This window comes from Sinohyriopsis cumingii, chromosome 6 (genome assembly GCF_028554795.1).
Source record: "Sinohyriopsis cumingii isolate HCF-2022 chromosome 6, ASM2855479v2, whole genome shotgun sequence".
Classification (NCBI taxonomy): domain Eukaryota; kingdom Metazoa; phylum Mollusca; class Bivalvia; order Unionida; family Unionidae; genus Sinohyriopsis; species Sinohyriopsis cumingii.
The window spans coordinates 10,116,792-10,188,880 of record NC_142966.1 but is presented as its reverse complement, the minus strand read 5'-3'; the positions used below and the strand labels follow the sequence as shown (position 1 = coordinate 10,188,880).

Genomic DNA, 72,089 nt, shown 5'->3' with positions numbered 1-72,089 from the left:
AATCGGACTCTTGCTGAACGGTTATTTGGATATCAATACGCGAAAGAATTCATCCAGGAAAAACGATCTCGTGAATGGATTAAAAGATTACCAGGCGTAATTGCAGCGTTAAATAACGAGATTACCCGAGCAATCAACATGGAGCCCAGCGACGCGATTAAAAAAAAGTATATAGCCGGAAGATCAAAATTAAATAGCGTTTCCAAGCCGATTCTCAGCGATGTCACTGTTAGATATCTGTATGAACCAGGAGAGCTTGAAGGCGGTAAAAAAAGAGCTACTGATCCTATTTGGAGTGTTACCACACATAACATATCAACAATAACACGATCAACTGGTAGACCACCGATCTATAGACTGGATTCAACTGCCCCACAGCGGGGGTTTACACGCGAGCAACTACAAGTGATACCTGACGATACTCAATTGCCCCCGCGTGGTCTTAACTAGCGCCGTTGCGTCTATTGCACTCAAGACAGGTCAACCTCACATTGTTTTTGACATGACCGAGACTGTTATCGATCCTGTCCACGGTAAATTGGCGAGCGTCTTTATCCGAATAACGCCAGCGCATTACACAATTGCAACTCGCGCAGTGATTATTTTGTTGTTGTCGTAACGCAATTATTAATTCGGCATCAATATCAAAACGCCGCTGTTTTTTTTATCCTGTTGGCGGTAACCCGAGAGTTTTCTATCAATGACGCTTGCATCGATGATGTCATCGTTGTCACTGGCTTCGTCAATAACAATTCTTCGAAGCTGATTTATCCTCCGTACTCGGGACACTGCAAGATAGACTAGATTTGACCATTCGATGCGATTATCAACCATCCAAACAATTGTGTCCGTGATGGTTAATCCCTGCGAGGAATGTATTGTCGTTGCGTATCCTAGCGTCCACGGGGATTTATCAGCACGTAGCGCGTCCTCGACGACGCTGATATCAACGAGCACAATATCATTCAGCACAAGAATTTGTTTTTTTGTCCCTGACGCTGTCGGGGCCGGGATTTCAACTTCAATGTTCTGCCGCCGTGTGTCCGCGGGTCTATAACATAACGGCACTGGGCGCGTTGGAAACTTTTCCTTATGCAACGTAAACAACTTTTGCTGAAGTGTGTCTCTGACTATCTTTCTACTCGCTACAATCAAATCATTTGGTGGCCATGTTTCCCAGAATTCATTTAACGGCGTTTCCGGAATCACCTTGCGGATTATTTCACATTGAACTCTATCCGGCTGTAATCTGATTAATTTTTTAACCTCGCGCAGTTGTTCATCAAGTGCTCGGTAATCAGTATCGGTTTCTTCATAATAGTCCACAAAACCCTTTAACCAATCATGTGGACCCTCGCCGACAAATGGTGGTGGTTGGCCATGATCTCCGCACATTATCACCGCTGTATTCGCGCGCAGCAACCACTCAAGAAACATTTGTAAAACTTCTAAGGAAACAGTACATATCTCATCCCAGATGATAACCTCAGGAATAAATTTTTCCCCCATTCGATCAGGAGTCCACTCACCGCCGCTGTATCGAAAAAAGCTGTGATAAGTAACGGTGTCAACATTTCGTTGTTTTATCTCTCGCGCTAGTCTATGGGTCGGTGTAAGCACGATTATACTTGCCCGCGTTCGAAATAATTCAATTGCCCGAGTCGTCTTTCCTGACCCGCCACAGCCGCTTAAATAAACTGTTTTATATCTACAGATTGGATCAGAACACGGTGGTGCATTAGACCATTCTGATAAATTATCACCGCGTAAGTAATTATTTTCAACGGTGACATCTGTTGACGGGGAATAATCGCGTCGTATTTCATTTTTAATTCTCCATGTACCCCAACTCTCGTCCGGACTAGTAAACTCGGCTATGTTTCCCTTATACTTTACGTCTATGTAAAATGAATCAACGGCTACTCTAACCGCGGTGTCGGGAAATCTATTTATCATCGAGAATAAATTGATAGCGGCGTAACCCAGCATAGACGCCCTCAAATGTGGATATGCCGGGCTGTCTCCATCGCTGTAGGTAACAACTGTACCCAACTTTGTTCCATTGGACAAGAAAGCTGTTTTGCAGTTCACGTATCTATTTTTTGCCACTGCGTCCTTGATTACGAAATCATATTCTGCGTCATCTATAATCAGCCGTGAGCAATATCGTTTGTAGTCGCAGTTTTTTCCACCTTGTGTGAACTTACCAATTATCCTTCTACCGAGATCTTTTGCCTCGCGGTTTCGTTGGTTGAATATCTTTTTGGACCATTCGATGATATATTCCTCGTCGGCATCAATGTGTTTTCTGGATTCGTCAATTATGCTATCTAGACGCTCTGGTTCTGGTAACCAGACTTCAGTCTACGCCCGATATGATATAATCGCGTCACTGACAATCAACGATACAAGCATGCTACAATCAATCATAAACCGTAGCAGCGCTATTGGAAGCCATCTCTTTTCAGCCATGTGTCTACCGATCCAAATATAACAACAGCGATGAAGTCCTGTTGCGAATTCAAATGATACTATGCGAGCGAATCCGGTTAAATCAAAATCAGGCAGTGGTCCATTAATAGCAACACGAGTCATTTCATGTCTGGGGTGTCCAAATCGTTTAAAGTACTCAGCGGCGGATCCATACCCGAGAAAACTCGCTGGATAACAGGCAACCATATCAACGGAAATCATAGCGTCGCGGTTGTATTCAGTGTTCCATAGTCCACCGTGATAGTATTCCAAACAACTGGATTGTACATCCGGTAGAAATTCCTTGCGCGTTGGTCTCCACGCATTTTTCCTTGCTGCAACATGAGCCGCAACCGATGGAATCGTAAAACAATTTGTTAACAGTTGTTCATCATGCTCTTCAAATTCCATGGCGGTTTTTTTTCATCTTGTTGTGAAACGCTTCAGTGCGATATAATTCACCGTTTGGTCTTACAAACTGATCAAAGGTATCCACATCGTTTTCAGCGCTGCGAAGTAACCACACTGATACAGGGTCGTTTTTACACAAGCAGGCAATAGCATCAAATAGTTTCCTCTCCGCGAGAAAACCATCCTCTCCCAGGAATTCCCCGGGATATACTTTACTGTTCTATCCCGTGGAAATATTGTGACCGCGGGCGTCCACGCGTGTTCGTTATGATCAATAATTTTGATTGGGGCTCCCTTTGATTTATACTTTGATTCGTATAATACTTCACCGGTTATCGTTGTAACGGTTATTGGAAATCTCAACGACGTTTCTAATTTCGCTATGTCGCTGATGGTTGCTCCTCGCTCGCGCACTGTCTCCTCCCACTGGTTGATTTTGCTACGTCGTAAATCAGTCAGTTTATTTCCTCGACACGCATTTGTAAAATGCTCTATTACTCGTTCTGCTACACAATTTATCCCCGTTGACTGTTTCATCGGCGCTAGTTTTCCGATATCAGGTTTCTTATTTAACGGGTATATTCCATAGACAACTGCTGTTTCAGGATACGCTCGTTCATAGTATGGTCTGTCAATTCCGGTTAACAGCCCTGGCTTGGAGTCGCGGCTAACAATGACTGGTTTCTTGTCGCTGAGAACCGGTTCAAATTTATCACGTATGATCCAATTACCTGATTCCACCCGGACAATGAATTTTACTCTGAAGAAATACTTTTTACCGTCAAGGTGTGATATTATCGTTGCCGCGCGTTTGTCGTTCATGGTAGCATCAACAACGCCATCAATTCGAAATGTTGACCAACTATGAGATGCACCATCACGCTTGAATTCATTGATACAATCACGGATTTTATTTAACAGGGTTCTATCGTTTATTAACGCTTTTGGTGCGTCCTTGAGGACTCTATCGAGATTGAACTTAATATTTTTCCAGGGCTTAATTGCTGATAATCTCTCGAACTCCTCCATATAATTAAAACAAGTATTTAAATAAAAGAATATAGTATAATGAATCACTGCAAATGGTTGATGATTGGGTCGACAACCCCGTGCAATAAATCATGTGAATAGAGGTGAATTCTGCGGGTATCATTTACAAAGCGTTCGTAATGGTTCTCTTGGCCCCCTACCGTGCTTGGTTTGCCACGTTGGGGTGCGTGGTAAATCACAATTATGTATCAATTGTGACGGAAAGCGATACAGAGAGTTAAAACGTTATTATGATAAACGAATAAAAAACGCCGTCATTGACTCCGTCCTTGACTCCGTCATTGACTCCGTCAAGGACAAAATCATCAAAACTCCTCAAGACTACATTGCAAGGTTTATAATTAAACCAAATAATGAATTAGACAAGTAGTATTATTATACAAATGAACCAAGAATTTCAGCCGCATCCTGTGCTCGTTAATTACGAGGCATCTCGCGACGGCGTTGTTAGAAACCGCAGACTGAAGAAGCCGGTTGGTACCGTAAATAATCAGGGGTATTTGATGTTTGGTGCCGGGAAAAAAAGCTATTACGTTCATAGAATAATCTATGAAGCGTTTAACGGATTGATCAACGACGGTCTTGTTATTGATCACATTGATGGATGTCCTCAAAATAACAGACTGTGTAATCTACAAGCCATCTCTCAGAGTGAAAATAATAAAAAAGGCCAAACTGGTAAGTTTTCAAAGCAAGCAAGGGGGGTCAAATCGTTTGATACATCAACGCACGAGGAAAAAATATTTCAGTCGATGAATGAGGCAGGAAAATATTTCGATATTTGTAGAGCCTCAGTACGAAAAGTAGCAGAACGAGTATATCAAACAGCGATCTCAAAAAAGACGGGTCACAGAATTCGATTTTCATATATAACATCAAAGGGAGATAACTCGTTTTGTGACAAGAGTTACGTCCCTTGAAGTCCAATTAATGTTACGATTAATTAATCATTTTACGATGAAAACTAATGAAATACACGCTGTTATCTAACAGCTGTATTCTTTTTTTAATGTTTTATTCAAATATTTGGTTTCATTTAAATGCTGTGAAACACCATTAATAAGTATTCAAGGATTATTAACACACACCTTGTGACTGACGCGGTTGTATTAGTCACCTTATATATAAGACGACTCGTTATAAGCCTGGGGCTTTCTAAAGCCGATTCTATCAATCAAAACTAACCCACGCACTTGACCCGGGCGTGTGGTTGTCTTTTATTCACAATCATGCAACCGGGTTAATTTTGATTGGTCGAATCGGCCGTAGAGTTCCGCCCCGCCGTTTTATGTTTGTGCTGTCCCATCACGTCCCCCCCCAAGCATATCTTCTGGGCGGTCTACGATGACGTTTGTCACCCTAGGCCTCCCTCCCGGAGATGTATGTTTCGGGGTTCCCTTGGGCTCAGATGGATGCGAAGGCACCCAAGGGGTTCCAAGATGTGAATGTAACCGATGGGCCCCTCTGACGTCATAGGGCGCCAGCGGGGTTGCCAAACGGGTGTGCCGTTCATTTTTTTTATATTAGAAATAAAGATGTTTATAAGAATATGAATATCGAAGACATCAATAACATTTTAACTGAAATTTCAAAATTAAAAAATCAAGGAATTGTATTATCTGATAAGCTTTATAACCAAAAAATATTGTCCGATTATGAAATTATTAACGAGCAATCAAAGAAAGGTCGATATACCTTGCCACGTGAGTATTCTTTTATAAAGCGATTACAATATACGATCAATGAAAACCTGTATGGCAATGACGTAAATGTATTTATTGGATTGTTTACTACCGTTGAAATAATACGAAAAAAACTCGGACGTGTTTATGAACGACGGCGGGAGATTTCTAGTAAGATCAAAAACATTAGAAGGATTATAGACGAAAACTCCGTGGAGCCCCCAATTTAATGGCATGTAGCGTACGGAAGTGAATTTTTACGTTGTATACATTTTTTTTCCCCCGATAGGTCGTGGTAACGTGCGTCTGACGCTGCCACAGGGAAATTAGAAATTACGGAGCAATTTGCAATAATGGTAGGCGAATCACTTACTACTCGTCTAGCCAGAGAGCGGCTAGCAGCGCTTAAAAAGTTCATACCGTTACGAGACAGGGTCCGAAAACAACTTCAAACGCGGCAACAACTACAAACTGATTTTGCTGTTGGAAGTGAACAACTCTTTGCTCCGATAACGAGTGCAACTGTGCCCGTCCTCGGTGCGCTTGAAGAGATAGCGGCTCAGACCGAGCAAACAAAAGAGTCTCTGGAAACACTTCCTGCGAAAATAGCGGTTGCTACAACACACCAACGGAGGGAGAGGCCGCCACCACTCGCTATAACGGACCCACAAGAACCTTATGTTACAATGGCCGATGAAGAAGAACTAGGCGCCACCGCAAGAGAACCAGAAGAAGAAATACCGGAAGAAATACCGGAAGAAATAGAGAAAGAGGGGAATATACCCCGTAATGTACTTACAAAGTCCGCAATAGATAAAATTAGAGCCTTCGACAGCTACGAAGGATTAGTTAATTTTACTGCCATAAATTTTGATAAGGATTAACGAGATGAGCATATCAATAGCGGCTACGAGAAAAATGTAAAGTCGTTAAAGGATTGGACAAGAATAGTGTATTTGGCAACTAAACATAAAAATGTATTACCACCGCGTGATAATAATTATATAATATTCCACGAGAAAGTAAAAAGTAAAAGACCAAAGCACGGAAAAGGATACTCCGTTGGTAAAGACGTTACTTGTCCTGGTAATGTTCTCAGTGATATATCACGGCTGGAAGTAGTAATCGGAGGAAAACGAGCCGGAAATAACTCTCCGGAAATAATCAATGAGGCCGCTGATATTTGCAGGCGGTTATTTGCCGGTGGTATCATGGACATTAATGTATATCGAACGCTCATAGACGAACTCGTGGACGGTTTTGATGACCACGGTCATTACAGCGATTGACCAATCACTAATTGGAAAACACTGGTGTTTTTATAATAAAGATGGTTATACATTACAACCATGATAAACCAGTCAGCGTCTACGTGGTAAACTCACGATTGCCTGTATACCGCGCGTGGTACGGAGACGGTCTCGGTAGCACCATTGCGGGGTTATTTACAAGAATGGCTTCAAAAGTGGCGCCGTTAGCCAAACAATTAGGAATGAAGGCTATTGATGTTATTCGTGATAGGGGTATTAGTGATATTGGAGATGTTGCCGGAAGGGCGTTTTCTGCCGCACGAGATAAACTAGTATCGTTGGTGAGAAAAAGAAAACAGAAACCACCGGTGATGCCATCAACGACAGTGATGCCTGCAAATGTCAGTAAAGTAATAAATAACGCCGTGGAAGAAAAACTAGAGTCGTTGGCGGCAAAGCCATCCACCGATGCAACAACCAACGCGCTCATGAACGCGATAGCGGGAAGTGGCCTTAAAAAAAATTTAAAGAATTTACGACGAAAACGACGTTGATGAATTGCAATTGAAAATATCAACATGATAAATAATAAAATGTTTGCGCGAACCGCTGATCCCGCGTTTGATATGGACGCCCCAGTGCGCAGGGATGATTCTGTCCGTGATTATCAATTTTATTCCTATCAACCACCACAAGCCGACCTACGATCGCGAATTGAACTTCAAGTCCAAGATACCAGTAAATACTTTTTGCCGTGTGAAGCGTTTATCGAAATTGAGGGAGAACTTGTAACAAATGCTGCCGATAATGCACCATACGCAAATGACGGTCGTGTTCGAGTTGGTTTTGTCAACAACGGTATCATGGCGTTATTTGAGAGTGCCAGATATCTTATTGACGGGCGAGAAATTGAATCAATAGAACGCGAGGTTGATGTTGCAACGACGATAATTGGGCTAGCAAGATACTCAGATGATTATACAAGATCGGCGGGCCCATCTATGATGTTCGCAAAGGATACCACTAATAACGCTGATCATATTCAGTACATTAACGTGCTGACACCACAAGATACTTCAGTTGCTAATCAAGCTGAAGCAGCCAATCCAGACCGCAGGGCAAGACCAGGCGCTGATTTCACTGTTATAAAAAGTACTAACGATAATTTTAATCTAGGGTTTGCAACACGAGTAGCAACATTACAAGGACAACGCCGACAGTTTTCATGCGCGATTCCACTCCATCACATATTCGGATTTTGTAGAAATGTCAGAAAAGTTATCTATGGGGCTAAGCATACAATCGCTCTAACGCGAAGGGGCGATGATAACAATGCAATATGGCGTGCTGCTGGCGTCACTAACGGTAAAGTCGTTTTAACTAAAATAGCATTGTGGATGCCGGTGTTGACTCCATCAGTTACCACGGAAGCACGATTGTTATCATTTATGGAACAGGGAGGGAAATCGTTGTTGAGTTGGCTAGCGGTGACAACTGATGCTAAAGAGGATAATGTCGCTGATACATTTACATGGCACCTGGCATCAAAACAAGGCGTTTCAGCCCCGCGTCATATATTTATAGCGCTACAGAATAGGGATCGATTGGGCAATCAAGAACGCAGCCACATGATATTTGATCGATTAGGAGTCAGGGAGGTTTCGCTGAGAATAAACGGACAACAGGAACCATCCGAGGATATACAGCTTAATTACGACAACAACCATGTCGCACGTGTGTACCATCGATTGCTGTCATATATGGGTCGTGATCAAAACGTCGACACCGGTTTGCAAATATCACAACTTGATTTTAAAAACCTGTATCCGATTTATTACTTTTCGCTGGAACATCTTGATTTAACGAGACAGTCCGTCGTTGATATACACTTCCGAGCTCGTATAGCCCCGGGTGGTGTTGATTATAGAGCGGTTGCTGTCATTCTCAGCGATAAATCAATGCTGTTGGAAGGTGTTGGTGGACGAATGAGAATCGTTGATGCACCAGTGGAAAACATGTAATTGAAAACATAAACGCGTTTACAATAAAAATGTCGTATAGTGTTGTCGGTGTAGAGTTGACCGATGGTCAAGTCAAGAAATTACGATCAAAGTCGGCTAAACAATGTGGAACCACAACAACGTTAAAGCCGTCACAGATGGCAGGTGGTAATCATAAGATATCGTTGACGGCGCGTCAAATAAAACATTTCAATGATGCAATGAAGAATAAAAAGGGTGTTCAAATAGATTTTTCGGCCGCAGCGATTAAAAACATGGAAAAGACCGGTGGGATATTTCCGCTGTTAGCTGCGATTCCAGCGTTGATTGCCGCGGCGGCCCCAGCAGTGGCGAAGGCGGCGGCGTTAGGAGCCGTTGGTACCGCGGCGGGAATGGCATTGAAGAAGGCAACCGGGAAAGGCTATAAAAAAAAGAAACGAGGACGACCCGTAGCCGGAAAGGGTCTAAGACTACCGGGAACCCCGTATTCATGGTACTCGGGGAAGGGTCTAAGACTACCGGGAACCGTTTAATGACTCCTATGTCTAATTTTGATTTAATAGATGCCGCAAACGCGTTAGCGATAAAAAACTTTAGAGGTGTTTTTATGAGGGATCAATTACCGACAAAACCAAGGAATATTGAAACCAGTATAATTAACCTCGATAAATCCTCCGGAGCGGGAACTCATTGGGTTGCATACGCAATTGATCCGCGTGCGATCGTCTATTTTGATTCATACGGGTTAGCCCCGCCAAACGAGTTCATGCGGTATATCCGGGCGTGTTCAGCCCCGGTTTTTTATTCCACGCTGCCAACAGAGCAATTAAGTGACCCACCGATATGCGGCCGTGAGGTATTGAACGTACTCGCGGCGATTTCATCATCGCGGAAACCACCTCATGTGGCTGTAAACGAATACACTAGTGGGGTCGTAGAGGCCCGGCGGGTTAATTAAAAACACTGTTTTTTTTACAATAATAATGATTGATATCTGGGGACGACCGGTTTCGGCGCTGAAAGAATCCACGGAAACGCTCGCCACCGATGACATAAAAAAACTAATCGAGGATGAAATCGCTGATACGTTAAATCTAACCAGTGTTGACCCGGGCGAAATAGTTGTATTTCAAGATCGTCAGGGTAAATTAAAATCCAGTAATGTGTCGCTGGATGACGTTTTAACACGACAGCGTAATGCCGCCGAGAACACTATCGCGCTATATACCGGCGACGGACGACTTAAATCAGGTGAAACCATCTTGACGATAAATGGAAAAATAAATACACTGGGCGACAATTATATATCCATGTCGAATTCGTTAAAAAATTTATATGATAAATTTAACGCGCAAGCAAATCAGTTCGAGGGGATACAAAAGTCTGTCACCGGTATACAACTCACTACTGCTAGTTTTTTTGGGACCCCGACGGTGACCGAACCGAATCTTGTAGGGATAAAAAATAGTATTTTGGAGTTTACAACGCTGTCGGGCCAATTTACCTCGTTACGAAAAAATGTTAACAGGGTTGATGACGCCGTTGATAAATGCTTTGGTAGAAAAAATGTCAAACCGGATGAAATTACAATAACTATAAATGATATCACTGCGTATGGACAGGAAATAGAAACAATCAAAACTGATGTTGCAACGAACAAAAGGAGTGTAGATGTGCATGAACGGGAAATAGAAATAATCGGCGCTAATGTTGCAACGATCATAAATAATGTAGACGCGCATGGACGAAGAATAGAAACAAACAAAACTGATGTTGCAACGATCATAAATAATGTAGACGCGCATACACAGGACATAGAAATAATCAAAACTGATATTGCAGCAAACAAAAGGAGTGTAGACGCGCATACACAGGAAATAGGAACAATCAAAACTGATATTGAAACGAACAAAAAAAATGTAGACGCGTATTGGCGGGGAATAGGAATAATCAAAACTGATGTTGCAGCGAACAAAAAAGGTATAGACGTGCATACATATGAAATAGGAACAATCAAACTTGATGTTGCAGCGAACAAAAAAAGTATGACCGAGAATACACAGGAAATAGAAACAATCAAAACTAATGTTGCAGCGATTAAAGGGAATATAGACGCGCATACACAGGAAATAGGAACAATCAGAGCTGATGTTACAGATATCAAAGACAGACTACCGGAAATGACAAAAATAAAAATCCCTCATGAGAACACCATCAACACAGTATACACGATTCGGCATGGATCATTTATCTGGACTCCTACACAGAATATAGTAAATATTACCGCAACTGTTAAGGGCATTTATCGATTGACACTGGTTTCAATGATGCAGTTTAATATATCATCGTCGAGTTCATTCGGGTTTAACAATACAATATCAACAATTATAGACAAGGACGCAACTGAACCGTTTACAATTAGAGCCGTTGATAGAATTTTAACCAGGGCAAACATTACATGGTATGTGGAATTTGTAGCTGATCTAAGTAATTAAAAACACTAGCTCTTTTAAAATAAAAATGACCACCAAGGTAATTGAATCAGAGGTATCACCGACGTCACATCAATATCGATTCAATACCGTAAAAGAATTCTCCGCGAATTTGAAAACGCTTTCCGAACAATACCGTGTAAAAATAAAAAAATACCGTCGAAAAATAACCGCCATCGACGCGGTCGTGTACTCGGTGTCAGGTATAGTAGCCGGTACCGGTGTTATTTTATCCACGGTGACCATGATGGCCCCGATCGCTGTTCCAATCGCTATCTCCGCGGCGACAACAATTGCTGGAGTCGCCAACGCAATCACTAGAAAGATATCATCGTGTTCTCAGAAAAAACTCAACGAGTATACAGTAAAACATCAAATAGTATCCGACGCGTACTCGAAATTATCCGGGTTGATCTAGTTGGCGATAGATAATTCGTTTATATCCGATGTTGAATTCTCCACGATGGTCCAGTTGTATGACTCCGCGACGTCAAAAATCGAGGATTTTCAACTGGAAGCTGGAAACCACGTCGCTGAAACCACTTCAATGGGCTCAAAACATTCTCCTGAAAACAAGCAGGTTGTTAATATTCGGTGTTGAAATTAAACACTAGAAACAGCGAATAATAATAATGTCGCTGAACCCCGAAGGGTTTCAATTACTTCAACGGATCGCGGAGAACACCACTCCGGTACAAACAAGTATGATATCGATAACATCAACGAAGTCAGAATTCAGTGTAAACTTCCCTTCTCCGATTCCAGTGAAGGAAATAGCGCTGGCAAAATTGCGAATATATCACAGTTGGCCTAATATCCGAGCGGAAGCATTTAACGGACAACAACCTAATAACTCGCTGGTTTTTGCATGGACAAATAAACCCGATGGGACCCCAGACTGGAAGGAGGTTACAATACCAACTGGGTCATACCAAGTAGAACAAATCAATAAAGAATTTCAACGCAGGATAAAATCGATCACAGGAAAAGAATCAAAAATCGCTATTACGGTTCATGAACCGACGTTATCGTCGACGATTGAAATAAGCACACAGGGGTATATGGTTGATATTTATAACAGTTCAATAAGAACCATACTAGGTTGGCCCGAGAATCCACCTCATGAAATCCCCGCGGACTTGCACACGAATGCGCAATCGTATCATGAAATTAATACCAGTTATCAAGATGATTTGTCTATTATGAAAAACACGTTATTACCCAGCAGGTTTATATTTCAAGACAGGAATACCATGCAATGGTATTTTCCGTATAAGGAAACTCCTGAATCGTCCGCAGTGGTCACAGTTAATTTAAATGATATCGCTAGTGCTTTTATCGAGATCAATCATGATTACCAATTTCAACTAAAACAACTACGGAAAACAAAAGCACGAAAACACGTTGAGGTGTTAAATCAACTCATATCAGACATGGAATATATTAATGAGCGAATCGTTAAAACAATATCCGCTAACAGCGATGATAATAAACAAAAATTCCTAACCGAGTATAATATCACAGAAGCCGATTTACCCGATTTCAAGTTTCCAGGATACAACGCGCCAGAACTAAGAAAGTCTCTTAATGATTTTCTCGGTCCATCAACTATCCTCAAACACGATAACGGAGATGGTGGTAGGCATATTGCTCCATACAACGTAAATATCGCATCGGTGATAGCAATCAATCTAGTGTGCGATGTTATCGAAGGGAGTTACCAGGTAGATACCAAGCAATCAAATCAAGCTCAACAGGGGTATATCCTTTATTCATTTTCACCAACAGCCCCTCTCGGATTCTTAATCGTTGAGAGCCCGATTAATCCGGTCTATATGCGATGCCATAATCGGTTTTTAACAAGAATTAATTTTAGACTTACTGATCAGTCAAATAACCTAATTGATCTACAAGAGGAGGAGTTAGTAATCACTCTGTCTGTAAGATCATTGTAAATAGCCCCTTAGCAGCGGGGGGGGGGGGGGGCAATGACATCGACGCGGTCGTCGCGCTTTTTTACCGGACGCTGACGACGCTGGGATCGGCGCGCAGAAAGTATTAATTAAACCAAATGACGATTGCACGACCACCCGACGACGACGTCGTTTTTTTACCGGGCGCTGACGACACCGGATCAACTGAGTGCAGAAAGTATTAATTAAGCCAAATGACGATTGGACAAAATGTCCGATGCGCCCCCCCCCCCCCCCCCTGCTGCTGTGGGACACACCTCCGTACCGTTACTGCGTGTCATTCCTTTCAAAGTGGATTCTGCCACGAACGCTGACGAGGAAGATGGAAACACTTACCACGTCCACCGCGAATTTGTCCATCCTCACTATTTGCCGGTCAGCAAGTGGTATTTGGATACGGTCAACATTACTATAAAAGGAGATTTGGGACAAAATATTCCATTCACCAAAGGAAAAGTCACGGTGAAACTCCATTTTCGAAAACGGTTCTCTCACGACTCGTAAGTCATGTATCCAGTGTACCAAGGGGTTGCTCGACAGCGAGGACACGGTTTAGGAGATATGCTGAAATCGGCCTTTCGTTCGGTGGCCCCAGTGTTGAAACCGATGGTGACACGCGGATTGCACGCCTTGAAAGATGCGGCACTGACGCAAGGCAAAGAATTTCTCCAAAATGTCATCATCGACAAACAAAACCCTAAAGAAGCCTTCATGAGGGCTGGCAAAAATGTCTTGCTGCAAACGGGCAAAGACATTTTAGGCCGACGAGACACACCTATAAATGCCCTGCACGCTACCGAGTCAGGCATTCAGCAAGGACAAGGCAGAAAGAGACGACGAAGAAAACACCCTTTCACCAGACTTCAAGCGAGAAAGGCCAAGAAAAGAAGAACCGTTCGAGACTTAGACGTTTTCGATTATTGAGAAAGAGAAAAAAATGATGCACCGGGAGTCTTGCGCCTGTTCCAAGACGGAACTGGATCTGTTTGCCATGCCCCCCACGATGATGACGATGCAAGAATTCCAGTGGGTGGAATTTCACCCCGTCTCCTCATTGACCGATTCCGCTCAAATCGAGTTTGAAATCAAAGGACAGCCCGAAGATTACATCGATCTGAATAGCAGTTACTTGTACTTGAAAGTCCAAGTTCTAGATAAGGATGACGGTGGAGTAGATGACAGTGAGAATATAGCTCCCGTCAACAATTTCATGCATTCCTTGTTCAGCTCAGTGGATTTGTACTTGAATAACAAACTAGTCAGCAGCAGCTTGGATACTTACCCTTACCGTGCCTACCTGGAAAATCTCTTGACGTACGGAAGAGATGCCAAGGATACTCATCTCAATGCCTGTGTGCTGTGGGAACCTGACGAAGCGAACAAGTTCGATGCATTGGATGGAAGCAATTCCGGCTTTGAGCAAAGAGAAATCAAAATCATAGAAAAGACGAGTTTAGAACTGATGGATCGTTTGCATTTGGACATGTGGTTGCAAGAGAAATATTTGCTGAACGAGGTCAATGTTCGCTTGAGACTGAATCGCAGCAGTACCGCTTTCCATTTGCTGGCTGATCCTGCTAAGGCTCCTAAAAGCAAAATCGAAGAGGCCAAACTCTACGTACGACGCGTGGAAGTGTTACCCAAAGTAGGTAACGACATCAGTCAAACGTTGAGCAGAACGACTGCCAAGTATCCCATACGACGTGTGGAAGTGAAAACGTTCACCATTCCCAAGGGACAGCATTCTATGATCGAAGATCATCTGTTTCAAGGACAGTTACCCAAGCGATTAATCCTTGGTATGGTCTCGAGTTCAGCCTTCAACGGAGCCTTCGGTTAAAATCCTTTCAACTTTCAACACTTCAACGTGAAGAAAATCGAAGTCAGTCGCCATGGCAAGACCTTGTGTACCAGACCTTTCGAACCTGACTTTAGTGACAAGAAGATGAATTACTTGAGATTGTACTTGTCCCTGTACGAAGCCACCGGCCAGTTAGGAACCAACACCAGTCACGACATTACGTACGACGATTATGCAGGAGGCTATGCTTTGTGGGCTTTCGATTTCACTCCAGACCAAGGTAGCGACGAGGGACATTTCCACCCTATAAAATCTGGCCAGATTCGTGTGGAACTTCAGTTTGCAAAAGAACTACCAGCAACAGTGAACGTCATCCTGTATGCAGAATTCGATAATACCATAGAAATCAACAGTTTGAGGGAAGTCATTCTAGATTATTAGAAGCCATGGAAGAATGTTATCCCTCTTTACCTAGTGGAGAAAGTTTGGACATGAAATGTGAGGAGACCGTGGAAAAAGAAGAAGAAGTGATCATGATGAAGTCGAGATGGCCAGAACAAGAAGCCCATTTAGTCTGCTGTTTTGCCAAACACTTGGTCGAAAAAATGACGGAATTGATCAAGAAAAATTGCTATGGATGTCAAAACGATCATCCCAGTCAAATTCAACACGATAAATAACTAATGTTAAGTCAAGAAGAAAAATTGGACGAGTATCTGGACGAAGCTTGGAGTCTCATCTCGAACAAAGACGTGTTGCACCAGTGGTATAAAGACTTGCGTGAACATTCTTGTCCACCATTAACCACTCAAGAGATCCATCGTATCGAAGCTCTCCTGAATCAGAGTGAGGAAACAGAACGAATAACCGTTTATTCGTCAGACATTTTCAAGCAAAAAGTCAGGATCGAATTGACGACTTATTATTACCTGTGAAGAAGAAAAAAAGCACACACAAATCAATGGATACCTGGGAACTTTATTACCTTTTGAACCACAGTTCGTATACGGCTTCTTGGAATCCTGTCGTCTGTGCTAAAGATGAACTCCCTCATCGCAAACCTAAAGACCATCAAGCTTACGTGATCAACTCGGACGACAGTCATCTCCCAGAACCCACTGGGTAGCCGTCTACTTTCCTCAAGAAGGATGTGTGGAATATTTCGATTCGTATGGATTGCCCCCTTTGGAAGACGATATCATTGACTTTATGAGAAGAAATGCTCAAACCACCCGATTCAATAATGTGAAATTACAAGGCACAGATTCCTTGGTGTGTGGACAGTACTGTGTGTATTTTCTGCATCATCGCAGCCTGGGCTATTCCTTAGAACATTTAGTGACTCATTTTGATCCTCGTTCTTCTGCTAGAAACGATGTGAAAGTAGATCGATGGTTTTGTGACCATTATGCTTATCTTTTGTCTCAAGCTAGGAAACGTAGTGTCCATCAATGGCCTAATGATTTCCAACAGTGGAAATCACAATTTCATTCACAACGTTGTCAGCCCTGTTTAAAGTAGATTGTCAATTGAGAAAAAATGTTTGTGATTTGAAAAAATTGTTTGATGTTATATTGTTGGATTATTGTTAAAAATGTTAGAGTTGTTGTTTAGTGTTAAGTGATTTTTTAATAAAAAATGTTGTGTTTTGAAAAAAAATGCCTTTGTCTTTTGTTTAGCTATAAGAATGTTGGATTGATGCTCTTTCATTTCTTACTATCCCTCTCATGACACTCACTGAACGTTGCGGCTCGAAAACCGTGTGGGGATGTTTTCCTTCACGTCCGCGCTTTGACTTTAAGAACCGGGGTTGTTTCCAGTCTAACCATCCATTGTCGACTCATCCTCCTAAGAAGATGTGTTCCAAACTAGCTAAGCTCAACGAAGCCTACGTGAATTTGCATAGGGTCAGACACAGTCTGATACCGAAGCCAGAAGAAATAGAGAATGTGAGAATGTTAAAAGTCACTGAAGACCTGATAGAAGAGCTCTTCAGAGAAGAAATGAACAGGGAGAAAGAAGAATGGACAGAGAAGTACAGACTTCAGAGACAGCAGCAACAGCAGCAACAACAACAACAGCAGCAGCAAGCTGAAGCTGACAGAGGCTTTGTCGATTGTCGTATCGACACCAAAGAGTTCTTCTTCTCTTTCCGAAGAAGCAGACCTATCGCCAGAAAGTCTATCCTCAGAGATCATCGCATTCTTAGAAACTAAAAAAAGATTGCCATAGCAAACAAAAAACAGCCCTTTTCAGGGCTACCCCAATACTCTAGAAAAGAAATAACGATCCATTTGCCAATGTGTGTAGGTAGAGTAGTGTAAATATAAACACTAACTCTTTTTTAAAAAATGTGAGGGTATGTGTTTGTAAGTGCTCACGTACGTTGATGTGGATAGTAGATTAAAATGATTTTTTTGGTGTTTGAGGTGTGGGAGAGTAGATTTGGGGGTTTGATTTTATTGCTTTGAGTAATGTGAATAGTCTATTGAAGTGATTGATGAAAAATTTTTTTTAGAATAGTGATGAGCAGTATAAAAAAGTGAGTGAGTGTTTCTTTTAGGTCCGTGCGTTGTTTCTTTGGTCATGATCTAGGTAAGATCAATTTTATGTTTTTAGGGGGATGTTTTCCATCACGTCCGCGCTTTCAGTATAAATTGAAACTCGTTCGGCAGTTTAGCTACCCTTGTTGATTGATCAACACCACCAGAAGAATGAACACCAGAATTGTGAAACTGTTAGAACTCCAGATGCACCTGGAATATGCCAGGCGCATACTAAATGAACTGGCCGCGGAGGCCATTGTCGAAGAAGCAAGAATGAAAGAGGAGGAGGAGGAGGAAAGAAGAAAAGAAGAGGAGGAGAGAAGAAACAAAGAAAAGGAGGAGGAGGAGGAAAAGGAGAGAAGAAGAAATTTCAGAATCCCAGAAACCGAAAATTGGGATTCTGAAGCCACATATCCTGCCTCTGCACTCCCAAGAAGAAAGGTGAAAGGAGACTGGGGAAGAAGATGCGTGTGTGGCGCCAGGCCAGGAAGGTGCAAACATTAGATAGGTGCATCTGGAATTCAAAAAAACCAACAGCCCTTTTCAGGGCTATCCAATACTCAAGAAAAGAAATAACTATTAATTTGCCAATGTGTGTAGGTAGATTAGTGTGAATATAAACACTAACTCTTTTTTCATTGTGTGAGGGGATGTGTTTGTGTGTTTGTATTTGTAAGAGCTCAGGTATGTTTGTGTGAATAGTAGATTATGGGTTTATTTATTGTTTCTTAGCGTATGTGGAGAGTATAGTTTTGGTTTTATTATATGAAATGAGAAAGTAGGGGATGTTTTCCTTCACGTCCGCGCGTTGTTGGGTCATGATCTAGGTAAGATCAATTTTATGTTTTAGGGGGATGTTTTCCTTCACGTACGCGCTTTCACTATAAGAACCCACAGTATTCGTCGTTCAAACCATTCTACAAAGAAGATGGCTTCTAACCAAATTGACAAAATGCAAACATTGCAAGACGTTTTGGACAATTTAGGAATGATGGAGCAGATGTTAATAAGACTCGTTGAAGACCACTATTCCTATAGTCCCCATCGTGTAAAGATGGAAATTAATAACTTAAGAAAGGTAAAGGATATGATAAGTGGTGTCATGAAAGAGATAAAGGAGGAGAAGGAGGATGAAGAGGAAAGGATAAGAATACGCAAATGGAACGAAAAAATTGAAAAAGAAGAAGAAAATGAGAAGAGGAAGAAAGAAGAGGAGGAGAAAAAAAAGAAAGAAAAGAAGAGAAAGAGTGTAGGAGATAAAATAAGAAATTGGTTGAGAAAAAGAAGAAATTAGAAGCAGAAGAAGAAGAAGAAAAACCAAAGGCCCTTTTCAGGGCCACCCATATTTCTCGAAAAGAGAATGACTTTTCAATTGCCTACCCATTTTTAAAATTTAAATTTAAATTTAAATTTAAAAAAAAATTTTTTTAAAAAAAAAACCCATGTTCAATTCCCCTTGTCCCTAGACAAGCCCAAACTCTATGTTAAATTCCCATTGTCCCTAGAGTGGCCCAGCGTTTTTCTCCATGTTAAATTTCCATTGTCCCTAGAGTGGAACAGGGGTGTTTTTAATGGTAATTCCCATTGCCCTAGGGTGGCCCACCTTACTACTTACATCATGTATATTCACACACACACACACACACACACACACTGGTATTTATATCTGTATTGTGTTTTCACTCTTGGCACGTATCGGTAGATTGAATATGAAATACAAATAGGTGTTTTAATATTAATCTTAATAATGAACCTTTGTGCAAGTTTGGGACGCTTTTCCATTGGATGTTTCAAGCAGGTGGGTTCTGTTCAAACGTGGGACATTGTGACGTAAGTCACGTAGGAAATATTGCGACGTGGATCGAGTAGGAAAATATTACAAATTAGAGTAGTATGTGTTATGAGGTTAATAAGGAAGATAGTTGAATAATTCATTCCTATATTCTTATTTCCCGTGTTCTTATTTTAATATCAGTCTGCATATTTGTTTAATGTTGTGTTTATATATAATTCGAATGGAAACATTTGTTTTGATTATTCATTTTAATTAAAAAGTGATCATATTAATGTTTGTAATAACATATTCGTCTAGGACTATTGCGAATTTAATCACAGGAGTTCTGGACAATGTCATTGTGATACATCAAGACTGTTGGCAACTTCAAAACGTTCGAGAACCTGGAATTAATTTGGAATACCCGATTCTTTGTACTTGTGTAAAACATTTTAGGACAAATTCGGATCTAATTGATAAAGCTGTTAGTTCTTCTTAAATTTTCATTTTATGGTCTGAAAAATAAACCATAGAGTCGTAACACACACATATAGACACACACACACACACACACACACATATATATATATATATATATATATATATATATATATATATATATATATATATATATATATATATATATATATATGTGTGTGTGTGTGTGTGTGTGTATATATATGTATGTATATGTATATGTGTGTATATATATATATATATATATATATATATATATATATATATATATATATATATATATACATACATATATATATATATATATATATATATATATATATATATATATATATATATATATATATATATATATATATATATATATATATATATATATATATATATATTAGGGAGGGAGGGTAGAGCGTCCTTCGGACATTTTAATATTAAATAGTGTTTTTAGACCCATTTTAATAGGCTTTATACAACTTGAAGAAATAAAAACGAAAAAAGCATTAAATAGATTATAGTATGTGTATTCCTCCTTACAAATAAATACCGTACAAATCGTGACAGGCTATTGGAACTTTTTATCACTGGTATTCTGAACACTGTATTACATTCCCATGGAACGTATACACATAACCGTTACCAAGTACGAGGTTCTTGTAGGTTACTTGGTGCAATTTCAGTTTTCGTTTTGGATTTTTTCCCACTCTACATAACACTTCCTCACATTCTCTTCCTTTTGCGGGGGGGGAAGGTCAAAAGGGTTATCGATGAATTACTACACCATGTTTAATTCATTTAGAATACGAGATTATTTATATTTTTATCGTTATTTTTTACAGTGCTAACGACTAATAAGTGAAATTCATCACATATAGCTGTCACGTTTGCTCATCCCCAGTTCGTAAGTCGTGTATAAACTAAGGTATTATTACAAGCCATATTTTGATGTCTAAACATTGACGCAGGCTAGAGGTAATCTCGTACGCAAGGTTACCGTGACCAGAGAGAAGACCCTACATCTTGGATCGGCACAGGCGTTAGATCGACCGACTTCCCACCTATGTGTTATATCATAGTCCTAAGATTAGAGGAACCCGCGAGGGAACGGGGCGTGTTCTAAATCCGTCATCACGTGGACAGACAGCGAGAAGGACGATGTCCGCTAAGTTTGATTGGATTGGGTAGAAACGACACCCAATCGGAATTATGATAACAATTTCGATCCGAATTATCACTTCTAACGAGCAACCGAAACTTAAGACTCGCCTAGGAAGATTGCTGAGCAATATAGGGTTACTCCGAGAAAGCCACTCGTAATTTGGCGGTAAAACTTAGAGACGAGATTTTAAGAAAAGACAAAGCTTCGTAAAGGACAGTGCGTTATTTGCTCGGTTTTTGCAGACTATTACGGCATTGTAATTGTACTTATGTGTAGTATGTATACTTAAGTAATAGGATCGTTTAGTACGTAGAGTTATCTTTGTAGTGTTTAATTTACATGCGTATTTGAGAAATGAGTTTGAGTATAATGTAGAGAATTATGTAGATTGTTAGCTTGTGGTCAGAATTAATTTGTCATCCGCTGAAAGGTTACTTCGTAGTAAATTGGTGCATTTCTTTATGTGATATGTTAGAATATGCACATGCTTGAATTGTGATTTTGGAAAATGGTTGAAGTGTGTAAGATTAGTTAACATGGATGCATGGATATTTGAATATTTGTGTACATTGTATGATTTGTAATGTAAAAAATGCGTCTGATTGCTGTGATATTGTTTAATATAATGGGATTAGGAATATGTACAGATGTGACACAATCTATTGATGCATGAATGAGAAGTAATTGAAACCGTGCTTTTATTACGACGTTGTTTTACCATACAAGAACGTATGAGTATTTCGATGTGAATAAATGCGTGACCGAATAAATTTAATAGCCGTTATCTGATGGTAGGTTGGGTGTAGTGTGAGATGAGATGGCTAAGGAAAATATTGTACCGTCCTTGTGTTTTCATAGGAAGCTTTTTAGGGGACAGAACTTCCGGTTCAGTTAAGTCCCGAGTCTCTAGGAGGGAGATGGAAGTGAGACTAGCAGAGCAGTCGGAGTCGACAAGTCTAGTCGGTGGAGAGAATCGAAGAGGAGGAGGAAAAGGAGTCGAGGAGGAGAAGTGGAGAAGGAAGAGAAGTATAGGGAAGTCGAGGAGGAGATGGAATTTAGAGAACGTCGGGAGGAAGAGAAGGAATTGGAGGAATAGGAGAGAAAAATGCACAGATGAGTAGAATACAAGGACAGGTGGAAAGCTATCTCACACTACTAAACAAATAATGCAATAGGCTACCACAGGGTTGAGCGGAAGGAGAGTACTTGGGAAATTTTAATCATTTGATTATTGAATTGTCATTAAATTGTAATTCGTTGAATTTCACCTTTTTTGGTATATTCAATCATTTAACCGTCGACATTGCTGACTTGGGGGGCTCAGATCGAAGCTTCACATCTATCTTTCACTAATTTAACTTCCAGCCAAAATCGATCCTGGGTGGGACTTCTGTAATAATCTAAGTAAATGATTGGGAGCACCCCACCCCGACCATAACACATTTACCACAGTGTCGGCTATTAAACCCGACATGTCACATTGGCGGCTTCGTCCGGGACCGGAATTAGACATACATATTATCTTTACGACCGTAAAGTGTTATTTAGTAGGAAGTATTAGTGAACAGTTGTAAGATATTTTCCATCCTGTGTATTTGAATTATTATGATTTTTCAACTTGTGTTATATTTTAATATTTGTTTTGGATAGATTTCATTTACTTGCAGTAATTGTGAAGCAAATATCGGGCTAAATATCTTACCTGAGTGAAGTTAGTTATTGTCAGCAGGTAAGTATTGGGTTAGGAACGTGTAACATCTGTCAATTGTTTGGTAAGTCGAGACAGGGTATCACTTACTGTTAGCATGATCAGGAAATGGCTACAGAAAGACAGACGATTAAAGAGTATAGCGCCATTCGCAAGGACGATCTTGCGTACGAGGGAGATCGCCTAACAGCGTTCATAGAGGAGAGAATCAAAGAATCGAGGGACGCAAAAGCAGCCGAAAGAGAGCTGGATAAGATATCAGCGGACAGAGAGACGGAGCTGTCTAAGATATCAGCGGACAGAGATACAAAGAAGGAGCTGGCCAAGATATCAGCGGACAGAGAAACAAAGAAAGAGTTGCAGCTGACCAGTATAGCAGCAACCGCAAAAGAAAGAGAGCTTGCTCATGCTCTAGAAATCGAGAAATTAAGGGTTAAAGCTAGAACCACCGATAGGGACGACTCCGGTACGGGTCCTGGAGAGAGCGTACGACCGATTATCGACCACCGAATGGTACAGATAGGTATTCCGTGGTTCAACGACAAAGGAGAGTCCATTGACGATTTCTTCTTGCAATTTGAGAAACTCGCGTGAGTTCATAAATTTCCCGAGCAACATTGGGCGATTAACGTCTCAGCCTTTTTGCAAGGTGCAGCTCGCGAATTTTACCATAACCTAGCCGCAGAAGAAGATGACGACTACAACCCGCTTAAGAAGGCCTTTCTTTGCCATTATCGAATCTCCGCCGAAACGTATCGTAAATATTTTCGAGACTCGACGAAAAAGGCAACTGAAACCCACTCTCAATTCCACACGCGTGTTCGAGGGTTATTTGAGAAATGGATAAAGATGGCAGAAGTCGAACGATCGTACGACGAGGTTATACTCAAGTTGCATCTACTGAGTACTTACCGTCGCCAGTTGAAGGTATTCCTAGCGGAGAGAGAGAGAGAGAGAGAGAGAGAGAGAGAGAGAGAGAGAGAGAGAGAGTATCTGAACTCTCAAAGAGATCGCCAGCATGGGGGAGAGATACGAGCAGGAACACTCGAAGAGTGGAGGTCCCGGGGTATGGACAGACTCCGACCTACTGAGTCGCATCGTGTGGTTGAGGGAGAGCTGGCTGTCCGTAACCGTCAGGGCGCCGGGGAGGTCGGAATGGGATCCTCCGGTAAAAATGCCACCCATAGACCAGGACTGGTCTCACCCACAAAAACTGTCCTTGCAGGACGGTGAAGGCCGCCGACGTGTTACAACTGTAAGCGCCGGGGCATTTTGCAAGGGACTGTCCCAAGGGCAGGCAGACCCAGGTGAATGCCGCTGCTAGGAAAGAGTGGAAGCCGGAGGCAAGCTTTAAACCAGCAAGCCTCGTGTGGCAACTGTCAACGGAGAAGGTTTCACCCTCTTGTACGAGACTGGGTGTAGCGTTCCCGCCCTTGTCGAGAATAAATAGGTGAAGACTGAGGACTAAACAGGAGGGGTAATTGAGGTCCAGTAAGCGAACAGCTCGCGTGACTCGTTGTCAGTGGCTATCATTGACCTCGATTCACCGTACGTGAAGGGTAAAATTGAAACTGCATGCTTGAATGGACTATTACATGACGTCATACTGTGTTATGTGTTTCCACAACCGAACCCCCAAACCAGCACACCGACGCCGGTGAGTGATGTAGCAACCAGGTCCAAGAGCCGACGGACGAATCCGACACCAATGGAAGTTACGTCGACACCGGTCAGTAACGTACTTCCGGCCGAATTGACGAAGCTTCAGCAGAAAGACGCAGCTCTGACGCAGTTGCATAAATACGCTGCAGATGGAACGGAGAAAGAAACTCCGAGTGGCAAGGTGAAGTTCGTATACAAGAAGGAGATCTTGTATCGCCACGCCAGGAAAGGACACGAACACTTCAAGCAAGTCCTCGTACCATAGGAGAAGCGATGTGAAGTGGTGAAACTCGTGCATGAAAGTCTCATGGGAGGACACATGGGAATTACGAAGACGCGTGATCGTCTTGTCAAGGAATTCTCCTGGCCAAGGGTCCATGGAGATGTTAAGCGGTTCTGTCTCTCCTGTGACAAGTGTCAGAGAATGGCGCCGAAAACGGATCATCGACCCGTCCCCTTGGGGAGTACACCCCTTATCGATGAACCCTTTCGACGCGTCGCGAAGGATTTGATCGGATCGATGAAACCCGCGTCCGCACAAAGAAATCGGTATATTTCAACGGTCGTAGATAACGCTGCACGCTATCCGGAGGTTGTCGGGTCGCGTACATCTGACGGAAACTGTCTGCTGCCGAGAAGAACTACTCCGTATCGGAGAGGGAATGCCTCGGAATCGTGTTTGGGATATCACGGTTCGAGCGGTACTTATACGGGCAGAAGTTCATATTGGAGACCGACCACCAACCCCTCGCCTATCTCGCGTAGGCGAAATTGTCGAATGGACACTTCATGCGATGGTCGCTGTTCTTGCAGCAGTACCAGATGTAGATCAGATACGTAAAAGGAACCGAGAACGTAGGCGCCGATTTTATGAGCAGGAGCGCTGAAATGGCATAGATCGCTCTGTAAATAACCATAAGTTGTGTGATACGCGTGTCCGTAATCAGCGCGTAACGTCGTTATGATTTTGTTTCTTTTATTGCGTGAAGTGATTAACATTTGCATTTGGAGCAATTTTGGTGAAATAAAATCTCGATCACGTTAGCTCAGTCCCAGTTCGTAAGTCGCGTATAAACTAAGGTATTATTACAAGCCGTGGTTTGATGTCTAAACATATCCGCAGGCTAGAGTTAATCTCTTACGTAAGGTTACCGTGACCAGAGAGAAGAACCGGCATCTTGGATCAGCACAGGTGTTAGATCGAGCGACTTCCCGCATATGTGTTACAGCTAAGTCCTAAGATCAGAGGAATTCGCGAGTGTACGGGGCATGTTATAAATCCGTCCCCACGTTGACAGACAGCGAGAAGGACATTGTCCGCTAAGCTTGATTGGATCTGGTCAAAACGACACTCAGTCGGAATGGTGATAAAAATTTCGACACGGCACAGTAGCCGACTGTCGAAATAGAATCTAGCCTAACAATATTATACATGCGTATTAATGGGCTGATGACAATTTTATATACCAGCTATATTGGTATATGAAATTGCTTTACACGAACATTTAAAAGAAAACATGTTTTTTTGTTTTTTTTTAATGTGTGTTTGTGTGTGTGTGTGTGTGTGTGTGTGTGTGTGTGTGTGCAGGCCCGGTCCTAGGGCAAGCGAATAATGCAACCGCCTTGGGACCTGCGCTCGCGTTTTCATGCAGTGCAATTTTTTTTTGCTTGGGGTCCCACGCACATCGCTTACTGCCTTTGGCCCCGCATGCTTCCTTGTTCCCCGCACATTCTAAGGCCGGGCCTCTGTGTGTGTGTGTGTGTGTGTGTGTGTGTGTGTGTGTGATTTCAAATGGGTAATGATTTAACTTTAAATTTTATGAAACGAGTTGAATGTCTTGCTCAATGCTAGCTGATTTTTATTTCTCAATTTTCTCTCTCTCTGTCTCTCTCTCCCTCTCTCTGTCTCTCTCTGTCTCTCTCTGTCTCTCTCTCTCTCTGTATATCTATTGTAATCCAAATGTTTAAAGAAAACCTGGTATGAAAAAAGGAGGAAAACGACTATTTTAGCAAATGTGCACACTTAATATTGATGTATGTGTCGGAATTATATGTGTTTATGCTCAAACATCCCATGGACATTTATAATTGTTCGTGCTGAGTGCCCGTTTGTTACTTTTAAAATATTTCCCTACATTTTCATATAGATTTCAATTAGCAGCTAATATTTCTATATAGGAATGAGTTAAGACCACGAAATAACATCAACAAGTCAATTTAATGACTTTAATCCATATACAGGGAAACATTTAATCACACTCGGGTACCTACGGTTTTTCATGAAGTGCTCTCATCACGTTCAAGATTCGTTCAGGTCATGTGACCTGTTTAAAAAAGTGTTACATTTGTTCAAAACTTCCTTGTGCTGCTAGGATATTGTATAATGAATATGTTCGAATACACTTATGGTCCATGCTCATAACGGGTAATATAGTGGATACAACAGGATAACTTGTGTAATAGGTAAGACTTTCTATATTTATGTCTCTTTCTGGCAGTGTCTTTCATTGTTATAGTAACATACTAGTATAATGATATACAAGGTCTTTGAATCGGTCTTTTTTCTTGTAATAATGCAATTTAAAGATAAAGAAAAAACAAAACAAACAAGCTCCTATATTGTATAGAATGACTTTGCTATGGTAGCTCACTAACGTATGCATCAAATGATACTTAAGAAAATGAATATTTAGTAAACATGTGTTTACAAACGATTGAGAATTGGACAAGGTAGGCTTTGGTTTACTTTAATACAACCAGATCTGTGGAAATGGTATTCTTGAGTAAATTATATCCAGTTTATCTTCATCACTTGATGACTCTCTCTAGAATATAGGCGTAACTTTTAATATACGGAGAACTGGACGAAACATGTTGATAACATTTCAGCGAACTCAAAATGTGATGAAAATATTTAAATAGAAACATAGCCGAAACATGTTATAAAGGATATATTTTCTACACATCCATCTTTTGTAAATATGTGTATGTGGTGTCCAGTATTTTCTACACATCCATCTTTCTTAAATATGTTTATTTGGTGTCCAGTATTTTCTACACATCCATCTTTTTAAATATGTTTATGAGGTGTCCAGTATTTTCTACACATCCATCTTTTTTTAAATATGTTTATGTGGTGTCCAGTATTTTCTACACATCCATCTTTTTAAATATGTTTATGTGGTGTCCAGTATTTTCTACACATCCATCTTTTTAAATATGTTTATGTGGTGTCCAGTATTTTCTACACATCCATCTTTTTAAATATGTTTATGTGGTGTCCAGTATTTTCTACACATCCATCTTTTTAAATATGTTTATGTGGTGTCCAGTGTGATTATTTGGCGAAAGACTGACTGAAATTTAAATAAAGAGATATAATGAGTAGGAAGTCTAATTATGCCCGGTCTTAGCAGACGCGTATCTTGTCATAAGCTTAATGGTTGGCTTTCCTTGGCAGGTGGACGACATTTCAGAAACTATGCCAATGTGATAACATTGTATAAAATGTATTTCTTTATTATTTTGCTGTCAGTCTATCACAGTAAATTTGTATTCGACTCAAATTCATAAACTATGTTACTTGGATAAATTTGTATTGTTGCGTCCCTAGTCGTGTTGACCTTCGGCCACATTGGATTGTTGAGGAAAATATGTATAACCTTAGAAATAGGAACAGTTTTACTCGAATTAAAGAAATATGCATATGTATACTCTTTTGTTCATATATGGAGTACACTACATTATTCAAAAAAATGTGAAAGTAAGTATTCGATAGTCAAAAGTAAAACTGAGATTAATACCACAACGTGCCTGCCCTTTTCCTAGGTGACAGGAAATGACACAATATGAGTACTTGAATTAGGAACAGCTAAAGTGTTTTGCATTATGATTAATAGTTTAACTACTTGAGAGATAATCGTTGTGCTTTTGAGGTAAAGATATATAAAATGCATATCCTGTTGCATTTATTTGCAAAAGTATACTTTTTAGAACAGTGTATACTATTTAGAACAGGGGTCTCAAACTGAAACCACCCTGAGGGCCGCATGACGGCATTTTCGATGTCCCAAGGGACACACCACCTTTGTTATTTCTCATGACACCTTGTGATGCCAATCATTTTTCGGTCCATAGGATACGGCATGGAGGCCGCATGTTTGAGACCCCTGATTTAGAACAATGTTGGAAATTGTTTTAAAGTCTGATATTAGTGACTACTAATATTGTGTTAACGTGACCATCTCAGTTTATCTCGATTGTTAACAAAGGCCGTTTTGACTTATTTTTCCCAACGTATATCGAAGACACGAATACGACGTAAATGATTAAGGAGTATTCAAAATCTGATTTCTCCATTCTCTTTATGTCGTTTAACATCTTGTCCGGTATGTACATGTCGTTTAACATCTTGTTCGGTATGTACATGTCGTAGAACATCTTGTTCGGTATGTACATGTCGTTTAACATCTTGTCCGGTATGTACATGTCGTTTAACATCTTGTCCGGTATGTACATGTCGTTTAACATCTTGTCCGATATGTACATATCGTATAACATCTTATCCAGTATGTACATTGATTCATATTTTAACCATTTTAATTAATTTATTTATGTAATAAATAAATATATCTCCTTTTGAATCATTCGTGTATATTTACAAATAAGTTTGTGAAGTCATATTACCTTTGCTATACGTGTAATTGTATAATATATTTTATGGGAAAGGCCTATTGTGATTTGTGAGAAATTGTTATCTGACACCATCAGTCAATATCAATAGCAATAAGACATGTTTAAACTAAACTGTTTAAAATGGCTATGTCGAATTTGCTTTTTGTAAAAAGCTATATTTTTCTTCTATATCTGACAAGTCTCTTATATTCATCTGCGTTTATCTTGTATGAATGTCCAGTGATATAATTTATTAAAATGTATCTTTTGTGTTCCTTTTACATGTGAAGATGGATCAAGTAATGGTTCTAATTTTTAAGCCATCACAACATACCACAATATGCATATTCAAGATCAATGCATGCTACTTAGTGTGAATAAGGTGTAAAGAGCTTATATGTTATTGACGTTTTGCTACTAAATTATCTACACGGATAAATGTTTCAGGCACATCACAACATTAACTATTTGAACGTGATTAATTTATAAAATATATATTCATTCATCAACCAAGTTAATTTTTTCACTAGTTTAGATAACGTTATTTAGAGTTCGGATAAACTGGAGCTCATATTTAGAAAGGGTATTCTGACATGTCATCAAAAACGACTTAAAATCGTACAAACATAATACAGTAAAACTTCCACGACTCAGAACCATTCTACTGGTTTCTACTTTCTTGCCAAAGCGTACCCTGTAGCTCAAGAACTTCATAAAAATGAAAGCTCTTTCAAAACAAGAACCGGGAAATTTTGAATAAGCAAAGGTCTAGCCTAGATCGAACAAATGTATGTAATATTTAAAAAACTTAATTAAATCGTATATTTTAAATTAAACGATATATCCTTGATAGGGAATTGATAAATAATGATTTTAAGGTTCTATAACAACGCTGTACTTTGCAAAGTCGCTTAACCTTTTAAAATAATTTTAGTAGTTCAGTTCAAAGTAACTTCCTTTTCACTCAATATACTTCTCCCATATTATGATCAATATCCTAAATACGTGCAGCAGCCCATCACGTGACAGTACTAGTAGCGACCCAGCGGTTTCATCTCTTAGTTTTTTACTTTCGTAATGTTTTCCCCAGGACGAACTTTTAATTTTATACAAAGTTAGATGTTGCATGGATTTACAATTGGGCTGTATGGTAATAGATTTACAATTGGCATGTATGGGTAGTAAATTTACAATTGGACTATGTTAGTAAATTTGCAAGTGGGCTGTATGGTAGTAGATTTACAAGTGGGCTGTATGGTAGTAGATTTACAATTGGGCTGTATGGTAATAGATTTACAATTAGCCTGTATAGTACATTACAAATGGACTGTATGGTAGTATATTTACAATTGGGCTGGATGGTAGTAGATTTACAATTGGGCTGTATGGTAGTAAATTTACAATTGGACTATGTTAGAAGATTTGCAAGTGGGCTGTATGGTAGTAGATTTACAAGTGGGCTGTATGGGTAGTACATTACAATTGGGCTGTATGGTAGTATATTTACAATTGGGCTGTATGGTAGTAGATTTACAATTGGGCTGTATGGTAGTAAATTTACAATTGGACTATGTTAGTAAATTTGCAAGTGGGCTGTATGGTAGTAGATTTACAAGTGGGCTATATGGTAGTAGATTTACAACTGGGCTGTATGGTAGCAGATTTACAATTGGGCTGCATGGTAGCAGATTTACAATTGGGCTGTATGGTAGCAGATTTACAATTGGGCTGCATGGTAGCAGATTTACAATTGGGCTGTATGGTAGTAGATTTACAATTGGCCTGAATGAAGTAGATTTACAAATGGGCTGTATGGTAGTAGATCTAAGGATTCAATGCAACGTGTTTGTAAGGTCTGCATTATAAATACTTACGTGTGTGCGGGAGTATTATCGTGAAGTCACCCTTCCGTAGGTGTGGATACTTGTATCGATTAGTTCTCACCGAAATTAAATCTGAATACTGTGGCATAGTATTTTCCATTCCTTGTGGTGTTCTCTCGTACCTTGTGGTTCAACAGTATCCCTTGTGTTATGAAAAATAGATTGTACATACCCTTACCGTCAGATCTGGAAATACGTGTTTGTATTGTGATGGCGAACGTGTTTGCTTCAATACACTATTTTCTCTTGCCCTCGAGCTATAAATAGTGTATCCAAGTTTTATCACAAATTCTTGCCTTTTATTTTGTACATTTATAATAATCCACTGCAGATCTTTACCGTTAAATTCACTTGTTCTTTAGCAAGCAATATGGACACCCATGTGATATAAACCCTTTGCATTCCTAATTCCTTGTTCAGAATTTTTTCTGCACTTCTATAAGAAACATAAAAAATTGTCGGATACTTCTCAGAGAGTATAACACGATGTCCTCGTTCGCATATACGACCACTGAATCAATAACTTTCTGTGAAACATATATCCTTGACCAGCCTTTTCTTATATCACATGTTACAGTGTCCGTACCATCGCTAAAACGTGGCATCTAAAACATGTTACAGTGTCCGTACCATCGCTAAAACGTGGCATCCATCACATGTTACAGTGTCCGTACCATCGCTAAAACGTGGCATCCATCACATGTTAGTGTCCGTACCATCGCTAAAACGTGGCATCCATCACATGTTACAGTGTCCGTACCAACGGACTTAAACGTATTATTCATCTACTGAATCTGGATTTGGCAAGTGCTTTAGGTCGTAAATGTCTATTTCTGAAACGTAAATAAAATTAAAATTAGAATTTCGATGGAATATTATAGAAAGCGTGTGTATATATTAGACGAGAAGAGACTAGAAGATTTGAAAGGTAGTTCCAACTAAAAGTAGCAATATTATTGCAATTTCCTCTTAAATTATGTAAGATGCTATTATTTTCCTTTCGAAAGCACTTAATTTGTATTTGTTGCAACTATTTTAGTTTAAATTATCCACCTGAAGCACCTTAATTATTTTAATATTTGCTAATTCCTGTTTTGGCAAATTGAGATAATTCAGCGAAAATGTTGGTTAGTTTAAAAAGAAAAAAACTACATCAACTCGTCTTGGCTATCTTTACTAGGAAGTACTCAGTGCAAGATCAATAATAACATATCCTTCACATTTAGGACACGCAAACACAGAAAAGGAGTGTTTGGGGATCCAGAAGGCTCTGGGCTACTTTCGGTCGTCCTGACATTGTACAGTCTTTGTTCATATTAAGTTACCACTTTAGTAGCTAACAATTCGAAAGAAAACAAATATGATATCTCAGAATCTACATTGCGTATAGTAACGCAATCATCAAAACTAAAATATAAAACAATAAACATAAATTAGACACACATTAAGCATAAACTGCATAGATGTTACTTAACTGCGGGTATAATGAATGTAAGACTTTTAATATGACCATATCTTCTTGTCACAGTCTTTCAACTGTATTTTTTGTTGTTGATAATTTGACACCCACTTCAATCCTTTTTAGAGTGTTGTATTACCTTCAATATGTGACTTGAAAATATTGCATTTAAAGCGATGTGTCCACCCTCCTAGATATGACTCGAAAATATTGCATTCAGCAGTTAACTTGGATGTCAGATAAGTTTCGAGCGAAATCTTTAGTTTGCCTTCTTTGTGACCAGCCCTACAGTCTATCTGATATACTCCATCTTGGATGAACGTATAACATTTTCAACTATTCACGAAATAAAATAGTCTTGATATTTTCCTTCACAAGTTAGCAAAGAACACACATTACCATTCTTTATAATTCATAAACCTTCGTCATAAAATGTTATATACCAGATTACTGCACAATAATTTCTGGGAACAAATATACTTTTACTACCCAAATATAATTTTCATTGTCTGGTACTTTATACAGTTTAGACGGACAAGATTTACTCAGAACCCTTTAGTCATTTAAAGTGAACACCACCGATGTTAAGTCTACGTTCTAGTGATGAACAAGTCTACGTTCTAGTGATGAACAAGTCTACGTTCTAGTGATGAACAAGTCTACCTTTTAGTGATGAACAAGTCTACGTTTTAGTGATGAACAAGTCTACGTTTTAGTCATGAAAAAGTCTACGTTCTAGTGATGAACAAGTCTACGTTCTAGTGATGAACAAGTCTACGTTCTAGTGATGAACAAGTCTACGTTTTAGTGATGAAAAAGACCCAGGTGGTAGGATTCGAACATATTTGACACACACACGGCTGTGTATGCCTTAAACTATGCATTTACGTGTATAGGTATAATTGTCGAAAAGTCAGCCTTTTTTCCACATCTGCACAACAATAAAAGAGCTACAAATCTAACTCTATCAGGTGTGTGGGTATCTAGATTTGGCCACTGAGAATCAGTCACCTAGCGGTGGATCCTTGTGGGCTGGTGATAGGAATTTGGAAATTTTAATAACTAGAAAACGTTAACTGTAGGTCTTGATTCAAAAGTAATACATTTTAATAGAGTACGAAATAATGTACCTTAGTTATGTGAGAAACAACTAGTACAAAATGTACCATTTACATATCACCTATCATCATGACGCGTGATTCGTACCTTAGTTATGTGAGAAACAACTAGTACAAAATGTACCATTTACATGTCACCTAGATAACATGACGCGTATTGCGTTGGGGGAGAAGGCCAGAACTCTGCAAATGTTCATTTTAATTACATTTTCATTTTTACTTGCAGCTTTATTACACACAGGAATGTGTCATGTTTTGTAAATGTTCTGTAGTCGCAACATAACATACTCGTACCAAAATAAGTCACGTCTAGCTGATATTTTGTATTGGCAGCATACCAGTGGCACCAGTCATATCACAATTAATAAAACCCAAATTAATTTATGTTTTCTTTTTCACAGGATCTACCTGTAAATTAACCAAGGTTTAATCATGGAATGTATCTTTCTTCCTGAATCAGAAATCCCATTTGTTTAGGTTATGTCAACCAGACAGTGTGTAACAATTCACAGCAATACCAGACTATTATTAGGTTCAACAATGTATAAAATTCCATGGGCTTGCCTTGGGGTTTTCTGTTTTGCTATTTTTGTCTGGTTATTATGCTGATGGCACTCCTAGATGATTCATAGCACACCAGGTCAAACTTGTGTTAAAATTCAGTAATTTTAAATCTTATTACATACAAATCAATTGAATTTAATAAAAGAAAACGCTGCGAAATAGCTCGAGAAATAATAATAATAATAATAATAATAATAATAATAATAACATATGTTCGTTACAAATATTCCTCCTAAACCTTGTTGCTTTTTGGCCCCTTTGCGAAATTATATGCAAAAGGACTGTCAATCTCGGCTCCTTCCCCCGGTAGCCCCTGGGAGGGGATCATGGGTCAATTATACATAAGTTACAAATATAATGAAATTTGTCAATATTTTAAGTCTATTAACGTCATATAGTTGGGTGAATCTTTACGATTTGGAAATGTATTAGACAAAGTCAAGACTGAATGAACCGTTGTAAAAACTAGATCGTATACAGGTGGTCTTTAATCTGTAGATTAATTAAGCACATGAAGTATATATATATATATATATATATATATATATATATATATATAGAGAGAGAGAGAGAGAGAGAGAGAGAGAGAGAGAGAGAGAGAGAGAGAGACAGAGAGACAGAGAGAGAGACGCTTTAAGTATTGAAAGGTGTCCAGTAAAACTGGGAGTAGTTAAGTGGGATACTAGACGTACAATGGGAATTAGCATTACAGACCCCCCCCCCCCCCCGGGTCAATATACGTACAAGGGAAATTTAACATGGCGAAAAATCGTGGGTCAATATACGTACAAGGGGAATTTAACATGGGAATAAATCGTGGGTCAATATACGTACAAGGGGAATTTAACATGGGAAATAGAGTTTGGGCTTGTTTAGGGACAAGGGGAATTGAATATGGGATTATTTTTTTTTTGTTTTAAAATTTTTTTTAAAAAAAGGGGTAGGCAATTGAAAAGTCATTCTCTTTTCGAGAAATATGGCTGGCCCTGAAAAGGGCCTTTGGGTTTCTTCTTCTAACACTTCCACTTCTTCAACCATCTTCTCACTTTTGTCACTCTTCCTGTCTTCTTTTTCTCCTTTTCTGGCATCCGGTCTGGATGGCCCAAGGCTCTAAACTTTTCCTGGACTTTGATCCAATTTTGATTTAGCCTTTCAAAATCAGCCTGTTTCTTTTTGTTTTCCTGATCTTTTCTTTCTTTATACCATCTCTCTTTAATCTTCTTTACCTCTACCTCCATCACTTTTCTCATCAACTTCTCTCCTTTCCTCAGTCTTTCCTGACCTCTCTCCACATAAGAGCACTCTGTCCCATGTGACATTTTTTCAAGAAAGCGCCTGACTTTGCTTGCATTGTTAAGTGCTTCCTTTAGGCTTCCCACTCTGACATAGGTGGGATTTATCATACCTCTCAATCTCTTTTCCACCTCTTCAATCATTCCTGCTATCACTTCTTTTGCTATGTTTAGACATTTAGCGTAGTCCAGGTACTCTGCTATCTTCCATTCTTTTTCTAGTCTCTCCACTACATAGATACCATCTATTATCCAGTTGTATATATGTACCAAATTGTTGAACAAGTCACTTGCAACCACCATCTTCGTTTTTATTATTCCGTAGAATGGTTCGAACGACGAACGTGGTGGGTTCTTATAGTAAAAGCGCGGACGTGATGGAAAACATCCCCTAAAAACATAAAATTGATCTTACCTATATCATGACCAAGCAACGCGCTGACGTGAAGGAAAACATCCCCCTACTTTCTCATTTCATATAATAGAACCCTAACTATACTCTCCACATACGCTAAGAAACAATAAAGAAACCCATATCTACTATTCACACAAACTTACTTGAACACTTACAAACACAATCACTAACACACAAACACATACCCTCACATTTTTTTAAAAAGAGTTAGTGTTTATATTCACACTAATCTACCTACACACATTGGCAAATTGATGGTTATTTCTTTTCTTGAGTATTGGGTAGCCCTTAAAAGGGCTGTTTTTTTTTTAACTCCAGATGCACTTATCTAATGATGGCACCTTCCTGGCCTGGCGCCACACACGCATCTTCTTCCCCAGTCTCCTTTCACCTTTCTTCTGGGGAGCGCAGAGGGAGGATGATTCGCTTCAGCACCCCAATCCTCTGTCTCGGGAATATTGTACGACATCCTCTCTCCTATTTTCTTTTCCTCCTCCTCTTCCCTCTGCCTTCTCTCCTCCTCTTCCTTCTTTATTCTTTCCTCTTCTACTATAGCCTCCGCGGCCAGTTCATTTAACAGGCGCCTGACATATTCCAGATGTATCTGGAGTTCAAGAAGTTTGCTTATTCTGCTATTCAATCTTGTGTTGATCAATCAACAAGGGTAGCTAGATTGCCGAACGAGTTTCAATTTATAGTGAAAGCGCGGACGTGAAGGAAAACATCCCCTAAAAAACATAAAATTGATCTTACCTAGATCATGACCAAAAAAAACAACGCGCTGAACTAAAAGAAACACTCACTCACTTTTTTATGCTACCCATCACTATTTTAAATTTTTTTTATAAATCACTTCAATACACTATCCACATACGCAAAGCAATCCAATCTAACCCCAAATATACACCTCAAACGCCAGAAAAGACATCACTTTAATCTACTATCCTTACCAACGTACTTGAGCAGTTACAAACACAAACACACAAACGCATACCCTCACATTTTTTTAAAAAAGAGTTAGTGTTTATATTCACACTACTCTACCTACACACATTGGCAAATTGATGTTTATTTCTTTTCTTGAGTATAGGGTAGCCCTTAAAAGGGCTGTTTTTTTATTTGCTATGGCAATCTTTTTTAGTTTCTAAGAATGCGATGTCCTCTGAGGATAGACTTTCTGGCGATAGGTCTGCTTCTTCGGAAAGAGAAGAAGAACTCTTTGGTGTCGATACGACAATCGACAAAGCCTCTGTCAGGTTCAGGTTGCTGCTGCTGCTGCTGTTGTTGTTGCTGCTGTTGCTGCTGTTGCTGCTGTCTCTGAAGTCTGTACTTCTCTGTCCATTCTTCTTTCTCCCTGTTCACTTCTTCTCTGAAGAGCTCTTCTATCAGGTCTTCAGTGACTTTTAGCATTCTCACATTCTCTATTTCTTCTGGCTTCGGTATCAGACTGTGTCTGACCCTATGCAAATTCACGTAGGCTTCGTTGAGCTTAGCTAGTTTGGAGCACATCTTCTTAGGAGGATGAGTCGACAATGAATGGTTAGACTGGAAACAACCCGGTTCTTAAAGTCAAAGCGCGGACATGAAGGAAAACATCCCCCACACGGTTTTCGAGTCGCAACGTTCAATGAGTGTCATGAGAGGGATAGTAAGAAATTAAAGAGCATCAATCCAACATTCTTATAGCTAAACAAAAGACAAAGGCATTTTTTTTTTCAAAACACAACATTTTTTATTCAAAAATCACTTAACACTAAACAACAACTCTAACATTTTTTAACAATAATCCAACATAATAACATCAATCATTTTTTTAAGAAATGACAAACATTTTTTCTCAATTGACAGTCTACTTTAAACAGGGCTGACAACGTTGTGAATGAAATTGTGATTTCCACTGTTGGAAATCATTAGGCCATTGATGGACACTACGTTTCCTAGCTTGAGACAAAAGATAAGCATAATGGTCACAAAACCATCGATCTACTTTCACATCGTTTCTTGAAGAAGAACGAGGATCAAAATGAGTCACTAAATGTTCTAAGGAATAGCCCAGGCTGCGATGATGCAGAAAATACACACAGTACTGTCCACACACCAAGGAATCTGTGCCTTGTAATTTCACATTATTGAATCGGGTGGTCTGAGCATTTCTTCTCATAAAGTCAATGATATCGTCTTCCAAAGGAGGCAATCCGTACGAATCGAAATATTCCACACATCCTTCTTGAGGAAAGTAGACGGCTACCCAGTGGGTTCCTGGGAGATGACTGTCGTCCGTGTTGATCACGTAAGCTAGATGGTCTTTAGGTTTGCGATGAGGGAGTTCATCTTTAGCACGGACAACAGGATTCCAAGAAGACGTATACGAACTGTGGTTCAAAAGGTAATAAAGTTCCCAGGTATCCATTTGTGTTGTTTTTTCTTCTTCACAGGTAATAATACGTCGTCAATTCGATCCTGACTTTTTGCTTGAAAATGTCTGACAAATAACCGTTTCTTCGTTTCGTCTCCTCACTCTGATTCAGGAGAGCTTCGATACGATGGATCTCTTGAGTGGTTAATGGTGGACAAGAATGTTCACGCAAGTCTTTATACCACTGATGCAACACGTCTTTGTCCGAGATGAGACTCCAAGCTTCGTCCAGATACTCGTCCAATTTTTCTTCTTGACTTAACATCAGGCATTTATCGTGTTGAATTTGACTGGGATGATCGTTTTGACATCCATAGCAATTTTTCTTGATCAATTCTGTCATTTTTTCGACCAAGTGTTTGGCAAAACAGGAGACTAAATGGGCTTCTTGTTCTGACCATCTTGACTTCATCATGATCAGTTCTTCTCTTTCCACAGTCTCCTCACATTTCATGTCCAAAGTTTCTCCACTAGGTAAAGAGGGATAACAATCTTCCATGGTTTCTAGTAATCTAGAATGACTTCTCTCAAACTGTTGATTTCTATGGTATTATCGAATTCTGCATACAGGATGACGTTCACTGTCTCTGTCAGTTTATCTGCAAAGTGAAGTTCCACACGAATCTGGCCTGATTTTATAGGGTGGAAATGTCCCTCGTCGCTGCCTTGGTCTGGAGTGAAATCGAAAGCCCACAAAGCATAACCTCCTGCATAATCTTCGTACGTAATGCCGTGACTGGTGTTGGTTCCTAACTGGCCGGTGGCTTCGTACAAGGACAAGTACGATCTCAAGTAATTGTTCTTGGTAAAGTTAGGTTCGAAAGGTCTGGTACACAAGGTCTTGCCATCGGCGACTGACTTCGATTTTCTTCACGTTGAAGTGTTGAAAGTGGAAAGGATTTTTATTGAAGGTTCCGTTGAAGGCTTCATTCTCAACCATACCAAGGATTAAACGTTTGGGTAACTGTCCTTGGAACAGATGATCTTCGATCATGAAATGATGGTTAGCGGGAATGGTGAACGTTTTCACTTCCACCCTTCGTATGGGATACTTGGCGGTCGTTCTGCTCAATGTCTGACTGATGTCGTTACTTACTTTAGGTAACACTTCCACGCGTCTTACGTAGAGTTTGACCTCCTCGATTTTGCTTTTGGGATTGACGTCATCACTATTAGCCATCAAATGGAAAGCGGTACTGCTACGATTCAGTCTCAAGCGGACATTGACCCCTTTCAGCAAATATTTCTCTTGCAACCACATGTCCAAATGCAAACGATCCATCAGTTCTAAACTCTGTCCATTTAATATTTTTTTTCTTCGTTCTATAAATCCCTCATTGCTATCTTTTGCTTTGGGGTCTTCACTAAGACCTGTTTGATCAAATTCGCCCGTTTCGTCAGGTTCCCACAGCACGCAGGCATTGAGATGGGTGTTCTTGGCATCTATTCCGTACGTCAAAAGATTTTCCAGGTAGGCACGGTAAGGGCATGTATCCATGCTGCTGCTGACCAGTTTGTTATTCAAGTACAAGTCCACTGAGCTGAACAAGGAATGCATGAAATTGTTGATGGGAGCTACTTTCTCGTCTACCATAGTATCTTCTCCCTTATCTAGAATTTTGACTTTCAAGTACAAGTAACTGCTATTCAGATCGATGTAATCTTCGGGCTGTCCTTTGATTTCAAACTCGATGGGAGCTGAATCGGTCAATGAGGAGACGGGGTGAAATTCCACCCACTGGGATGCTTGCATGGTCATCATGGTGGGGGGCATGGCAAACAGATCCAGTTCTGTCTTGGAACAAGCGCAAGACTCTCGGTGCATCATTTTTTTTTTGTTGCTGTGTCTCAATAATCGAAAACGTCTAAGTCTCGAACGGTTCTTCTTTTCTTGGCCTTTCTAGCTTGAAGTCTGGTGAAAGGATGTTTTCTTCGTCGTCTCTTTCTGCCTTGTCCTTGCTGAATGCCTGACTCGGTAGCGTGCAGGGCATTTATAGGTGTGTCTCGGCGACCCAAAATGTCTTTGCCCGTTTGCAGCAAGACATTTTTACCTGCCCTCATGAAGGCTTCTTTAGGGTTTTGTTTGTCGATGATGACATTTTGGAGAAATTCTTTGCCTTGCGTCAGTACTGCATCTTTCAAGGCGTGCAATCCGCGTGTCACCATCGGTTTCAACACCGGGGCCACCGAACGAAAGGCCGATTTTAACATATCTCCTAAACCGTGTCCTCGCTGTCGTGCAACCCCTCGGTACACTGGATACATGACTTACTTACGAGTCGTGAGAGAACCGTTTTCGAAAATGGAGTTTCACCGTGACTTTTGCTTTGGTGAATGGAATATTTTGTCCCAAATCTCCTTTTATAGTAATGTTGACCGTGTCCAAATACGACTTGCTGACAGGCAAATAGTGAGGATGGACAAATTTGCGGTGGACGTGGTAAGTGTTTCCACCTTCCTCGTCAAAGTTTCCGGCAGAATCCACTTTGAAAGGAATGACACGCAGTAACGGCACGGAGGTGTGTCCCACCACGTTGTATTCCACCACATCGGAATACACGAACATCAAATTCAGTCCTTGGTTCAGTTCTACCGGGGTACGAAAATACTTGGCAAAAGTCTCGTTGTCGGCAATGATTGGTAATTCGGGTTTTTGTTCTATTCTCTTCCTCATCTCCATGTCACCGCCCAATATGTCAAACAATTCAGGACAAAATAAGAAAGACATCATTTTACGCCCCTCAGGAAATTTTATCAGAAAGCGACGAGCTGTTTTGTGGTACTCCAGGGTGACGATACCTCTATTGACACTTTCCAAAGCTTTCAGAAACACGCCATTAAACCTGGTGGCTATGGTGCTGACCAAATGTTGACCACTAAAATAATAGCCATGGGGAATGAACAAGTGATAGGTGGTGTACTTTTGAGTTTTTGTGGGAGGGGTTTTCTTGTCATATTTGCTATGGTCATCCATCCACTTTTGCACTAGCTCGTCATAAACTTCCGCATGAAAAAAATTTTGATTGGGAAGGACATTGAGGACTTGGGTCGGGTGAATCATTTCTACTAAAGCCACTTCCCAATGGGCTTCGTGATCTAAGGGGATGGCCTGAGGTAATTTGGCCGTGTAACAGCACAACGTGTTGTGGGGAAACACCTCATGGAACTGTCACTGGGTAAGGTTAAGTAAAATTGGTTTTCGTGACTCATAATTCCAGAGTTCTGTGGCTCTCCGAGGGGTTACTGGACGTCAGAGGAGTGGTGACTGACACTGGCACTGGACACAAGGTTCCCGTTCGAGGAGAATTTCAGGGAGGGATTGGGAAGCAGGTAACCGATGCAACTGCTCAATAAAATGGTCCACAATTGTTTGTCTCCTTGTTGCAAACTCAAATTGGCAATGGCTGCCCCGATGACACAATACACCACGAAGATTTGGCAGAAAAAGACGATTTGCGTTTTAGGCACACGTTCTCCACACCACACCCACAAGGGTTGTTTTTGTAAATCTTGCACAGAAGAACTAGGTGAAGAAGGAGTGGTCGACGTAGCTGTGTCTGCTGTGTGAAAGGGCATGATGGTCACTTCTTTTTATAGTCGATGACTTGCGAAGCGTCGATCCAAGAATCAAAACTGGGTGGATATCCTTTCCAACGTACTTTGACTTCTTTGACACGTCGTTTGCCCACTTTACGGGTTCTGCGTTCGAGAATGCTTTCGATGTCGTACACGTCGTCTTCCTTTTTGGTGACACGTTGTAACTCGGGTAAATAAAACGTTCCTTTGAGCACTTCTCCGTTCATGTCTTCCAATTTATAGACGGCAGGATGACGGCCATGCACTCGTCCAGTGACGCGAAACAATTCGGTCGTCCAGTTAGGTAAGTAACCTTTGTCAAAAGTGCGTTTGGTTTTGCCAATGCGCACCCAATCTCCTACGGCCAACTCTCCACTTTTCTTGGGGACAGCCCTCGTCGGGGACGTACCAAACAGGCGGTCAAACACCAACACTTCGTTCTCGGGAGTCACCTCTTGCGGGGCACGTCCAATGCTTCGATGGTAAGATTGGTTGTACGCTTGCACCAGGTGCGGTAAGATGTCGATGTATTTCAGAGTGTGGTGATGCGTAAAATATTTCCACATGCGTTCTTTCAAAGTGCGTTGAAAACGTTCCACGATGCTGGCTTTGGTTTCGGGATTCTCGGTGGTAAAAAAATGAATGTCACGTTTCTTTAATTCTTTTTGGAAAGCTTGGTTCAGAAATTCGGTACCTTTGTCCGTTTGCCATCGAAGAGGGTGACGACCGCTTTGTTTCAACACTAGTTGCAGGGCTCGCACTAACTCGCTGCTCGATTTGGAAGTCAAGGGCACGACCCAGGCAAATTTGGAAAAGACGTCGATGACACAAAACAAATATTTGTAGCCACGATTGTAGCTGGCCAAATGAGAGACATCGGCTAAATCGGCTTGCCATTGATGATCGATGCCTTCCACTCGAGTGCGACTTCTGGCAAACTTGCGTCGAATGGGTTTGTGTAAAGTGTAGGTAGCTTGTTCTTGTAACCATCTTTGCACTTGAGGTAAACGGAGACTTTTCAGTCGCGTTTTGGCAGCACGATACAATTTTTGAACTCCTGCGTAACCTGCAGGATGGGAGGGATCGTAGTAACTGCTGGCTAAGACTTTTTCCATTTTTATTTTTTGTGTTTGTGTGTTAATAAGACACCCACTCTTGGAGGAGGCTACTCTTTTTCTCTTGGGGTATTTTCTTGGATTGCAATGCTTTGCGTGTGCGACCGGCAATAGGTGTCGAAGAGGAGGATGTCTGAGCGGGGTATATCGGTTCTTGTTTCACTTCTGTCTTCACTTCTGTCTTCACTTTCTTTTTCTCTTGTGATGAAGAAGGGGTGGCCATCATCTTTTTAATCCATCCAATTCTGGAGGTAGGTGGTGTTGTTAACTTGCGTACTTTTTCTGGTGGAGTTTGAAACCCTTCTTCTTCTTCTCCTTTTTCTGTCTTGGTCACTGGTAGTGATGGTACTGGTACTGGTACTGGTGATGGTGCTGGACTTTTCATCAAGGTCTTAAAATCTTTCAGAGTGGGTAGAGCTGTTTCGTCTAAAGCTTTCTGGTGAAACAGTTGCAGTCGTTGCAAGTGTTGACCGTACTTTTGCGATTTTTCTGTTTCGGACAAATCTTGGCGATCCATCAAGGACTGCAATTCGTGTTGTAACTGGGACATCTCGCTCAGATTGGGATTGGGAGGTAAATGCGGGGTGCGTTGTTCTTGCCACCGATGGTATTCCATCCATCGTTTGTAAGGCACTAAAGCTAGTTTTCGTCCTTCCATGGGGTTGTCTGGGGTTGATTCTGAGATCTTGGGACTTCCGAGGGCCTTTTTATCTTGCTCCCACCAGTCCTCCCAACATGGTTCCCAAGACTCCTTTCAGTATGGGGCCTAACAAGAGAGGTAAAATACCTCCAGGTTGCACTAACATCTTCTTTTTTTGACGAATGGGAATTTTCTTTTGAACCATTTGGCGAAGAACGTGACGATGTTTGCCTAAGCATTTTTTCTGGTGTTTGGACAAAGGGATCGTGCCTTTCAAGACGTTCAAACAACATTCGCACACGGTATCGATGACCTCTTTGGAGGCTATTTGAATGAGTTTTTTTCGTAGGGGTGGAGAAGCTTTGGACAGGACAGATAACATGTCCCCATGTTTGACTAAACGTGGTGGTAGTCCTTTCCTTTTCTTTCCTTGGGGTTTTCTGGAGGGTGACATCTTTGAGTCTTCAGGAGCACCAAAAAAACACTGATACCCTACTTGGTCACACACCTTTTTTATACTGGAACGCGTCGCCACTGATTGTCTTTACGTCGTATTAGTTTGATGACAGGCATGACACGTCGTGCAGGGGTACGCAACGGACTAAATCGAGCCAGTTCTTGCTTGGACAAATCCAGTAAACTTTGTAACATGCCCGATCTTTCATGGACTTTGATTTTGGGAGAAGGTACTTTGTGAGCAGCAGCCACTGCCACTAAATTGGAGGGTCCTGCCACTGGGGAAGTTCTTTTGGGGGCCATCAACGGAGAAGTTCTTGGTGTGATCAACGTCTCCAAGTACTCTTCAGTTCCTGGTGTCATCAACGGAGAAGTGGACAAACGTGAGGATGCCGGAGATGCAGTCACTGCCGTGGCAGATCGTGGTTTGCGAGTGTAAGGTTGCGTCCTGGCCGAAGTGCCTCTCTTGCGACTAGTTTTCTTCTGTGGGCTTTTCTTTTTCTGGGAACTTTTTCTCTGTTTCTTTTTCTGAGGGCTTCTTTTCTTTTTCCGGGGTGGTGGTGTCTGATCAGAGGAGGGTCCCGCCACTGGAGAAGTTCTTCTTCTTGGGGACCTGGTCTTTTTCTTCTTGGGGCTTCGTTGGACTTTTTTCCTGGGTATAACTTTGGGGGCATTAGGATCCCATCTTAAGAGAGAGCAAATGATGACCCCTCCTAGAATACCGCTCCCTCGAGGTTTCAAAATGATTTGTTTTTTGGTTTGAGTGTCGATGCGGGGATCGGCCAGTTGGACCAAAGCGACTTTGTTTCGATCAAAAAAGCGTTTGGTTTGATGAGGAATCTGAATGATTCCTTGGAGTAATTGACGTGCCGTCACCGTGAACCATCGTAAGACTTCTTTGAGACTAGCTTCTAAGACACGAGCTCGTATTTGTGGATTTTATTCTCGACTGATGCCATACAAGGCACGAATCAATTTGACGGGAAGATGCGACTGAAGGGACGTCATGTTGACGTTGTGTGAGACAGACGAAAAAGGTCTGAGGTTTTTATAGATTATTTTTATGTGGAGTGAAATGAAGTCGAGGACGGAGACGTGTACAGGACAGGCCCTCCGTCTTGGCACCAGTGGTGAAACAAGTGGATACGAAATCGCAAATCCTCAGGGGTGGTAGGTTTCAAATCGACGAGTAAATAGGCGTGTGGAGTTTGAGTGGCATCGTCGTACGCCTGAGTCAGCCAAGGCGTTCCTAACTGTTTGGCTAAGACTTGCACTTGCGATTTATCTCGAGGGCTTTTAAACAAGACCACGTAATGCGCATTGAGATTGATGGTGCGATGGGCTTCACTTTGTTGAAACAAATTTTGGGTGATGTAAACGACACTGGCATTACGGTGATGCCCTTTGCGCGTGAACCACAGTTTAATTTCTTCTTCGTCTTCTCCTAACATGTCGTCGAAAATGACCAAATGGGTTAGACGGGAGTCAGAGACGATGCCGTCGTCTTCTTTAGGAATGCCTTCCACAAACACGATGGAATCGCCTTGACTTTCTCGCAAGAGGCTGTACGCCGATTGCCACTCTTTGTAACACCACACGATCCGCTGAGGTGGCCGATCGATCAAATGATGTTTATGTTCGATCAAACGTTTGACGAATTCGGTTTTGCCTGAACCGCTAGGTCCAGCAATGAGCATGTTAAAGGGATGGCGAAGATACAAAGCCTCCCAACTGGCACGATCTAAGTGTTCGTCGATGACTTTGACAGTAGAGGAAGAGGGAGCAGAGACAGCAGAGGTAGCCATAGTGTGAGAAATGTCACTTGTGACACGAAAACAAACAAGACAAGAGTTTATATACTTTATTCAGAACACGTTTATTGAATGTTTTTTTTCAAACATGAATACGAAAGACAAAAATACATAAAAGCCAAAGGCTTAAGTACAAGGATAAAAGGCACATGATAACCATTAACGTGGAATAAAAACAAGTGTCTGTACAACAACATGTTTTGGGTAATGTTCTAACCAGTTCTATAGTAGGGGGTAAGGTCACACAAGTGTCCTCCCGAAAGGGTCTTTCAGGCCTGTCCACGACAGTCCCGTCCTGGGTGGCGGGTTCTTCTGGCACCGTCACTAACACGGGTTGAAAAGTAACTTTTTTCCTTGAACAACTCTCGTGCATACTGGGCTATTTCTTGGGTCCAAGCCTCAAAACCCCATTCTTTCCAGGCACGGACATCTGTCCAATGGGGATGTAAGTCACAAGCTACACACACATCGTCATACACGTCTTGGGTAGCTAAAAGTTGACGAATCTTTTTTTCCTGTTGAGGTCGAGAAGTATCCAGATGAAAACGCAAGGCTTTGAGCAAAAGGAGTTTTTCGTGACCATTTAAGGCCATTGAGGTGGTAAGTACTGATCGTAAAGAGTCCACAAAGAATCGGCTGGTAAACGAAATCCCAGAAAACAAGTCACTAAGACACACACCACTTGTCGACCCAAATTGAATGGATACAGTTCTTGTAATAATCGATGGTAATAATCCACGGTTTGAATATGGTCGTTGAGTTCCTTCCACGGAATCTGTTCAATAATATGTGACATAATCCGTAGCATGGCAGCCTAATTTTATAGTCTCTTTGTTTCGGAAGCAATACAGCTCTCGGTAAATCCTTTCTCTCAACTCCTCAGGCAAGCCCAAAATGTTCTCTTGTAAAGTATCCATAAGTATATACACTGTTTTTGGAATCCTTGGGTGGTGGCCAATAGCCTCGTTTAACTTTGTGCCTGATGTAATATCCACTCATAATCAGTCTTCTTGTACTTTGGAACAGAGCATAATTTAAAAACGGATGAATAACTTTGAGTTTGCGTTTCACTTGTGTTTTGATCAGTTCTCGGTAAATGCGTTCTCTCAACTCCACAGGCAAAGCACGAATGTTCTCTAGCAAAGTATCCATGAATAGGTCATACTAAATCCTCTTTGGTCTGACACAAGAAATGTACTCTTTGCACAAACATGGTTTTACTTCAGTGTCGAATTTAAATCGTTTAGTCACTAATCTACACATTACAATTCGTTCAAAAGTTTCCACTTTCACTAAGTTGACATTGTGTTCAAGATGTTGGTAATTCGTTAACTCTTCCTCTGGAATTCGATGTAGTAAGTTTACAATGATGTAGTAGATAGAATCGTCCATAACAAACCAATCCTTTTTAAAACCAGGGGATCGTTGATCAATGTCTGTCCAATGGAACACTTTCAATTGAATCAATCCTTGTATAGCCTTCAGGTACCAGTGGTTCAAACACCGGTGACGTAACGGATGCAATTGTTCTTTACGTTTCACTTGTATTTTGACCAGCTCTCAGTAAATGCGTTCTCTCAACTCCACAGGCAAAGCACGAATGTTCTCTTGTAAAGTATCCATGAACAGATTATGGTAAGTTACTTCAATGTCTCGGTCCCACTAAGGGTAAGTAAAGACAATTCGGTGACCATCGAACATGTTCTACGTAGGCCGAATCTTGCGGTTCCCAGTGGTGAAGTGACACACCGCAACTGAAGCACTTGACTTTATCTCCTTCGCCCAAGTAGAAAAATCCGGCTCTGGCTAATTCTTCGGGGGTCGGTCCTCCCAGATACTTAGGCCATTTTCCTTTGAACGATTGAAGACGATTTTCAAAGTCGCAGTATTCCGACAAACGCACAGGGAACGAATATTCGTCTTTCACAGGTTCCTTTCGATGAGGGTTGAGTGACATGGGCAGGAGTTTGCTCAGGGCTGGATGACATCCGTAGGGAGGTAGACGTGAAGGTGAACATTCCCCTTTGAAACGAAACCCAGTAAAATGTCCAAGAGAACGAGCGGCATCACTTTCGCATCCTTCAGGTTTGACACGCACAGCATCACTTTCCATGATAGGGGCAGTGAGAACAAAGTTCCCATGATGCTTTACGGCATCGCTCAGGTCACAACGTACAGCATCGTACCCATCGCAAGGCTCACAATCGCATTCCACTTCAGAAGCCTCACACTTGAATTGTGCCTTTCTAAACAGCTTGTTTTGTGTTTCTCTGAAAGTATTCATCTTGTTCGCTCGGTCTTGGTAGTCACAATGAACTATCGATCTTGACCATATCCCTTTTTATACTAGTCGCAATGCAGTCTCCAGCTTGTACATCTTTCCCTTTTTACGTTTTTTATGTCTTGTTCTGGAAGGTACCGTCTCTAAGGTACCGTCAACATTGTACCGTAGTGTGATGGGTGGAAAGGCCATAGAAAGGTAAGGGCAGTGCGGAGACCATCGAGTATGTTCCAGAATAGCTGAATCTTTATAGATACATAGATCCATTCGTAACTTCAGTCCACAAGCGAAACACTGTACCTCGTATCCCAATCCTGACTCAGGTCCCAAGTAGACAAATCCTGTTCTAGCTAAAACATGCGAAGAAGGTAATCCTTCCCTATCCGCAGGCCATTTCTGAAACGTGTCTAGTCGGCGGGCACAAACACAATAGTGAGGTAAGAAGACTGGAAAATGGTAGGGTTTGAACTTGGAGTTCTCATCGGGTTTCTCACTCGATTCTTGCTGTGGCGAAGTCATCTTTCTGGTGGGTGACTATCCTCTTACAACCAATGTTTTATACCAACGTGTCCATACGGTAAGGTGAAATGATTGGGAAGTCGAACTCGCTTCTGGTACACGATTTGATAGACTTTTTCCAAGGGCCGACTGACGATGTGGTGAGTGGGTAAACGTACAATCTTGTTCGGTTGATAGGTGGTCACTTTAAAGTTTCCATCCTCTCCCGATTGCAAGGCTTCTTTCAATACCCCAAAGTTGACCACTCGATTGGTACGATGATTCAGAGTCAGTCCTTTCACTTTGCACGTCGTGTGCACTTCTCCTTGTTTGTCACGGTATTCGTAGCCGTAATTTTTGGGACCGCCACTGACGAAACTTAGAATCTTGTCGTCGGGATGCTCGTCTGTCCAGGCTCCTAAACGGTCTCCTTCGATGTCAGGGTGATGTTGAATCGGGTGATGGATGTAAATGCAACTGTCCGTGTGAAAGTACAGGACGCGTTCCCCTAACAGTTCTAAAGCTTCGTACAATTTTAAGCGAGCATGGGCTGTCACGTAAGCCGCAATGATGACATTTCCAAAAGGGTCGTCTTGTACAAAGTCCAGATCTTCTTCGTAATTGACCAAGATCAAATCCTCTCGAACGACGTCCACGTGTTTCATGTATTTGGTTTTGTCGTGAATCATCTGGAAGTAGCGGGAAGGTTCTGTCAAATATTCCGTCTTGGGTAAACACGGTCGTTGTGCCATTTTACCCCACAAGCAATTTAACATCACTTTGGCAAACGATCGCCTGCCTTCGTTTTTCTCGATGTGGTCTAAAGTGATGCCTTCTTGTTCATAGTATTTCTCTTTGAATTGTATTTGGTCTTCGGGAGTGTGACACCAGGAAGGATAGCCGCTGGCTTCTTGCTTCAGTTTCAAAAAGGCATCCACGTAGTCGGCGAAAATGCCTTTCTGACTGGGATCACCCTTGTGGTACTGTTGTGTCTTGGGAAAGTGGCAAATTTCGTACACTTCTAACAGTTCGTATCCCATGTCCAGAGCTTTGAACAATTTTACGCTGACCCAGGATCCCGTCAAGGCACGTTCTTCCTGGGTGTGCTGACAAGGCTGATCTTCGTTGCACGTTTCGGCACAAGTACGGCACAAGGGAAACATCAGTTTGCCTTGACAATGGTGAGGTAAGACGGGATGGTATAGGTTCGTGGGAGGCAAAACTTTACACTTGATCAAGCCTTCGTATTGTCGAATGTTTTTCAGGTTGATGTGTTCCGTTAACAATTGCGGGTGCCCTACAGGAAAGCGACAATATTTGCACACGTAGGGATACAGCGAACACACGTCCAAGTATTTGATTTCTTCTCCTTTCTCTTCGTCGGCTTGGTACAGCAAACAGGTGGCATTGGTCCTTCCTCCGTACAAACTATCCCTCGGGTTCAACGGGTCCATGAACTGGTAACTTTCCACGAGGCGTTTAAACTCGGGATCGGTTTTCATACGGTGATCGTATTCGTGTTCCCACATTTCCACCACTTGGTATCCTTCCTGTTCTAACTTTAGGCGTCGCTGACAAGTGTCCTGGTACAAGTCTTCCATGGTCCGTTGTAAAAACTGATTTTTAGTGTCACGGTCAGGGTAACAGACGGGACATCCGTGGAATAAGCAACCGTGAAACTCGTACACGATCTTGGGGTTTTCTAAGTCCCAGCCATCGACCGAATACGTTCCGATGGTCTTTTCACCCCCTCCGTTGCGGGCATGCTGAATCCACTTGTCTTCCTTGTCGCACAAATAATGCAACCAAGGTAGGGCTTTGACCGAGTATTGACGTTTGACAAAGTGGGTCGTTTGAGGACTGATGACAGCCACGGTGTTTTCAGGCATGAATCGTTGTCGATAAGGACACTAAGGAACACGCTTTGGCAATGGTGCAAGCTTCTTTCAAAGGATCGACCCCTCCGTGCTCCATGAACAGTTCTCGAAATTTTCCACAGCAACGTCGTAAAATGTCCACGTCGGAACGACAATACTTTAGCATTTCTTCCTGAAAGTCGAAAGGGTCCGAGGCGTGAGCCTGGTACCAAGCGTAGAAAGCTTCTCGTTGTTCGGTACGCATGTTGTCGGGGTCGTAATAGTGAGCCTCAGGCAAATGGGGTAGAACGGCGTGTTGATTGGCTTCCGTATTGAAAAAGTGAGGAAAGTACCCTTTAGCCATTTCTGTCATTCCAAACGTTTTAGGCATTCGACTCAAAGGCATGGCCAAGTAACTCATCGAATCTTTAAACTGCACTTGTCCCACTTGCATGAAAATGATTTTGGCTCCTTTCAAAGTCACTTTAGGACGCTCGGTGCCTTGTTCCGCATAGTATCTGAGAAGAAACTGTCCATCGTATCCGGAGAAATTGTGAGCCATCACCGTGGCATGACGATGACAATCTCCGTAACTTTCGATGTCCTCTTGGCTCCACGTCTTGTCGATGAGGTGTAAGACCCATTGGGCAAAATCGGCTAACGTGTTCGGTCCCCGAAAGATTTTTTCACGCCCTCCGGGAATCTTGCTGCAGTGAGGGCAATGACTGAAAATAGGTTCTTGAATGCACTTCTCGCACGCTCGATGAGCCACGCAGAAATTAGGAATGTGAATGCCAGTCTCTTGCATGCATTCGAAATCGAAAAAGATGAAATTGCTTTTCTTCTTGTGACCATCCTCTTTCTCTGGTTGGGGTTGGTATTTTTGCTCGTAGCATTGGTGTTCCAAGTCCACGATGTGGTGACAAATGTGACATTTTGTTTTCCTGAACATACGTGTGCCTTGGCATTATTGGTACGTAAGCCTTGTCCACAGGTAGGGCACAATCTCAGCAGTTGACAAGCACATTTCTGCTGTGAACCTTGTATTTTCAAATGTTGTTGGTAACAGGTAGGGCTGACAAACGTGCGCAGACAAGTTGAACAAGGCACTGGTTCTTCGCTCAGACAGGGTGGAGAGGCCAAACATCCTGGACATTTCATTCCACAATGCTTGTGTTGCTCTCGATTGTTATAACCATAATCACATTTCTCACAATAATAACCGTATCCCAGGAATCCGGTGATGGTGGTAATGGTATCGAAATGGTCATCGTGATAATAAACATGAATGTATTTTCCGTCCTTAAAATCTTGGCCTCGAAACAACAGAGGTCCGAGCATTTCTTGAGGGTGCACTTTCAAGGTGTGGCGTGGAGCTAGGGCATCTTGCAATTTTTGCATCTCAGGAATGCCACAGGGTGTGTCTTTGGACAGGCCAGCTTGTTGCAACAGGAGTTCTGCTTCGTTTCGTTGTTTGGCTCGATAGGAACGTTGAATAGTGTTCCAGGTTCTTTTCCATTCTGTCGTGTCGTTCTTGTTGGCATAGGTTCGTCCCACCACGATGGCACGGGCTAAACACATCTGGTCATGAGAATTGTGAAATTGGACAAGGCTACGCTTAATGCTGCGAAGCTCGTTCACCAATAACATCTTTTTGCGTCCGGTCCCTTGAGGAGGAGAGACGTGGGTCATGTCCAATGTGGCTTTTCCATCGGTGATGTCAAACTGGTCATTAGATTGTTGCACGTGTTGAATCTTGTCCATGACTTTGGAAGCGGTCAATTCTGCAGGGGTGCTAAACTCGATCCAAACAGGGGATTTCAAACCGTCGTGTTGTATGGAAAGTCTCAAGGGATCGTCTTCTTTGGGTTGACATTGTCGCTTGAGTGCAGTGAGCAGAGAATCCCACACCCCAGTGATAAACACTTCTGCTTTCTCTAACGGCACTTCAGCCTTGAAATCTTTAAACTTCACCGTGTATTTGTAAGCCGTGGTTCTAAATTTTCTAGAGGGGCGCTTTTCCGTCTCTCGAATGGAATAGTATTTTTCAGGGTTGACTAAGGGTGGTGAACTTGGTTTAGAGGTTTCAAATTCTGGTTCACTCATGTCCTCTTCAAAACCACTGGCATGAATTTGTACCAAGATTTCAGCCCTGGTACGAGGCGATAGATTACGTTTCTGCCTCTTACTTTCTTCTACTTCTTCCTTCTTCTCGAATGAATAGGATCGTTTCATCTTGAGTGCAAAACGTCAAATGACTCAAGTTTAAACACCATAGACTAATTTATAGTCATGGCAGACCAGTGTATATAAAAGGGTGTGTGTCTTGTCCTTTCACTATTCATTTCACTCTCAAGCCGAGCACAACTATGGAAGAGACTAACCAAATCGAACGTTTCGTCAGAGCTTTGCGAGGGGTCATTAGAAAATTCTCTTCAGACCAGCCTACGGACTACTCTCCTTCCTTTCGAGATAAAAGTCAAGATACTTGCTATATCTGTCAGAAGAAAGGGCATTGGTCTTCAGAGTGTCCAGACCGTCAAAAAAGAACAAAAACAGGGACTAAAAAAGACAAAAGTCAAGATACCTGTTATTACTGCAAAGAAAAAGGACATTGGTCTCCAGATTGCCCAAAAAAGAAACAAGAGGAGTCAGAAGAAAAGAGAAATTCTTCAGAAGAAGAGAGGGATTCTTCGGAAGAAGAGAGGGATTTTTCAGAGGAAGAAAGCAAACAGGTGAAGAAAAAGAAACATGAGAAGAAAAGAAGAAGGGAAGAAAGTGAGGAGGAAGAAGAGGAAAAGAGTGTGACGGTGAAGAAATTCAAAAAACAGAGAGACTAAACAATGAGACAGAAGAAGTGTATGAACTTTTTAAAGTGCTCTTTTGTGAATTGTGAATTGGATTGTTAATATTTATAAAAGAATAAATTAAGTATTAAAAGGTAAGTGTCTTTGAGTTGTGATTTTAAAATAAGAACGTACACTCACGCACTCATACAAAGACACGTACTATAAATGGGTTGTTAACTATTTGTTTGTTTTTTTGAGTGATTGGCAAATTGAAAGGCTATCTCTTTTCGAGAAATGTGGGTGGCCCTGAAAAGGGCCTTTTTCTTTATGGTGCAGTGGTGAGTTCAAGCAATCAACTTTAACTGCCTTAAGCCTTTGCCACGGCCAAGGCCTACTTCTGGACTGCGTAATGTTGATGATGATGATGATTGGGTTGAAATCACTAAGGGTGGTACGGTAGGTTTAGTCACAGGGTTAACGTGTTTAGCTCGGGAAGGTCGTATTCTCTTCGGTCGTAATAAAGAAGTCTGATACATTTGTTTCAGACTTCTTAACTCCGCTAAAATGTCCAACAGTACCGTGACCGTTTGATTTTCACCCTCTTGTTTCTTTGCTGCTACTTCTTCTTGCTGTTGTTTTTTTCTTACCTCTTCTTCTTGCTGCTGTTGCTGTAGGAGAAAGCTTGTTCCGCTTCCTTTTGTCGTTGTATAAATTTCTCCAATTCTTCTTTCTGTCTCTGTCTAAAATTCTCCACTTGCGGTAATGAAGAAAGTAACGAAGGTTCCGGAACAAATTCTTGCGAGGAGAGAAAATCCACAAAATCCCAATTCACCTCTTCTGAAAGTAAGTCCGGGTTCCCTTGGGCGGTCTCCCCTGCTGGTGCACCCCAATGGATCGTTTTCTGAGTTTCCGTCATGTTGAATCACTGTCGCATAGATTGACTGCACACAAGCGCTAGCGAATCTATATAGACCACGTGACGTCACAGATTGCTCTCTTCGGATTGGATGCGGGCTGACTGAATTTTGTAACGCGTGTTCGGATTGGTGAATGAACTCAATCCGTTTCAATCCTTCCTCTACCTATAAATAAGCGCAGTTCACTGCATTGATTCACCTGTTCTCGTCGCTTCAAGATGTGGACCGATGTGCAATCTTCTACGCTTGTGTCTTCCATGATGTTCCGGACGGACATACCCATGTATGTACGATCCAAGTGGACCGTTGTCCACAGGACGGACACCAGCCTGTGGATACGTAGGATTTACGTGGAGAGGCAAGGATGCCTCAAAAGAGTCCTGATTTACGGGCCAACAGTGAGACGCAGCCTAAGGACAAGAAGAAGACCAATGCGGTGCCCTTTATGTTAATGGATACATTAACATAAACCCAAAGGCCCTTTTCAGGGCCAGCCATATTTCTCGAAAAGAGAATGACTTTTCAATTGCCTACCCCTTTTTTAAAAAAAGATTTAAAAAAAAAAAAAAAATGCCATATTCAATTCCCCTTGTCCCTAAACAAGCCCAAACTCTATTTCCCATGTTAAATTCCCCTTGTACGTATATTGACCCACGATTTATTCCCATGTTAAATTCCCCTTGTACGTATATTGACCCACGATTTATTCCCATGTTAAATTCCCCTTGTACGTATATTGACCCACGATTTATTCCCATGTTAAATTCCCCTTGTACGTATATTGACCCACGATTTATTCCCATGTTAAATTCCCCTTGTACGTATATTGACCCACGATTTTTCGCCATGTTAAATTCCCCTTGTACGTATATTGACCCACGATTTATTCCCATGTTAAATTCCCCTTGTACGTATATTGACCCACGATTTATTCCCATGTTAAATTCCCCTTGTACGTATATTGACCCACGATTTTTCGCCATGTTAAATTTCCCTTGTACGTATATTGACCCGGGGGGGGGGGTCTGTAATGCTAATTCCCATTGTACGTCTAGTATCCCACTTAACTACTACTGGGGGTTGGTATGGGAGCTATTATCGAGAACAGTGTTTACATATAGTAAAAAATATTTGTTTAAAATGATCTAACTCCCCAACTACCTCATAATAATCTAGGTACAACTTTTTTTTTAAAGTTCCGAACAGAACAAAATTGCTATGCCTACGAGAATATCAAAAGTGATTTTACATAATCAATATTAGGATTAGTAGGGTTATTTCCCTTTATTACATAGCTACTGATCTGCAAAGAAAATGTCTGATAGATGCTGATACTAAAATCCATCTATAAGCACAGTGACTTGGATAAAGGCATTTCATTTTCATTACACATACTATGTAGAAGAATGGAGGCTTCGCGTCTTCGTGAAAATAGTTGCCATTGTCTATATCGATTTAAATCAGTCTTCATTATATGAATGGGCTATTCGCAATAATCTCAGAACATTTTAAATTAGCAACTGGCAATTGCACGAATGATAACTTTTTTGTTTCTATTTTATTTTCATTCCAGATAGAGTCATCAAAAATGAGGGCTAACAGTAGTAAAATCGGTATCATCCATTGTCAAGGAGTACTGAATACGTTTCTAGTAATGTGTCTGACATTCCTGTCGGCAAGTGCTTTTACGCTGAGTGTTTGCGACAAAATATGCAGTTGTACGATTGCGACAGTGGACTGTTCGCGCAGATTTTTTCGCACAATTCCTAATGGCATACCAAATGATACAAGAACACTTGATTTCTCTAGGAACACTATCATAAATATTTCAGATTATTCTTTTGAAAATCTCCCACATCTGCAACACCTGGACTTATCGTTCAATAAAATGGAGAATATTGACAAAAACGCCTTAATCGGACCACGTCAACTCATAAGCCTTAATTTGACTCGGTGCCACCTATCTGCGAAAGACCTACCTAAATATAATGGTTTGGAATACCTCGAAGATCTTGGTTTCGGGTCATGTTCTACTCCAAGTTTATCAGCTTTTACATTCAAACTTCTAACAAGACTTAGACGCTTGGACTTGTCAAATAACAATATGAAATACATACATCAGGATGCCTTCAGTGGACTGGAGAGTCTTCAGGTGCTTGATCTATCACAAAATGAACTTTGCATTAGTGAATTACACCCAAGTGTTTTTCGACCTCTACGTTCTCTAGTAAACTTTTTAATCTTTACAGAGAAGTGTAATTTCACGTGTAAACGTTTAGAAACGAATTTGTCTTTCCCGACATTAGAAAGCTTATCAATAGGCGTTCAGGATTTACCTTTTGATTCTACAAGATGGGGCATAAAAAGTCTGTCCTTTTTGGCCTTAGCAGCCTCATGTAATTTAAATATAAGCGGAAACAGCTTCTTGCACGTGGACAACATTACTACCTTAAGCCTTGTTTGCCGCTTTCCGTCAAGATGCGTATCATTGATGTCAGACGCATTAAAAAATATATTTAACCTAAGCACACTCTTCATTCACGTTGTGTATTTTGAAACCATACCCTTAATCTTATCAAATGCTTTAGATAATAACTGCACGTCTCTTCGCAAGATTCAAATATTGAATGAGGACCGTGGTATACTTTCCAAAACAAACCTTTCGCCTTTTGAGAATTCGAAAATAGAAGAACTTATTCTTGAATTGGGGCCCGGTGCGAGAATAGTGGGTGATGCACTTCGATTCTTACCCAAATCACTGAACACAATCGATTTCATATACTCTCCTGTTGATTTCTACTCAGTGATCACCTCAGGTTTTGATCAGCTTCCTAATTTGTCCCTTTTTAAGATACGCACTCATAAGTTCCAAACTTTAACAAGTCATTTGAACCTTTTGAACTTTATTTCAAGTGACCATTTAGGACAGACGTACGGAAGGAAACCTTTGTCTGTTTCTAACCGTCAACACAATATAACCTGGTACAAAAATCCGCATGAACAAGAAGGAGAAGAACAATTGGAGCAAATCAACGTTACTAAAGACAAATATCAGTCCTTCTTGAGTCATGGGAATCGACCACCAGAGAGTTATATACCAATAAAAACTCTTAAGTTAGATTATTCAAACAATAACTTTTATTTCAAATTCGATCATTATCAAGTTGTATCAGTGAAAATTGATTATCTTGATATAAGCTTCAACCCGATATATCATGTACCTCTTGCCTTCGGGAACATATTTTCTCAAGTTAGAATTATTAACTTGTCAAACACAAAATTGTCTGAAATAGCTGATGGCACATTTCAGAAAATGACCAACCTTACACACCTTGATTTAAAAAATAATAATCTAATGAACATGTTGAGAAAAGAATTAATTTTTCAAAACCTTACCAATTTAAATTATCTAAACCTTGCAAACAATAGCATCACAAAAGTTCCTAAAAGTATGCTTAAAGATGCTGGGAACTTAGAGAGTCTGAATTTATCTTCAAACAAGTTAATCAGCGTTGATGTAGACCTATCTCACACAAAGCTTAAAAGCTTGGACTTATCCGTCAATAATATCCAGTTCATATCCGACAGTTATTCACGTCAAATAGAAAAGCTTTGCAAGCAATCGCACCTAGTAATCAACCTTGCTCGAAACCCTCTCAGATGTACATGTGACAACTTAGAGTTCTTCCAGCTGACCGTTTCTTGTGGATTAACTCTGCAGGATGCACATTTGACATACTGTGAATTTCAGAATGAAACCAGGACTACACTTGATGATATCAATCGAATTTTGGATGACCTTGAGCGAAAATGCAAATCAAAACTATCAGCTTTATTTGGTTCGGTTGTTGCATCTATATCTCTCTTATTCCTACTTGTTGGGGCACTTGCATATAGATATCGCTGGAAACTGCGTTATCTATACTATGCCTCCAAATTAAAATGGTCCCAACGTTCCAACGATACCACTGCTTATCAACAGATATTTGAATACGACGCCTTTGTTTCATACACAGACAAGAATCATACATTTGTGCGAAACGAGATGATACCAAAATTGGAAATTGAACACAACATAAAACTTTGTGTCCATGAACGAGATTTCCTTGCCGGTGAGTCGGTGGCCTGCAATATCTCACATGCCATTCATAGCAGTAAGAGAACCATACTTGTTTTGACTGAAGATTTCTTGCGGAGTGACTGGTGCATGTATGAGCTTAACATGGCCAGGGTCGAAGACTTGTTCTCGGACAGGAACGTTATTCTCATCATTATTCTTCATGACCTTAACCTTGATAAACTTCCGCTGGATGTAATGGATCTTGTGCGATCAAAGACATACCTGAAATATCCGGAGGGAAATGATCGTGATGCATTCTGGGGGAAATGTGCTGAGTTTATTCGATGAAGGAATTATCCTCAGCATGGTGATAAGGAATTTGACATTTGAAATTCACTTTTAAATAAATAGACGAGTCGTTCCACTTTACTCACTGACTCTTGCAAATTGAGATTTGTATACTTGAGACATACAAACTGAGATTTTGTATACTTGAGACATATAAACTGAGATTTGTGTACTTGAGACATACAAACTGAGATTTGTATACTTGAGACATACACACTGAGATTTGTATACTTGAGACATAAAAAATTTGTATACGTTTGATATACAAACTGAGATTTGTATACTTGCGATTATATGCGAATACATTCAGAGGAATTCAATATTTTTTCAAAACTTAATTGGCTTTTATCTCATGGAAGAAAATTTCGTAGCGTAAATAATGCCTGTTGCAAGACTGTACGGTTGTAAAGGTCAATTTCGGTTGTAAAGGTCAATTTCGCTATCAAAATGCTTGTACATTATAAATGTAAAATAATCAGTTACCACAGTTGCACCAGGATTTGACGATGTCATACTGACTACATTGAAAATTTAAAAATTCTTGATATAAATCAAGCAATCTTTCTTCTCGTCATTTATATTGTAACATAGTGTGTGTGTGTGTGTGTGTGTGTGTGTGTCCTAACATATGTAAAGGTAATAATAAATTTAAAGAAATGTTCGGTCAGGACCACTTTAGTTTTGACTGTATCAAATTGTGATAAGATGCATAATAAAGGAAAACATGACTTAAACATGAATATATCTATCCGATTACGTGTAACTTATGTAATAAATGTTATCATTGCTGGCCTTAATAAACTAAGCGTAATTATTCAGCAAGAAATGGATGACCCACGGGGTAAGTGTTTTGAAAGTTAGCCCTAAGTTCTTAGCGTGGCGGGAGATAACTGCTTCTTTAGTATGGCACAATATTACTATTGTATTAATCCTGAATCAATAGCAGTGAACTGAGTTTGATTGAATTTATTCCTATTGTTGTACTATGTAAAAGTAATTCCAGTCCATTTTTTGATATTAAAGAAATTGAAGTTCGTTGACTTGTCTTATTTTTATAAGTATTCATGAGCTTCTTAATGTCTTTCAGTAAATTTGTAATTTTAACTATCTCAGTACAGTGCTGGTTTTATTTGGTGGAGATATGTAATAGATAGAGGTGCTAATGTTAAATGATATATGCCGATCTTCGAATTTCACCCCTGTTTACACTCGTTGGAGCATAGTCATGTGACGTAATTTTAACCAATCATTGCTTGTCCGGGATGAAAAATAGGTCGGATGGTGTCGAACAGATACTCTACAACAAGTGACTCAAACTGAGGGTTAATATACAATTTAACTAGCACCACTTGTCTGATTACACTGTGTCATTGGCAAATATATAAACATGTTTGTATTATGTCCTGTCCGTCAAGCATCTAAAGTATTTTAATTCGTAACCAAGACTGCTAAGTTTGGGTGAAGAGTAAACAAGTACCAATGAAGGCAGATAACATTGAAAATATATTGACTCGCATACAAATGAAGAATACAATATTAAATATTCAAAACATACCCATACTTTTATTTTTTTTAAAGGTCAATATTTACAATGAATAAGTTAAATTCAATCAAAGTGTGAACTTGACAAATTAATTGTGTGGAACCGGTCATGTGATCTAGTGTCGGCCATCTTGCGACAAATTCATAAAAGGTAATATTCTTGAAGATTTTATGAGTATTGAACCCATTGAAAGTGCAGTTTTTACCACGTGACCGGCGATCACAATTGACATACAACATGAACGGTTTCATACAGATTTCAGTGTGAAAGTCGTCACGATTTATATACTTCCAATCACATTCCAATATGTTGAAATTCACTCTTTAAGCAGTATATATGTGTGTGTGTGTGTGTGTGTGTGTGTGTGTGTGTGTGTGTGTGCTCTCTCTCTCTCAAATTAAGATCAACTTCCTGATTCATCGCGTCGCCTTAAAAATGAATTTTGGAACAGGAAGTGTTTGAATTGTCGATGAAAGGTACTGTTTCAGCATTTGCCAATCTAAATTCCAGAATGGGTAAAGAATGGATAAGGACTATCCTGTATACGGACCGTTTTCTGCCCCTTCTCGAATTTTCATAAGTTTCGAGTTCACATGGTGGTTTCCATAGGAACAACGTGTTAAACCATTTTTCCATACGTTTTATTGACAAAGTCTATCATTATACATATCACTTTAAAATTCAATACTTTTATTTAAAGCTGCATAGAATAAGTCTTTCACTTGTCAAAAATATTATCCAAAATAAAACCTTTAGTAACCCAAGACGAATAAGGCTACTTTACAAGCCAATATGAAAGTGTCTTAAAATTAAATGCAAAATATAAGACAGTTACTGATAAAATCAAGAACTGCGTGCATTTGTAATAGTGTTTAATAATGTTTGCTGATATGATAGATTATAACACCTTAAAATACTCATTAGAATTAATAAACTGCTCACTGACGTTTGGATTAATTACTACATTACTGTGGAGTTTTGTGAATTCAGTCAAAGACATTTTGGATTGTATCATTTTGTTGTATGAGGACATTCAAGACTATTGGAATTCATACGGAACATCCTGTATTTTTGGAATTGTTATAGGACATTTTGAATTATTTGGAATTTAATACACAACATTGTAAATGTGTATTATAGAGCAATAAATGTGTTATTGATTATAATTGTTGATTTCACTTTTTTTTCTGTTACATATATTAAGACCTGGAGTCGTAACAATATACTGTCACCAATGGTGTGTAAGGAGCAAACAGGGAAGGAATGCTCAGACATTCACATACTATCTCTCTCTCTTCCTCTGTCTCTCTGTCTGTCTCTCTGTCTGTCTGTCTGTCTGTCTGTCTCTCTCTCTCTCTCTCTCTCTCACACACACACACACACACACACAATAGCCATAAAAAGGCTAGGAGCACTCACACAAGATACACACAAATTGTGGGCATATGTTTTAATTGTGAAAGAATAAAATGAAGACATTCACAAAGCTCTTTCAGACCGATTATTTCAATTTCAAATTCTGTATATCTGATGACGTTCACTGTTCTGAAAGACAATTGTAAGCTGTAGATCCACTAAAACATATCCTCCTGTACGAATTCACTCAGGTAGTGATTACAAATTTTCCAAAAACTTTAAAAAGTCAGAGTAAGATCCAAGGTAAGCCTCTAGTCAAAGTTATTTTCAAAAAGTCGGACGCTCAATCGTTGATGGTCTCGGGTCTTTTCTATCTTGAAGTGTTGGAACTCAAAAGATCAATAGAGCAGTTGAAAACGCGTTGCTAAAGATACTAACAAATAAAAGCCTAGGGCGCTTTTATATGGAGGGGAATTACCACCATAATTCTATGCATGTATTTTCCAATCTTCATAATGATCCATTGTAAATGGCTGCTTGCGAGTGCTACATTCATAATTCTATTCATGAATTTTCTATTCTTGATTGATGCAAGCTGTAAATGGCTGCTTGAAAGTGCCTAGATCTACTTTCCTTTTACGTCCTTGTAACTTGCAATATGGCAAATGCTATGTCAGTTATTACAAAATTTAACATTCCATTTATGAACTTGCCTTATCACAAGTTTCACAAATTGCACCTTCCAAAATCATGACTATAATGTAGCATCAAGCACGTTGCAAGTTAGAATCAAGGAAGTTAGCATAAAATAATGCATCATTATGACAACAGATGGCGCTGTGACACGTCAATTTCTTACAATACGACTGCTCCCCTGACCCTAGCAACAAGAGGTTATACCACTCTACGGCATGTTTGGGCGTCTTATTTAAAATATTCGAATTGCAGCAGCTGATGTCTCAGAGTATTAGCATTCGGAAGAGAGGTGGCATGCAAGTAGCACAAAACAAATTAAATGTATCAAATTGTATGCAATTAGATGTATTTACACAACGTTATATTTCCGCTAACCCTTCCCACCCCATTTTATTTGGACATTTTGTCTGTTTAATTTACTGCTGCCGCACGATGGCAGAATAGGGTAGCCGCTTACAAGTAGTATTTAAGGCCCTATTTTGTTTATATATGCTCATTCACAATGTTATCAGTTTAGAGCATATTTATTATTTTAGAGTGCAGTGTAAATTCCTCGTTTTGTAGCAGTAAAGACCTCATACGGTTTGAGCAAAGTGCAGATAATTGCACCTCGAGGTCATACATTCATTTCTTTATTCACGAGAGAGAGAGAGAGAGAGAGAGAGAGAGAGAGAGAGAGAGAGAGAGAGAGAGAAAGTACATTACAGAGATGAGGATTCTGTTTATTCTCTCAACCGCATGTAATTAAATTTTACTGTTAATATGCAGTCTACAGTGACAGTTTATATATATATATATATATATATATATATATATATATATATATATATATATATATATATATAACAAGAAGTAAGGTAAATAGTCAAATTATATAGAATTCTTATATATGTTTGGCATGGATAATTATCCAGTAGCCAGCAGGTATTGTCACTAGTTCTTTGTGACAAGTATGTCATATCTTCAATTTCATTTCAAATCTCCAATTGCAATACAACAGCAAGAGGCAAATAACTTGAAACAAGGACATCACATACAAAGCATATATGCTACAAAAATATGAACTTATTTCATTATATAAGAAAATAAATTCTAAGAGTATGAAATATATTTTACATATGTTAACATAAAGAACACTTCCATACAATTATAAAATACATTATTTCGACAGATATCAAACTGGAAACTACATTTTTTTAATATTTAAATTCGTATTAATCTATATATGAAGCGATATTTATAGTACAGATAAGATGACTGATTGTATGGTACCTCATTGATAAAGCATCAGACTCCTTTGGTAGCAATTATAAAAATATAATATATTGAATATAAATAACATTGCAAACGCTACCAGTAACCAGCTCAATTTGTTTGTATTATTACTGCTACAGTACAGTACTAAAAGTGTTTGATACATTTGGATATGAAATTAATGTAGTAGTTGAAAAGATTAATACTAATTTTTACATGTATCTTCTACAGATATGATTGTTTTCTGTTAAAAGAATAAGACCCCCCCCCCCACATAATGTTCCAAAAACTTGTAAAGTTTTTAAGGCCAGTCACAGCTCAGGCTGTTATAGCATCCATCATCCCCACCACCCCACATAAATGTCTTCATTTGTCTGTGATTTTATCATTATTTTATCCTGTTTAAAATATAAGCTAATATTGTCATGACACAAAAAAATATCAGCACAATACATCTATGCAATAAAGCAAAATAAATAAATAAAAACAATATACAGTCCTATGTTTAACTTTTCATAGGAAATATAAGAAGAAAAAAAAAGTTTAATTTAAACTGGCATTCATAAAAACAATATTGTTAGATGAATTAGTCTGAAACAAAATTTATCATACAGTTAGGCAATTATAAGGAACAGATACCTGGATTGTCTTGTTGCATTGTTCTTATAGATTTATTTGACAATCCCTTTTGTTTTTCACTTTCACATGAATAAAACATGAATGAAGACAAGCTTTTCACACAATCTGGCTTTTGGATTGGACATACACTCATCATTGCAAATTCTGAGGAATTAAAACTGTAAATTCTGGATAGGCCAAGACACATTACTTTTTGTATACCACATACATTTGTAAATTATGGCTCAATAACATTCAGGTTATATTCCCTAGTGTCTGTTGCAAGAATTAATCCCCAAAAACACACACACGCTTTGATACTTTGACCTTCACAAAACTATTATATTTATGAACCTCTGATGAAATTGTAAATTTGGCCTCTTATCCCCAATGTATGTGTCTTGGAACAATGGATAAGGTAAATTCCATAATTTAAATGTTTTAATCACTCAGCAGAGAGAGAGAGAGAGAGAGAGAGAGATTCATAAGTAAGTTAGTTTCCTCACAGAATAATATAAACGACTAGCCAATTTCTGACTACAGTTGTAAGATATATGAGCAGAAAGTAACAGCTCCTTTATAAGTATGCAAGTCATTCTAATGTGAGTTATAGGCCCCCAAGTACTATTCCTCAGGGAAGACACAAGAATGGGTTTTAGAAATTAAAGCCACACAAGTACCAGTTTGTTACTTTGTGAAAAATGAGGTCATTATGAGAAAATGGAGACACCTGATGTACCTGCTGGTGATGAGTGGTCAGTGAGCAATCAAATTGTTGTTCCTATGTCATATAGACAGGAAATGCATAGCCTAGCCCATAAAACTCCATAAGCTGGTCACTTTGGTGTCAATAAGTCTTATCACAAGATCCAGAATCATTTTTATTTGCCAAAAATTAAAAGTTATGTTTATAAGTACCCTAGATCTTGTCACACTTGTCAAACGGTAGGAAATCTCAGTCAGAAGATATATAAGGCACATCTACAACCTATTCCTGCATTTGACCATTTGACAAGCCATTTAACAGAGAGATGGTAGATAGTAGTGAAGTGGGGCACCCTACGGACAATGGGAATTAGCATTACAGGGACCTCTGGGTCAATCTACGGACAATGGAAATTTAACATGGCGAAAAATCGTGGGTCAATCTACGGACAAGGGGAATTTAACATGGGAATAAATCGTGGGTCACTCTACGGACAAGGGGAATTTAACATGGGATTTTTTTTCTTTAAATTTAAAAAAAATTTTTTTTAAAAAAAGGGGTAGGCAATGGAAAGGCTATCTCTTTTCGAGAAATATGGCTGGCCCTGAAAAGGGCCTTTGGGTTTTATGTTAATTTATTCATTAACATAAATGGCACCGCATTGGTCTTCTTCTTGTCCTTAGGCTGCGTCTTACTGTTGGTCCGTACATCAGCACTCTTTTCAGGCATCCTTGTCTTTCGACGTAGATCCTACGTATCCACAGGCTGGTGTTTGTCCTGTGGACAACGGTCCACTTCGATCGGACATACATGAGCAAGTCTGTCCGAAACATCATGGAAGACACAAGGGTGGATGACTCAACTGTAGTCCACATCTTGAAGCGACGAGAACAGGTGAATCAATGCATTGAACGGCGCTTATTTATAGGCGGAGGAAGGATTGAAACGGATTGAGTTCATTTACCAATCCGAACACGCGTTACAGAATTCAGTCAGCTCGCATCCAATCCGAAGAGAGCAGTCTGTGACGTCACGTAGTCAATATAGATTCGCTAGCGCTTGTGTGCAGTCAATCTATGCGACAGTGATTCAACATGACGGAAACTCAGAAAACGATCCAGTGGGGTGCACCAGCAGGGGAGACTGCCCAAGGGAACCCGGACTTACTTTCAGAAGAGGTGAATTGGGATTTTGTGGATTTTCTCTCCTCGCAAGAATTTGTTCCGGAACCTTCGTTACTTTCTTCATTACCGCAAGTGGAGAATTTTAGACAGAGACAGAAAGAAGAATTGGAGAAATTTATACAACGACAAAAGGAAGCGGAACAGACTTTTCTCCTACAGCAACAGCAACAAGAAGAAGAGGTAAGAAAAAAACAACAGCAACAACAGCAAGAAGAAGTAGCAGCAAAGAAACAAGAGGGTGAAAATCAAACGGTCACGGTACTGTTGGACATTTTAGCGGAGTTAAGAAGTCTTAAACAAATGTATCAGACTTCTTTATCACGACCGAAGAGAATACGACCTTCCCGAGCCAAACATGTCAACCCTGTGACTAAGCCTACCGTACCACCCTTAGTGATTTCAACCCAATCATCATCATCAACATTACGCAGTCCAGAAGTAGGCCTTGGCCGTGGCAAAGGCTTAAGGCAGTTAAAATTGATTGCTTAAACTCACCCCTACACCATGAAGAAAAAAAGGCCCTTTTCAGGGCCACCCACATTTCTCGAAAAGAAATACAATTTCAATTTGCCAATAACTCAAAAAAAAACTCACCCATGTTACCCTTTTAATACGTGTCTGTGTATGAGTGCGTGAGTGTAGCTTCTTATTTTAAAATCACAACTCAAAGACACTTACCTTATATCATTCATTTATTCTTTTCTCCATTTTTTACAATCCAATTCACAATTTATAACACAACACTTTAATGAAAAGTTCATTAATTTCTTCTTTTCTCCTTTTTAGTCTCTCTGTTTTTTGAATTTCTTCACCGTCACACTCTTTTCCTCTTCTTCCTCCTCGCTTTCTTCCCTTCTTCTTTTTTTCTCCTGTTTCTTTTTCTTCACCTGTCTTCTTTCTTCCTCAGAAGAATCCCTCTCTTCCTCTGAAGAATCCCTCTCTTCTTCTGAAGAATTCCTCTTTTCTTCTGACTCCTCTTGTTTCTTTTTTGGGCAATCTGGAGACCAATGTCCTTTTTCTTTACAATAATAACAGGTATCTTGACTTTTGTCTTTTTTATCCCCTGTTTTTTTTCTTTTTTGACGGTCTGGACACTCTGAAGACCAATGCCCTTTCTTCTGACAGATATAGCAAGTATCTTGACTTTTATCTCTAAAGGAAGGAGAGTAGTCCGTAGGCTGGTCTGAAGAGAATTTTCTAATGACCCCTCGCAAAGCTCTGACGAAACGTTCCATCTGGTCAGTCTCTTCCATCGTTGTGCTCGGCTCGAGAGTGAAATGAATAGTGAAAGGACAAGACACACACCCTTTTATATACGCTGGTCTGCTATGACTATAAAGTAGTTTATGGTGTTTGAACTTGAGTCATTTGACTTTTTGCTTTCAAGATGAAACGATCCCATTCATTCGAGAAGAAAGAAGAAAGTAAGAGGCAGAAACGTGATCTATCGCCTCGTACCAGGGCTGAGATCTTGGCACAAATTCATGCCAGTGATTTTGAAGAGGACATGAGTGAACCAGAATCCGAACCCTCTAAACCAAGTTCATCACCCTTAGTTAACCCTGAAAAGTACTATTCCATTCGAGAGACGGAAAAGCGCTCCTCTAGAAAATTTAGAACCACGGCTTACAAATACACGGTGAAGTTTAAAGATTTCAAGGCTGAAGTGCCGTTAGAGAAAGCAGAAGGGTTCATCACTGAGGTGTGGGATTCTTTGCTCACTGCACTCAAGCGACAATGTCAACCCAAAGAAGACGATCGCTTGAGACTTTCCATACAACACGACGGTTTGAAATCCCCTGTTTGGATCGAGTTTAGCACCCCTGCAGAATTAACTGCTTCCAAAGTCATGGACAAGATTCAACACGTACAACAATCTAATGATCAGTTTGACATCACCGATGGTAAAGCCACACTGGACATGACCCACGTCTCTCCTCCTCAAGGGACTGGACGCAAAAAGATGTTATTGGTGGACGACCTTCGCAACACCAAAACGAGTCTCGTCCGAATTAACAACCCTCATGACCAGATGTGTTTAGCCCGTGCCATCGTGGTGGGACGAACCTATGCCAACAAGAACGACACGGTAGAATGGAAAAGAACCTGGGACACTATTCAACGTTCCGACCGAGCCAAACAACGAAACGAAGCAGAACTCCTGTTACAACAAGCCGGACTGCCCAAAGACACACCCTGTGGCATTCCCGAGATGCAAAAATTGCAAGATGTCCTAGCTCCACGATACACCTTGAAAGTGCACCCTCAAGAAGTGCGCGGACCTCTGTTGTTTCGAGGCCAAGACTTTAAGGACGGAAAATACATTCACCTTTATCATCACGATGACCATTTCGATACCATTACCAGTATCACTGGATTCCTGGGATATGTTTATTATTGTGAGAAATGTGACTATGGTTATAATAATCGAGAGCAACACAAACATTGTGGATGGAAATGCTCAGGATGTTTGGCCTCTCCACCCTGTCTGAGCGAAGAACCAGTGCCTTGTTCCACTTGTCTGCGCACGTTTGTCAGCCCTACCTGTTACCAACAACATCTGAAGACGCAAGGTTCACAGAAGAAATGCGCTTGTCAACTGCTGAGATTGTGCCCTACGTGTGGACAAGGCATACTTACCAATAATGCCAAGGCACACGTATGTCGAGGAAAGAAAAAATGTCACATTTGTCACCACATCGTGGACTTGGAACACCAATGCTACGTGCAAAAATACCAACCCCCACCAGAGAAAGAGGACGGTCACAAGAAGAAAGGCAATTTCATCTTTTTCGATTTCGAATGCATGCAAGAGACCGGCATTCACATTCCTAATTTTTGCGTGGCTCATCGAGCGTGCGAGAAGTGCATTCAAGAACCTATCTTCAGTCATTGCCCTCACTGCAGCAAGATTCCTGGAGGACGTGAAAAAATCTTTCGGGGACCGAACACGTTAGCCGATTTTGCACAATGGGTCTTAGACCCCATCGACAAGACGTGGAGCCAAGAGGACATCGAACGTTACGGAGATTGTCATCGTCATGCCACGGTGATGGCTCACAATTTCTCCGGATACGATGGACAGTTTCTTTTGAGGTACTATACGGAACAAGGCACCGAGCGTCCTAAAGTGACTTTGAACGGAGCCAAAATCATTTTCATGCAAGTGGGACAAGTACAGTTTAAAGATTCGATGAGCTATTTGGCCATGCCTTTGAGTCGAATGCCTAAAACGTTTGGAATGACAGAAATGGCTAAAGGGTACTTTCCACACTTTTTCAATACGGAAGCCAATCAACACGCCGTTCTACCCCATTTACCTGAGGCTCACTATTACGACCCCGACAACATGCGTACCGAACAACGAGAAGCTTTCTACGCTTGGTACCAGGCTCACGCCTCGGACCCTTTCGACTTTCAGGAAGAAATGCTAAAGTATTGTCGTTCCGACGTGGACATTTTACGGCGTTGCTGTGGAAAATTTCGAGAACTGTTCATGGAACACGGAGGGGTCGATCCTTTGAAAGAAGCTTGCACCATTGCCAAAGCGTGTTCCTTAGTGTATCGACAACGATTCATGCCTGAAAACACCGTGGCTGTCATCAGTCCTCAAACGACCCACTTTGTCAAACGTCAATACTCGGTCAAAGCCCTACGTTGGTTACATTACTTGTGCGACAAGGAAGACAAGTGGATTCAGCATGCCCGCAACGGAGGGGGCGAAAAGACCATCGGAACATATTCGGTCGATGGCTGGGACTTAGAAAACCCCAAGATCGTGTACGAGTTTAACGGTTGCTTATTTCACGGATGTCCCGTCTGTTACCCTGACCGTGGTACTAAAAATCAGTTTTTGCAACGAACCATGGAAGACTTGTACCAGGACACTTGTCAGCGACGTCTAAAGTTAGAACAGGAAGGATACCAAGTGGTGGAAATGTGGGAACACGAGTACGATCACCGTATGAAAACCGATCCCGAGTTTAAACGTCTCGTGGAAAGTTACCAGTTCATGGACCCGCTGAACCCGAGGGATAGTTTGTACGGAGGAAGGACCAATGCCACCTGTTTGCTGTACCAAGCCGACGAAGAGAAAGGAGAAGAAATCAAATACTTGGACGTGTGTTCGCTGTATCCCTACGTGTGCAAATATTGTCGCTTTCCTGTAGGGCACCCGCAATTGCTGACGGAACACATCGACCTGAAAAACATTCGACAATACGAAGGCTTGATCAAGTGTAAAGTTTTACCTCCCACGAACCTCTACCATCCCGTCTTACCTCACCATTGTCAAGGCAAACTGATGTTTCCCTTGTGCCGTACTTGTGCCGAAACGTGCAACCAAGATCAACCTTGCCATCACAGCCAGGAAGAACGGGCCTTGACGGGAACCTGGGTCAGCGTAGAATTGTTCAAAGCTCTGGACATGGGATACCAACTGTTAGAAGTGTACGAAATTTGCCACTTTCCCAAGACACAACAATACCACAAGGGTGATCCCAGTCAGAAAGGCATTTTCGCTGACTACGTGGATGCCTTTTTGAAACTGAAACAAGAAGCCAGCGGCTATCCTTCCTGGTGTCACACTCCCGAAGACCAAATACAATTCAAAGAGAAATATTACGAACAAGAAGGTATCACTTTAGACCACATCGAGAAAAACGAAGGCAGGCGATCGTTTGCCAAAGTGATGTTAAATTGCTTGTGGGGTAAAATGGCACAACGACCGTGTTTACCCAAGACGGAATATTTGACAGAACCTTCCCGCTACTTCCAGATGATTCACGACAAAACCAAATACATGAAACACGTGGACGTCGTTCGAGAGAATTTGATCTTGGTCAATTACGAAGAAGATCTGGACTTTGTACAAGACGACCCTTTTGGAAATGTCATCATTGCGGCTTACGTGACAGCTCATGCTCGCTTAAAATTGTACGAAGCTTTAGAACTGTTAGAAGAACGCGTCCTGTACTTTGACACGGACAGTTGCATTTACATCCATCACCCGATTCAACATCACCCTAACATCGAAGGAGACCGTTTAGGAGCCTGGACAGACGAGCATCCCGACGACAAGATTCTAAGTTTCGTCAGTGGCGGTCCCAAAAATTACGGCTACGAATACCGGGACAAACAAGGAGAAGTGCACACGACGTGCAAAGTGAAAGGACTGACTTTGAATTATCGTACCAGTCGAGTGGTCAATTTTGGGGTATTGAAAGAAGCCTTGCAATCGGGAGAGGATGGAAACTTTAAAGTGACCACCTATCAACCGAACAAGATTGTACGTTTACCCACTCACCACATCGTCAGTCGGCCCTTGGAAAAAGTCTATCAAATCGTGTACCAGAAGCGAGTTCGACTTCCCAATCATTTCACCTTACCGTATGGACACGTTGGTATAAAACATTGGTTGTAAGAGGATAGTTACCCCACCAGAAAGATGACTTCGCCACAGCAAGAATCGAGTGAGAAACCCGATGAGAACTCCAAGTTCAAACCCTACCATTTTCCAGTCTTCTTACCTGACTATTGTGATTGTGCCCGTCGATTGGACACGTTTCAGAAATGGCCTACGGATAGGGAAGGATTACCTTCTTCGCATGTTTTAGCTAGAACAGGATTTGTCTACTTGGGACCTGAGTCAGGATTGGGATACGAGGTACAGTGTTTCGCTTGCGGACTGAAGTTACGAATGGATCTATGTATCTATAAAGATTCAGCTATTCTGGAGCATACTCGATGGTCTCCGAATTGCCCTTACCTTTCTATGGCCTTTCCACCCATCACACTACGGTACAATGTTGACGGTACCTTAGAGACGGTACCTTCCAGAACAGGACATAAAAAACGTAAAAAAGGAAAGATGTACAAGTTGGAGACTGCATTGAGACTATTATAAAAAAGGGGCTATGGTCAAGATCGATAGTTCATTGTGACTACCAAGACCGAGCGAACAAGATGAATACTTTGAAAAAGACATCGTTTCAGTTTGGGGATTGTAAAAAAGTTGTATCTTCCTCTAGTGTGACTAATACTGGATGGATAAGACCCAGGCATTGCGACGGAAAATGTCCGGAAGGAAACTGCGATTGTCCATGTGGTTACCA

The 72,089-nt window shown here is 40.6% G+C and overlaps 1 protein-coding gene across 1 annotated transcript; it reads left to right on the top strand.

The window, feature by feature from the left end:
- Positions 1-26,800: 26,800 nt before the first annotated feature.
- On the top strand, positions 26,801-59,654 carry LOC149796353 (toll-like receptor 4). The gene is made up of 2 exons (XM_089961026.1): positions 26,801-26,914; positions 55,785-59,654. The coding sequence occupies exon 2, from the start codon at positions 55,800-55,802 to the stop codon at positions 58,617-58,619; it is 2,820 nt and encodes a 939-aa protein (XP_089817152.1). The 5' UTR covers positions 26,801-26,914; positions 55,785-55,799; the 3' UTR covers positions 58,620-59,654.
- The last annotated feature ends 12,435 nt before the right edge of the window (positions 59,655-72,089 follow it).

Excerpts from the sequence above, each read along its gene's own strand:
- LOC149796353 (XM_089961026.1), top strand. The coding sequence starts at position 55,800 with ATGAGGGCTAACAGTAGTAAAATCGGTATCATCCATTGTCAAGGAGTA.